This window comes from Cataglyphis hispanica, chromosome 10 (genome assembly GCF_021464435.1).
Source record: "Cataglyphis hispanica isolate Lineage 1 chromosome 10, ULB_Chis1_1.0, whole genome shotgun sequence".
Taxonomy (NCBI): Eukaryota; Metazoa; Arthropoda; class Insecta; order Hymenoptera; family Formicidae; genus Cataglyphis; species Cataglyphis hispanica.
The window spans coordinates 82,412-146,674 of record NC_065963.1 but is presented as its reverse complement, the minus strand read 5'-3'; the positions used below and the strand labels follow the sequence as shown (position 1 = coordinate 146,674).

Genomic DNA, 64,263 nt, shown 5'->3' with positions numbered 1-64,263 from the left:
TAAATAAGTAAAATAAATAAATAAAATAAATAAGTAAAATACAATAAAATAAAATAAATAAGTAAAATAAAATAAAATAAGTAAATAAAACACAATAAAATAAATAAATACAAAAAAATAAATTTAATTAATTGATACAAAAAAATATAAAAATATTTTTTGTTTTTATAATTGTATAATCTATTATTTTTTGCGCTGAAGAGGATCCGAACAAGAGATCGAAACGTACGCCTTTCTACAATTTAAAGTTAGTTATTGAGATAATTATCCTAATTGTCCTAATTATCGTGCTTGGCTTTTATTGCCTTTTCTTATTTTATTTAATACATATAAGAGTTTTATAATTATATTAATATATTAGTCCCTCCAAAGACGCCTCAGAAATTCAAATTTATCATCCACAGAAATGTATTAATTTTTGTTTCAGAAAATACAATTAGAATTGAGCCATCTAGAAAAATTATTTGATTATAATAGTGATGAAATAATATAGAATAAAAATAAAATTCAATATAATATCACGACTTACCAATGAAAGATCTATTAAAATAAAGATTGGAAGCTCAACGGAAAAACACAACCATAACATTACATGATATGCCTTAAACAGTCGCGCAGACGGAGAAAATAAACAAAATATAATAAAAAGAACAACAAGAAAAACACAATCATGATAAGAGAAACAAATTATCATAGCCAGTTAATTTAAAACTTTTTTAACTTTTCAGTAGTAAGAAAATAAGAAAAATTGAATAATCCGATAATTTGATCTGCAAGTTCAAACTAAATTTCTGTTTTTTTACAAGTAACATTTTCAATGTGAATCTTCTATGATAACACGATTTTTATTATATAAAACAATTTCTACATTGTGAGCATTTTATTAAAGGCATTTCCACATTTATTAACAGCAGTCCAAACAAAACTACTATTTTTCGAAATACCCAACTCTGCTTCGAACATAAATCTTTGAATATTTTGAAATATGCATCAACACGTTGAGTAACACGTCTCAAATGCATTCAAGGAAATTTTTTGATGGAATAAGTATCTGAGAACGTCCGATCTGCAAATAATTTGTTTTAAATTTTTCAAAATCTTACAACAAAAACTTATCCCTTTTTTTCTTGATATTGCACTTAAGTGGCAATGAAGAAGAAGCGCAACAATAATATTATTATATAATAATATCATAATCGATTATTAATATAATTTTTTATTTTTGTTTTTAATTTATGCTGGCTGTTAAAATGCGTTTCAACGATAGTTTTAACAAACACTTTTTCTCGTTCTTTCAATTTGTGTTTACTGAAAAGGGTCCAATTGAAGATTGAAACATTTAACATTAAGAATTTCTCGAAATTTATTTATTATTTGTTATTCTAGTCTTAAGAACTTTCGAGATTTAAGTATATACATGTACATACGCAATTTGCATCTTAAGAATTTTTGTATTTATTATATTTTATATTTTTTATATTTTTATTTTATTATTATATTTTATATTTCTATATTTTATAATATTTTATTTATTATATTTTGTATTTTTAATAATTTTTACATTCAGCTATAAATATAAACTGTGTTTATCTAAATTTATATTATTCTATTAATTTATATTCCTTAAAAGCTATAATTATTGAATCTAACTTGTCAATCATATATAATACGTATTAAATATACCTTAAAAGTTATGATTCTTGTTTTTTATTTAAAAATATAAATATTATTAAGTTTTATTTTTATTATCAAGTTAGTTTCTTACATAAAAGAATGGAAGACAAATTTTATTTATTCTATTACATGTAATATAAATATTCTATTTCTATTTTAATTATATTTATTCTACTATTTGCATTTATTGTTGTATTGCATAGAAATATATATATTACATATATTGCAAGCGAATATGAAAATTCGGCGAGTGAACATGCGCGAGCAGCGAGCGTTTTCGTAATCGCTCAGTAAAATTCGTAATTTGTAGCCTGCCGCGACACAGAGCGAAAAGTTACACGTACACGCCATGACGTAGCAGCTACGTCTGTCCTTAGTAAGTCTCGCGGTAAGGGTGCTGGCAGACTCTGGCAGCTCTCATGTATACGTTATGACATAGCGACTGCGTTTGTGTTAGTAAGTCCCGCAATAAATGGTGGGAGCTCACATTTTCCACGATCTGGCAGTTCTAGTCACGGTTTTTCTTCCAGGTCTCTCATGCACTGACGATTGTTCGGCTCGCACTTGGTGCTGATTTGCTTACTTTGTCATTTCTTTAGTTGGACCAATCCCTCCGCTGCCACCAATTTTATTGTATCTCTCCGTGTACAACGGGAATTTGGGGATGATCCAAGAGTTCGATCTGTCTTAGGAGTTGGGACTCCGAGTGTAGAGAAATTCAAGACAGAGATTCCGTGAAAAAAAATGTATTTGAATAGCTTACTCGTTATTACAGATTGGCTGGATAATGCTTTGGTGATGTACAGTTTCGGCGCTTTGCGGAAGCTCACACTCACTTTGTGTATATGCGTCACTACTTAGATTCGGATTACGACCCCGAGATACTCGGTGCTTCTGTGGCGCGGATTCAATAAATAACTAGACTTCATAACGTTTGATAAAGTTTAATGTTAGAACGATGCGTACAATAAGATGGTCAGTAAACGAATGTATAAATGTTATAAAATTTTGTTAATGTTTTTCATGTTGCTTTTCATGTATCAAATTAAATCAATAAATGAGAAGAATGAAATTAGTTGGTAAATGAATAAAATGAAGTTGATAGCATTGAAGTTGTCGTTGTACGCCACACTTCTTTTTTTATGATTCGAAAGTAGATGATTTTTCGGTATAAAATCGCGATGTCTTTGATTAATTGATTAATTAATTTTGCAACGGAATGCATGTCTTGCATTTAATCGCGATTTTGAGAGCGCGCACAATCAGCTTATGAAATGCTGACTTTGCGCTGTACTCTTTTGACTTTTTTAAGTCGTTATTATGTGGAATTCCGGGTTACGACAAGACAGAATCGGAAGAAAGATCAAGAGAGCGAGAGAGAGAGGACAGAGGAGGAGAGGAGGAAAGATGAGAGAGGCAAGAGGCAGGATGGACAGATAGAGCGGAAGATCGCAGATGGAGATCGAGTGTGTGAGATGGTTTAGAGATAGCTAGAGATTAAGTAAGATAAATTAGAATTAAGTTAGTTGTAAGCTAGTGTTAAGATAGTTGTAAGTATTGTATGTAGAGATCGTAACCCAAGGGATTCAATAAATTTATATATCTATCTATATCTATCTATCTATTAATCTTTATAAAAAACAGTTATAATAAAAAGTAGTGAGATCTCTCTAAAAAAATCTTATAAAGGTAAAAAAAATACGCTAAAAATACATTTAAAAAATCCTAACTAGTACTCAAAAAATTATAAAACTTTTAATTTTTTCTCTAAAAAATAATTTTAAAAAAATTTTTGTTTAGAAAATAATTTCCACTTAAAAGATAAAAATCAAAACTAAATATGAAATCAATAATTAACTAGCCAAGTACATAGAAACTAGTTTAATAGAAAGTTTAGTTTGTAGAGAGTTAATAATTTGAAATATATGTCATAAAATCAATCTTGCAATTATGGAAATATTATAGATTCTCTAAAGAAATATTAAAATACATTTTATTTCTATCAAGAAATTACATTACTATATTCTCCCTTCCTCAAATAAATATTTTATATTATAATATATTAAATAACACTATTATATTGATTCGGATTTTATTACAAATAAGTAAATCATAAAAAAACTATTTAATCCTTAGTGTAATAAAGTTGATCACATTAAATGCTAATTTCAAATTTAAAAGTGCCCTTTGCGATACTGATCGATTTATTGTAAAATTAATCATAAGCTTTACCAGATAAGCCCGAAATGAAAAGTATGATTAAAGTGACATACAAATACTTGGCGTGCCCAGGTCGCATTATACATCATATTGGGAGCGTCTACGTTAATATTTACTACATTATAATTAACCACGTTGAGATTGACCACGTTGCGATTGATCACGTTGATGTTGACCATGTTGATATACGGTTCCAATTGACCACGATCCCATTTGACTTTGTTAATATTTATCATAGTCTTTTAATGCAAAGTAAGATTCTACATGGGTTTAAAACTTTCGCAAAGCAAAGTTCAAGGTAAACCTATGTGTCTAATTTTAATGATAATGAAACTTCCCTGCGGAGGTGGAATACATTGCCTCCATTCACACACTTTTTATTGCAAAGTAAGATTCCACATGGGTTTAAAATTTTCCATGTGAAGTGTGAATTTACAATTTTCCGCGCAAAGTGTGGTTCAACCCATGTTAATCGCAATGAAGTGAATATCAACGCGGTCAATATCAACGTGATCAATATCAACGTGATCAATTGACATCGTAGTCAATATCAACATAGTCAACCTCAATGTGGTCAATCAGCGCCGTGGTCAAGATCAACGTGATCAATCTTAACGTAGTCAATATCAATGTTATCAATTTTAACGTGATCAATCTCAACCGTGGTCAATCAGGACAATAGTCAATCGGAATTGTGGTCAATATCAACGTGGTCAATCGGAACTGTAGTCAATATTAACGTGGTGGTCAAACGGGTGTCACTCGTCATATTAATATATTGATAATGAATCAATATAATAACGCACATTATATTGATATAATATATTGATAATAATAATCTTGCAAATTCTTATTTCACATCGGGCACGCCAAGTATTTGTATGTCGCTTTAATTTTCCTTTTAATTTCGGGTTTATCTAAATAAAGCTTATAATTTATTTCACAATAAGTCAATCAGTTTGGCAAAGGACACTTTTAAATTTGACATTAGTAATCAATGTGATTAACGTTATTACACTAAGGATTAAATAGTTTTTTATGATTTACGTATTTGTAAAAAAATTCACAATATAATAGTGCTACTTAATATATTATACAATATTTATTTGAGGGAGGGAGAATATAATAATGTAATTTCTTGATAGAAATAAAATGTATTTTAATATTTCTTCAGAGAATCTATAATATTTCCATAATTGCAAGATTGATTTTATGATAAATATTTCAAATTATAACTCTTTACAAACTAAATTTTCTACTGAACTAGTTTCTATGTACTTGGCTAGTTAATTATTGATTTCATATTTAATTTTTTAATTTTTATTTTAATGTTTTAATTTTTATTTTTTAAGTGGAAATTTTTTCTAAGAAAAAATTTTTAAAAATTATTAAAAAAATTAAGTTTTGTAATTTTTTGCGTAATAGTTAGAATTTTTTTTATGTACTAGGCGTATTTTTTTTACCCTTATAACATTTTTTTAGAGAGATCTCTCTGCTTTTTTTATAAAGATTAATATTTTTTCTGCAAAAAACTGTTTTTTATAAAAATTTATATTTTTTCTACAAAATTTAAAAATTATTTTTTAGGGATAAATATTAAAATTTTTGTTAGTAATTTTTTACATACATGTTAGGATTTGTTTAATATATTTTTTTTACTTTTGTAAGATTTTTTAAATTAGTATAATAATATATTAATTAACCACACGAAATTAATATCTGCTTCTAAATAGCATTTAGATAAATAGCATTCGCTTATGAATCGTTAATTATTAATTGTAAAGATTAAATTGTAGACATCTTTTAAGAACTTTTGCTATCGCGTTTAATAAGCCTGTCCCACACACGTCGCGAATATTTGCGAAGGAAGGCATTCGCGAGTAGTGTTGGACTGGGCACTCAAATTATTTCGTTACTCATTCTCGTGTTCGCTCTTTTTCAGCTGGTTGTTAGCAAACTGTCGCGCATCAAAGAAATTTGTATATGTAGTATGTATACGAGTAACGGAGTACGAGTAGTCTAAGAGATCTACATTCGGCATTGGCCAAAATCGCGTATAATCGCACTCGTGAATGTTCTTAATGTGTGTGGGATATAAGATGTGAGGGTATAGGGTACATACTATACATACGGAACTTTTGTCTACTCGCTCTCATTGTATGAATGATAAAAAAGTGAGACGGTCCATATACAAAACAATAGCGCTATATAAACAACAGCCACATACGACTTTGTTTATATATTTGACGGAATGTCAATGTAGCGTAATGGGATATACATGTACATATCCTCTCTCTCTCTCTCTCTCTCTCTCTCTCTCTCTCTCTCTCTCTCTCTCTCTCTCTCTCTCTACCCCTCTCTCTCTCTCTCTCTCTCTCCCCCCCTCTCTCTCTCTCTCTCTCTCTCTCTCTCTCTCTCTCTCTCTCTCTCTACCCTCTGTCTCTCTCTACCCTCTGTCTCTCTCTCTCTACCCTCTCTCTCTCTACCCTCTGTCTCTCTCTCTCTACCCTCTTTCTCTCTCTCTCACCCTCTCTCTCTCTCTCTCTACCCTCTCTCTCTCTCTCTCGCTCTCTTTCTCTCTCTCTTCTCATTTATTATAAATTATAAAAAGTATACATATAAGAATCATATATATGCACACACATACACATTGTCTTTCAAGGCGAAGCACATCAAACTAATAATCGTACGTGAGCGATGCAAACGCGTCTTGAGGGACAAAATCGCTTTGCATGTGTGCGTGTGAGCGTACGTGAGATCTAAAACTGATGTAAAAACTCACTGATGAAAAATCTCACAATTCTCATACAATCATCATTTCTCGAGATTGATTGTACCAATCTTATTCAAACTGGTGGCAATCGAAAGCTTGCATTCACATTATATAATAAAAGTGCTGTTAGATTTTTGATTAATGGCTTTATTTCTTAAATATTTTAATCAAAAGTTTACAAATCCTAAAATTCCGGATAAGTTACTTGGTAGCGCCACTGTCCCTGTACATAGGCAAACTGTTTCACAAGCTAGAAAGTATTTTTCTTATGTACTTGACGTCGCGATGCTACCGCGTAATAACGCTTAATAAAAGAGTTATTGAGTGAAATCTGGCCAATCGGCGCTGATATTTAGCCGGACGTATGTCAGTGAGCTGCGCGCCTAGTAGTGTGCAAAAGCACTTCGTCGCTACGGCCGTGCACTATTACCAGGCGCGCAACTCAAAGACGTACGCTCGGCTAAAGATCGGGATGATCTTTAACGGGGCGCCAGATTTTACTCAATAATAATTTCTTTCTGAAGCGTTATAGAGGAAAATAGTACAGGATTTTTCGACTTAGTTTGATCCAATCTTTCACACTTCGGGTGTGTCAAAAGTTTCGGGACACCCTGTATATATTATATATATATATATATATATATATATATATATATATATATACATATTTAATATATTATTATTTCTTCTAATGTTTTTTGTAAGGACATTCTTGTATGGACATTTTCTAGAAAACAATTCTAGAAATCGGTTATAAAACATTTCAAATTTTTGAAACGTTTCTAAAACAAATATACGCTACATAGGTTGTCACAAACACATTTATTATATGATTCAACAAACAGCATAAACATTCATGTAATGTTGAAACGTGTTAAAAAAAAATACGGAAAGAAAATAGGAATCTCGATGGAGACTCGCTTTTCATAAAAAGAGTTATTGAGAGATGAAAAATAACAGCAAAGCAAGAATGGAAGGGGACGACAAATCGAGCACAATCTTCACGGTCGCGACGTTCGGACTCGCCGGTCCGATGCCAGAGCGAGGCGCTATTATAATTTCGTGTCTGGTTTGATCACCATCGTCGAAAGTCGAAGTGAGTTTGTTATCAGCTGAACATTAAAACAATATATCAAACTATTTGCAAAAAATACGCAAAAAATCTCATTTAGTATCCTCGCACAGTTTTTTGTGGTTTTTTTTTTTTACATCCGGCGACGGGGCATATATATCGCACTCAGTAAAATATATTACCACTCTTATTATTCCAGTTCCGTTTGTTTTCGTCAAAATCATGAAATGGTATGTATAAAATTCATTTTTTAATTAACATAACCGAATGTGTGCTGCGATTTCTTATTTTTATGTAAAATTTTATATATTATCTTTTATGTTTAAGTTATTTTTGCTATTTAATTTTGTGTAAATTGTGTATATTATAATATTGTGTAATTGTATATTAAATTTTATATATATTTTGTATATATGTACAACATTTTTTTATATATAAATGTTAATTTACGAAAGATATCGTGTATTATCATAATTGTTTGAAGAAGAATGTGAGTTATACAATGTATATATCTTCTGAAATATATATTTTAAGCAGATAAATCATAAGCTTTTGCCAGAACATTAAAATAAATCGTTTTTAAATATTTCTTGAAATTGGATGTAGAATATTTAGATTTACATTTTTCAAATAAAGAAAATAAATTGTATATTTCTTACAAGCTTATCAAATTAAAGAAAAAATTTAATAAAAATTTGTTTTGAAACAAAATTGTATGTGTGTGCGCGCGCGCGCGCGCGTGTGTGTGTGTGTGTGTGAATTGCTATTCCTAAAGATCAGAAGTAGCTTATTATAACTTTCCTTTCTACTTAGTTGTCTTTTGTAGATAAAATCTAAATATAGCTAAAAAATCGTCTTTTGTATTCACATGTTTTATTAAATTTATAATTTTCTATTGGCAACATTTTTTTTTTACTCTCTTATAATCTTCAATCATAGAATTATCTGTTTACAAAATAAAATGTTTTAACGAAAGCGTTATTGATATATAAAACAACATAAATAATTAAGAAATTTCTAACTCTTAATACGTGCTATATATAATGATATAATTACAACTATCTATTTTAGTGTCGAGGTCTCTATCTATAGTACAATTTGTATCTCATCTCTAAGACTATATATTCTATTATTAAAAACACTTCAAATATGCATGTATGTAATTATATATTGCAAATCAAGCATGATGTACTTCTTAAATATATATATATAATATATATATATATATATATATATATATATATATATATATATATATATATACACAGGGTGTCTGATAATAATCGTCCCATTCATAATGTGCAAGTGAAGTGGATTAAACCAAGCAGGAAAGTCCTTTATCATTTTTTTGTGACGCTTAATAAAAGAATTATTATTGAGTAAAGTTTGATCAAACATCGCTGATCTTTAGCCGGGCGCAGATCGGTGAGCCGCGCTGTGACAATTGAACGCTCATGCACACCACCAAGCGCGCAGCTCACCAATGTGCGTCTGGCTAAAGATCAGCGATGATTGATCAGATTTTACTCAATAATAATTCTTTTATTAAGCTTTTATTATACAAAAAAATGGTAAAGGATTTTCCTGCTTGGTTTAATCAAGTCTACACATTACAGGTAGGGCAATTATTATCAGACACCCTGTATATATATATATATATATATATATATATATATATATATATATACAGGGTGTCTGATAATAAGTACTATTGTATATTACTACACGTGCTCACATTTATGCGCGCATAGAGAAGAGAGAAAGAAATTGAAGAAAAGAATATAATGAGAATATATAATATTCAATTATTATCAGACAACCTGAGTATATAAATATATATATACATATATATATATATATATATATATATATATATATATATTAGTATTAAATTTATTATATATTCTCATTATATACTTTTTACCTCAATCTCTTTCTCTCTTTCTCTATGTGTGCATAAATGTGAGCACGTGTAATAATATACAATAGTACTTATAAAATATTACACACACATACACACATACACACAATTGCAAAAAGATATATATATATATATATTTTTTTCATGTAATTCAAGTGGTTAGACAATAACAACATCTATATTTATTACTTGCTTATTTAGATTTAGCAATTCTTAAGATATTCTATATGTTCCATATACGGAAATATTCGCAACATTGGATTGTTAATTCGAATGGAATAAGAATATAAAAATATAAGAAAAATGGAAAAAAGATGGAAAAGATGGTTCTCTGGCGCAGAGAAAGATACTATTCGGTGTATTATATACTGAGTGGGGTCGTTTAAAAATAGACGTTTAAACTTAAATTATGCCCTCTAGCAAAGGGAGTTGCGAGCGAGCGGTCAAAATTCTATAAGCGCTTTACCTCATCGGTATAATCAAAAGGATATCGAACGAAAATCAAAAGTATCGAATTGCATTTTCTTCTTTTGTCAAAATGTATGTAGCAGATAATAAACAATCGAATCTTTAACTAGAAATGATTATATGTATTATTCTGTAGACATGTAAGTGAAATATATTATATGTATATTTTTATGTTTTAGCTTATCTTATTGCACAATAATTCCTTTACTCTCTAAGAGTAACAAAATAGAAAAGCATATACTGTGTTCAGTACGATTGATTCATTTTTACTTACAAATGAATAAGCGACCAGCAAAAAATATTTAATTCATATATAATAAAATATATTTATACATTGTATATATTTATATATATATACAATTATATACAAAATATATTCATATACATTTTCTTTCTCTTATATAATCTCTGTCCGCATATACAGGAAAAAATAAGAATAATTGAAAAACAGACAATCAGAAGAAAAATTTTTGTATCGTTTATTTTTAGAAAAGTCTTTGAAGAAGTGAGAAAAATTGCTCATACATAATCATATATATAAGTTTATATATATATATATATATATATATATTATTTTTTCTAATTATTTTTCAATTATTCTTTTTATTTTTTATACAGATTATATAATTATATACATTTATATTTATATGAACATGATTATACATGAATTTTTTTTCCAAACGCTTCTAACGATAAGTTTTTTTACGATGCGTATAATGATCGCGATTATGATTAATACTGTACTAGCAAACAACTAATCCAACTAAAAGATTAATAATTCATTGGAAATATATTATAAACCTATGGAATATTATAATCACCGCACCCATGACTTGTACGAGATTGTGGGCGGGGAATATGAACGTAAAAAAATCTCTCACGAGAATCACTCTTTTCCACGAACCATGAAAGGCGATGTCGTTTTAAGTGTATTTACCTACCATGCGGAACTTTGACGCATGTACACCTGCTCACGCGCGCGTGATACGATAAAGAAGCGTAAAAAAGATCTATATAGAAAATAATAACCAATAATAAACGCGAAGGAGGACGGACGACACGTTGACGCGAAAGACGAGGGGGAGATCTACCTATCTGGGCGAAAAAGGAAAGACAGATACAGTGACACGAGAGAAATGTCATCGATCGTCGCGAACTGCGCGCCTTCTACCGTCGATTTCAGGCATTAGGTCTCATGTGCGGTGTAAAATCGAAAAATATGGCCGTCCCACTGGCATTTGACGAGAACTTTTACGGCGGCCGTGAATACTCGGCCCTAGCCGTGACGAGCGAGTGATTCAGCTGCAAAACAAGCTTCGAGATCTTCCGTCAAACAAACGGAAGGACGAAGAACGGAAGAAGGAAGGATGACGGTAACAGGATTGTGAAGGGAATTGTGCGCGAGAACAGTCCTGGCGAAAGTACATCGATGTAACATAAGCAGTATCTCTAGCAGACGACATTGTTAGTAAAAAAAAATTAAACTATTATATTTGATCAGTCGAAAAAAGAGAGAGAGAGAGAGAGAGAGAAAAGTGGATATACACGCGACGCGGATAAAATGCGCATTATTGCAATAAACATGTCACTGCAGTGCGGAAATTAATTTTGTAATAAAGAGGGGCAGTTTTTTTACATCATACAATTTGACATCGATCATCGTGAATTGCCGATCGAGAACAAAAATGCGAAAGAGAAAAATCGACAGTCCATTTATGCGTACGCGGAGACATACAATTAATTGTCGTGATGTTAATCATCGTTAATCGCCGGCGAATCGCTTGATCGACGATTGAAGAGAAAGCAATCGAGTGAGAGATCGAAAGATCGCTAGATATGGAAGTTCGCTTTGGGAATTGAACAATAAGGGATCAGCACCTCTTGCTCGCACGCAATCATGGCTGCCTAGTACAGGGCGCGTATTGACGAATTTTATACGAAATGTTGCTAGAAAATTAAAAAAATTATCGTTCGAGATGTTTTTTGACAGCTCGCGGAATTGCCGGAAGCGTAGACATTGCGCAGATCCAACTTCATTCGATGATTACGCATCCTATACAGGGTGTTAAAAAAAAAGTTTACATATTTTGAGAGCAGGTAGTATTGATCAAAATAAGAGAAAAAAGTCTAATTAATATGGGTCCTACAATTAATATTTTCGAAGATGCAGGCTTTTTATTTGAGCAATGTTCTTTTTTTATTGGTTGGATCATTTATACTGCAGTAAATACTAGTAATATTGGGTTTGTAGATATTAGTATAAGGTTTATGTGTTTAAAGGAATGCGTGATTCTTTGAGACACAAGACTGAAAAATGCATGAATGGGTATCACATAGAGCACTTCCTATAATACTGATTGCAAAACTAGTAAGTAGTCTTTTGTTTACTGCATTGCAGAGATGATACAACTAATAAGAAAAAGTCAAAGAGCTTAAATAGAAAGATAGCTTGTATTTTCGAAGAAATTAATTATAGGACTCATGTTAATTAGACTTTTTTATATTTCGTTCAATATTACCTGCTCTCAAAATATCCCCTTAAATAAACCCTTTATTTTTAACACCTTGTATGTATATACATATATTTATAATGTGTTATTTTTGCATTTTCTAGGTCTACAAATTATTTAGAGGATTTAGTGTTGAGGAATGTAGGCGACGAAAGCACGGATCAAAATAATAATATAACTATGACGAGCGAGGATTTGTTACAGCCTGGCCATGTGGTCAAAGAACGTTGGAAAGTTGTGAGTTTACTTTCATTTTTCATAAAGACTCTTTAATCTTAATATCGTATTTTTTCATCTTTGACAAGATAAGTCGACAATATTTCATTTGAAAGACTAAATATTTTATAATAGATAAATATCTAAAGAAATTCTTTTTATGTCAATATATACATAATTTTGTTGCATTTAGTAGAAATGCAAGCAAGCAAGATATATTGATAAACATATGTGTCTTAAACATAGGTGAGAAAAATAGGTGGTGGTGGATTTGGCGAAATTTACGAAGGTCTTGATTTAATGACAAAGGAACAAGTAGCTCTTAAAGTTGAATCTGCGCGGCAGCCTAAACAAGTATTAAAGATGGAAGTAGCTGTACTCAAGAAATTACAGGGTCAGCATGAAATTATTTTTGATTAATTTAGATTGTTATGCAAAATTAAAATAAATATTTATTCTATTTTCTAAATTATTGCCTGAAACTATTCCAGGTAAAGACCATGTGTGTCGTTTTATTGGCTGTGGACGTAATGATCGATTTAATTATGTTGTGATGCAATTACAAGGAAAGAATTTAGCAGAGTTGCGCAGGGCACAACCAAGAGGTGCTTTTTCGCTATCTACTACATTACGTCTTGGTCTTCAAATTTTAAAAGCTATAGAAAGCATTCATCAAGTGGGATTTCTGCATAGAGACATTAAACCTGTAGGTGTTTATATATACATACATGAAGATATATAATGTTGTTTTAATTGGTGTATTTAAACAGCGAAAAAATTATTGATTTTGTTCACTTCATAATCTTGTAAAAGGATAAAATGTGTATTATGCAAACATTACATCACAAGATTTATGTATTGTATTAAATGGCATGTATCTTCTGTGAGTTACATACCGAATGTTTATAATTTATTTGTGATACATATTTTTTAATGTAATGGTTATTATAATTCGAAAAAAAAAAAAAAAAATAGTGATACTTTGTTTACAGTCAAATTTTTCAATCGGCCGTCATCCTTATAACTCCAGGCTGGTATATATGCTAGATTTTGGTTTAGCTCGACAATTTACAACTGGCACAGGAGAGGTGCGTCCACCTCGTGCTGCTGCAGGGTTTAGAGGAACCGTCCGATATGCGTCAGTCAATGCGCATAAAAATAAAGAGATGGGTCGACATGATGATCTATGGTCATTATTTTATATGCTAGTCGAATTTGTTAATGGACAATTGCCATGGCGAAAAATAAAAGATAAAGAGCAAGTAAGTCCAAGAAATTTCTACATAATTACCAGACACATTAACAGTTTTGTACATAATTGGAAGTATCAATAAAGTGTAACATTTTTTTCTCTATAGGTGGGTCTCATGAAAGAAAAGTATGATCATCGATTGCTTCTAAAACATCTTCCATCGGATTTACGAGTTTTTTTAGAGCATATCCAGGTATATATGATTGATAAATATTTCATGTATACACACACACATACACGCACGCACGTATGTACACACACACGCACACATACACAGATACACAATGTTACTTTAGAATTAACTTTTTTTTTTTTTCACTTTTTGTTGAAAATCTTTATGATTTTTATATCACAAGTTTTATTTTTGTAATAATAAAATATTTATAAACTTTTACATAGAATTTGGAGTATGCAGATAAACCAGACTATGGTATGTTAGCTGGTCTGTTTGAACGATGTATGAAACGTAGAGGTGTAAAGCCAAATGATCCTTATGATTGGGAAAGGCCATTAATAGCTAATGAAGGTTTATCAACTACTAGATCATTACCTACAGTAACTGTACCACCTGCACTTACTACTGCTACTACTATCAATCAGCCTCCAATTACAAATGTGGACACAAATAATCAAGAGAACGTGGAGCCAGATAACAGGAAGGAGTTGGATGTAAAAAATATAAGAATCTTATATATTGTTAAGCCTATATTAGATTGATGCAAAAAGTTTGTCGTATTTCTTCAAATAGAAAGAAGTTTTCCTATTTGAAGGAATGAGATAGTATTGTGTATCGATATGAAACATTTTATATTTATGTCATTTAGATTTGTGTTATTTTTTATTTATGTGAGTTATTAATTTTATAAAATCTTTTACCATTTTTTAAAGTGAAAATGACAGAATCATTATTGGAGAAAAATAATGAAGAAACCATCATTATTGAAAGATACTATTTAAAATTGTAATTAAACTGATTGAGAAATAACTTTATTTGTTAAACAGAAAAGGAATGGCCTGTCTGTATGATAATGTTCGGCCACATACAATGATCATCCATAAACTATAAAAACTTTAATTTCATATATTGTGTTCATTTATCAAATCTTTCATCCATTATTTAATATTTGTTTAAAAATTTCGACAGTTAAACATTCGAATTTTTGAAGAACAAAAAATTCATAAATCCGCGTTATTGAAACCACTGACAAGGAATTTGTAAATTCTAAATATACAAGAATTTGTCAAAGTTGATAAAGAAAAACTTGTCTAGATAAAATTTAGATAAAAGAAGTATATTTAAATCAATACAGACTATTTTGATTAATAAAAATTAGTTGTAGAACTATAATATTATCTTTTTTATAAAAAATGTGATAAATACAAATCTTGCATCAACCTAATATATTTTAACCCAATACATTTCAAATTTTGTTATAGTTATATACATATACATAATATATATAATAGTTATATATATATATATATATATATATATATATATATATATATATATAATGGAACAGTTATTATATATATAATATTTTTAAAGATTTTTTTAAATTTTAATCTCAATTTTATATATATATATATATATATATATATATATATATATATATATATACAAGGTGTCCCATTTTAAAAAACGACCTCGATAATTTTTCAACGTTTCATTTTCAGCAAGAATATTTCAGACAAAAATTGTATGGTTTCGAAGAAGACATAAGATAATGTCATTAATTTGACCTTGAATAGTTGCTTAAAAGTCACGTGAAAGTCATCTTCAATTTTTTAAATGAAACCGCCTACTTTTCATTACATATTCTTGTAGCTTATCTCGAGAGCTTTCCAAAACACTATGATAAAGTATTTTTTTTTTTTTAAGTACTTTCCGAATTGTAAGACTTCAAAGTTGCAATATTTTTACATAAAATACAAAATATCTTTTATGTTGTCATGTTACGGAGTCAAGTTGACCCTTAGAGATCATTCCAAGGTCAAATCAACTTTTTACTTACATGTCTGTAGTTATGCATGTTTCAAAAAATTTGGATCATCCTACTTTTAGCGCTATTCAGGAACAACGACTTGGGTAGTAGAATTCTGTTCTCTTTGGGGCATGATTAACGTGAGTCCCCTTGTCTCTCACGAATCAGAAACATTCTTACTACAAATGCTCAAAAACGTTTCCATTTTTTTGACTCCACGTCGTTGTTCCTGGATAGCGCTAAAAGTAGGATGATCCAAATTTTTTAAAACATGCTTAACTACAGACATATGAGTGAAAAATTGATTTGAACTTGGAATGATCTCTAAGGGTCAACTTGACTCCATAACATGATAATATACAAGATATTCTGTATTTTATGTAAAAATATTGCAACTTTGAAGTTTTATAAATTATCGGAAAGTACTTAAAAAAAAAAAAACATTTTATCATAGATTTTGGAAAGCTCTCAAAATGGGCTACAAAAATATGCAATAAAAAATATAGTATTCCATTTAAAAAATTAAATGTGACCTTCATGTGACCTTCAAATAACTTTTCAAGGTCAAACCAATGGTATTTTATGTCCCTCTCAAAACCATACAACTTTTGTCGAAAACATTTTTGCTGAAAATGCTTCGTTGAAGAATTATCGAGGTTTTTTAAAATGGGATACCCTGTATATATCAGGGTTGGGAACGTTAATCTATAAAAGTAACGCGTTATTGTTACCGTTATTTTTTGTAAAAAGTAACTCGTTACCGTTATTCGTTACTGATTTTAAAAAGTAACGCGTTATCGTTACCGTTACAGTTAAAAAAGTAACGATTCGTTATTTTCTATGGTCACAATTAGGACAGAAAAATATATCTCTCTTTGTCGATCCTCCTTGCGTCCGCCATGGCTTCTCCAATAGTATAAGCTCTATGCTTTCAGCGCTTTTATATTGAAATAATTTTATTCAATCAAGAATAATGTGCGTGATCAGCGCGCAATTTATTGAATAAATATAAGATAATAAAACACCAAAAAGTAACGACTAATTCGTTACCGTTACTGTAAAACTTGTAACAACGTTACCGTTACCGTTACAGACAAAAAAAAGTAACGATCGTTACTGAAAAAAAGTAACTGTAACGGTAACGACGTTACAAGTACGCGTTACTTGCCATCCCTGATATATATATATATATATATATATATATATATATATATATATATATATAGAGAGAGAGAGAGAGAGAGAGAGAGAGAGAGAGTATAACTGAACAAACATACATGGAGCACACTATCAGATACAGGGTAAACCAAATCGAAAAGTCCTGAACCATTTTTTGATCTAAGCTGTTTTTTCATTATTATATTTTTGATGTTAAAGTTAGCTAATCAGCGCCTATTTATACAGCAGAAAGTCGTCTCGCTACTCAGATCTCGTACTTTTCGTGTTTTCTGCTGTAAACAGACGCTGATTAGCTAACTTTAACATTCAAAATTAGTTAACTTTAATATTACGTAACAATGAAAAGAAAGCTTAGATAAAAAAATAGTTCAGGACTTTTCTATTTGGATTGCTATCTTATATCTGATGATGTGTTCCATGTATGTTTTATGTCAGTTATGTTTTACATCCTGTATATTTAGAATTGTGTATTAATATGTCAATATATAATATAGTTGATTTATCATAATATTATTGATTTATTATAACACACATTTGTATATAATAGGCACAATTGGATTATGAAAGTATATACAGAAGAAATAGGCAACGTGGAATAGAAGGTTCTCCAGTGCCATTTGCAGCAGCTATCAGCAATCATGGTAGGGATAAAAATTGCAATGCCACGATACCCACGACCGATAATACGCATCAACAAGTCGCACAGCAGACTATACCATCTCTACCAACCCAAGGTTTATATATAATTTATTTATATTGCGATATCTCTATCTTCTATCACATAGTAATTATCACTCATTGCTCGCTTATCAGGATCGCCCAAAAAACGACGCGCCGTGTCGATGGCAGTAGAATCTCAAATTCCCGCGTCACTAGAAAAGCAGGTAGATAATGAAGGAGACGCATTGATGGCTTCCGCACGTTCCGCATCTGATGTTCCTCGACTTAAAACTATGATGAATGCAACAGCACCGCTTAGGAAATCGGCGAGTGGTGCTACATTGCCTGCCACACTTGCACGTTTGCGTATTGCCACTCCTGAAGGAACATCCGGCGAATTACCGAGTCCTCGCATACAAACGGAAGTCGATGCTTCCTATTGCTCTTATGATGTAACTAATACTAAATATGTTGGAAATCAGAGTCCGGTAAATATATACTGTAATCCAATATAATAGATTCGTGCGTTGCGCTACAGCTGACATTTTTCCAAACGATTGTGTATATATATATATATATATATATATATATATATATATATATATATACTTGAACATTTTTAGGTAACCGAACAAAGAGAACCTCTCAGAAGAGAACCCAGAAGGAGAGCAGAGAACCGACAAGTAAGAGCCGGACGTTCGGCGGCACGAGATTGCTCTATTACACAATTTGCACAAATAGACGACGACAATGTATCCGCTCTACAGCAAGTGACCAAAGGCGGTGGAGGATTGACTCTGGCTTCGCAATGGAAATCACAATTTGACGATTCTGAAGAGACTGATAACGAATGGAAGGGGGAAAATTTACAAAGCCCTGAACACAAAGGGACAAACGCTCCGTCCATACCGCCGCAGGTAAAAAAATTATTATTTACTTTGATAGAAAGATTAATAAATGCAAGCGTAATAAATGTTCTATGAAAATGCTGGAACTTGTGAAGTTTCAACGAGTCTATAAATAATTTAACATGCAGTCCACAGATATCGTCGAAAGCGTACAATTGGATACAAAACCTGTCGCGGCTCAATCAAATACCTCGAACGTATATCAACAAACTTTGATTCCCACAGCATTATCCAAAATAAGCGAAGATTCTCCGAAACCAGCGATGCCGCACAGATGTTTAAACATTGCGGGTATTGAAAAATATCCAGAACTTCAAGGTGCACTTCCGCGAGCTTGGAGCGTTCCAGCTTTAGCGCCGCATGTTCGGGCTTATCTCAAAGCTCCATTGGTTCGTATCACACATACGCACACACATTCTATATATGATATATCACTATGTGTGTGACAACTTTTACATAAATATATCTTAATTTCATTGTGCTAATAGGTTCAACAAGCAGCATTTGACGATTTACTATATGAAGTTGATGTTATGAGGAATATTGCCACTCGATATGACGAACCGAAACAGACTGCACCAGTCAGAAGAACTAGTCTGCCAGCAGTAGCTTTCTCTTTTTCTGACACAATGTTCAACGTTCACAAAGGGGAAGAAGAGGAAGAAGCAGTAGCAGGAAGATTGGAAATCAGAGTGGTGGGTGCAACTGGTGGTGCTACAATTGTACAAACCAGTGCTGACAGGGAACCATTACAAAGTGTGTACATATAACCAATCGTATTTTCTCACAAATTTTTTATTTCTATTTATCGATTAGTGAATCACCATGTTATCAATGTCACTTTGCACTTATAGATATGCTTTACCTGAATTTGTAGAGAAATTAGCGAATGGCATGGCAGGTAGTCCGGCTAGTCCTAATCCGGGACCGGAAGAACCATCGATATATTATGACGCTACCGAGAATCGACCAACTGCAAACGTCAGTTTGCAAAAAGAATCGATTAGCGTCACTACTGCCTCGACCACTGTGCAAAATGCAGTGCCGTTTCGTGATAATAAGGACAATAAAGAGAAGGAAACATCTAATAGGACGTATGTCGCTCACAGTAAAATACCAATTCCCGTTAAGAGTCCAAGATGTTCATTATCTGAATCAACACCCGAAATTAATGCTCCGAATATCAAGATGGGAACTAGCAGTGACATAGAAAAACTACCGATGCCTATAACCGCAACTAAGGAAAAAGAAAATAGTTAGTAAAATTATTATGACATAACAGTTTTGTTATATTAGAAATTCTTATATGATATGTCGATACGATATTTATAGCTGTATTTATGATTGTCTATAATATGATATAGATTGTGATAAAAATTGATATATACATCGTTTTTAAAAGTCATTTTTTAAAAGTAAGCAATGTTTTATTGGATACTCGTTGAAAAAAGCGATAGTTCAAATGCTTTAATTTATTATTATGTATGAATTTTTTGTTTCCAAAAATTTTAAAGATTATTTTTATTTACATGATTATATCATTGTTATCTTTAAAAGAAAGATTTTGTGAAATATTAATACGTATATATCTTCACAGAGAGCTTGTTATGCCCTAAGACAAGATTTTATCTAGACACAATAATAATAGTAGAAAATGATTTTTCAAACTCACTTTCTGCAATGTTTCCAAAAATGTTTGTTTTATATTACATGGATTTCCAAATTTTTTTATTACATTCTCTGTCGAAAGAGAAACATAACTGTATAACAAAATAATATGTAACAATGCTATGCACAAATATTATATAACAATAAAACATACGAATTTTCAATATCCCAAAAAAAAGATTCAAGGATTTATCTATAATTTAAAGGATTCATATATAATATAGAATATTTTTGAATAAAATGAAATCATAGTTTATCAAAAATTTATAATTTATATTTAAAGAAAATGAGACACTATCCTTATATATGTAAAATATATTAAGTATATATAGTTTCTCGTGCGCCATTCTAATGCTTGCAAATTTTAGCTGTCAGAGATGAACTATTGACAGCATATATGGAAGCACTAGCATATTTCCTTCGCATGTTATCTTATTACTAGACCAATCATATCATCTTTAACTTCAGCAAGCTCTGCCGAAGATGAAAATTTAACCGGATGCACGCCTGCTCTGCGCCGCCGAAGACAGAATGAAAAGTATGTGACAGACGCTAGTCAGCTGAATCTGCAATTCCAAAGACCACAACGTAGAACTAGACCACAATCTGAGATATTGCCAAGACTTTCTCCCAGAGGAGTACCCTCGCATCTTCTACGGGAACCAGATAAAAAATCCGAGGAAAGCAGCGAAAGTGATTCTAATAGTAGCGGACCGCCAAAATCCGCTCAACCACCACCACCGCCTACATCATTGCCACCTCATATAGCAGAAAATAATGCTAGGTATGATTGTTACAAATATCTCTCTGATTTTTTATACTCTATATATAAGGTCTATTCCCTGGGAATATATGGAAAACTGGGATTTTGAGTAATTTCTTTTTTCCTTTTGTATTTGGAAAAATCAGGAAATTCTCATGGAATTTTATTGGGACTCAGGAAAGTTATTTTTTTTCTTTTTTTTAAATTCTCTCTTTGATAATTTTGTTCTTAAATATAAGCAGTCGGTAATTCACCAATAAAACCAAGTTGTGAATTGTGTTTAAAATTATAAATATATATCTATCTCTGTTTATACATTTTCAATCTCTTAACAAAATATTGAATACATGCTTTATTGTAATTTCCAAAAATAAAAAAATGAAAATGTTCTGTAAATGAAAAATGTCTGTCTTACGAAAGTTATTCAATTTTTTTCAGTACATTTGCAAATATTTGAAACGTAAGTGGCTCTGCGTCTTTCTTTCGTATGAGAGAAAAGCATTATAAAACGGATACAACAAAAAAAAACTTATTTTAGAAAGTTGCATTAAAAAATCTTTAAAATATTCTTTTTATCTAGAATTTTAACTAAGAATACCTGAAAAATCAGAGAATTTTCAGGAATTTTTTTTTGCAAGATTTGAATAGACCTGATAGTCAAAGTTTGACTATTAGACTGATATGATTATTTCATATATTTGTGTGTTTCAAACACTAAATTCTACATCACTTTCTAAAAACGAAATGTAATTTTGTATGAATTAATGTAAAGATATATACGTAATCTTCTTTTTTTATTTATAAAATATAAATTTTCTATAATTATAGATGCCGCCGTTATTGGCCCATACCAGATCCAGCAATTGCTAGCAGAGAATCGTGAGATTTGGTATTCAAAATGACAAATAGTCTCAGTTTGTGTTAGGATTGAGAAGATTTTACTGCTCAACCAACTAAGAATGTGATATCACTTGAGGCAATGAAAATACGCAATTTTTCTCCGATTAATACGTCAATAGGTACATAAAAATTTTTGTGAAAATTCATATCTGCAGAGATAAAAAACATTAGCTATTCATTTAGCATGTGAAAATGTAGTTGTCTGTGAATGCAGATTAATTAATAATGCTGCTTTAATTAACTACTGAAATTCTTGAGCAGATTTTTCAAATATAAGGAAATCTTTCTAGATAAATAATCGATTTTGGAACACGTGCTCAATAAGTTTCAGTAAATTGAATAAAAGTATATGTGAAATTGCTTACAATGTACAAACAGTACAACAATCTAGTGATTTAAATAGTCACTTTTTAAGGACTATACTTTTTCTTTACTTATACACTTGCTGCAGTTTATGTTACAGTACCAACATATCCATCCAGTATCTTTAGATTTACATATATGATATTATGTATTTTCCGTTTGTATGTATGCATGCGTGCATGCATATGTATGTTTGTGTGTAAATGGTGTGTTTGTGTGTAAATGGATTTTGCATAATTTTGTTCATGCTTATTGTACATATATATTACCAAATCGATGCTTTTAGCTGAATTTTTTTTGCACAGAAATATGTCGAATGCACTTATATCTATATAACTTTTATCTATATTAAAATTTTCTAGACAAGTTTTATAAGATTTATAATTTTATTTTAGTGTGTGTGTGTGTGTGTGTGTGTGTGTGTGTGTGTGTGTGTGTGCGCGCGCGTGCGTGCGTGCGTGCGTGCGTGCGTGCGTGCGTGCGCGCGCGCGTGTGCGTGATGCGTGGGTGGGTGGGTGGGTGCGTGCGTGCGGTTGTGTATGTGTGTGTGCGCGCGCGCGCGCGCGTTTGTGTATGTATGTATATATGCATGTGAGAGAGAGAGAGATAATCACAAAAAAATAGCATAACATTTTTGTGTTATGATACAGTTATTATGATAACTACATTATACATTAAAATGTATTTGTTAATAATACGAATAATTTATCTCAAAAAAGAATGAATGATAAACAATAATTTCACTAAAATTTTACACAACACACACACACATACACACACAAGTGATTCATAAATATGCTTTAAATTACTAGTAATTTAGAATTGCTATTTTGCAATGAGCAAAAATCACATGAATATGTCACGTTTTAAAGGTAATATAAAGAAGTGTATGAGTATATATAAGAATATGAATAATAGATATTATTTAGTGTTGCAGAAAAAAAAGAGGAGTTTAATGTGTGAAGAAGACACAATTCTAGCATAATTATCAAATTTGGGCCAGATATATTAATTCCCTTAATAATCCATTATTAAGGTCAACAAAATGAAATTTTCGCATATATATATACAGGATCTTTCATTAAGATTTTTTAAGGTTTCTTGGTAACTTAAATAAAGCTTTTCTTCTTAATATCAAGAAAAATCATTTATTAAAACTTTTCAATTTTTGCATTATATATTTCTATTATTCAGTCTTAAATCAAAATTTAGTATTTAAAATTAAATATAGACTATAGGTTTGTTATCCATTTGACCTCTTTTGGAATTTAATTTGTTAAAAATTCTGTTCTTTTTCAATTGTTTATAACTTGAAAATAACTTGAACATTATTGGCCACTCGATATTTCCAAAAAAAAAAATCGACTCGAAATTAGTTAAAAAATCTTTCATGAAAGAACTTCCACTTCTGGAATATCCTGTATAAATACATATATGTATATATGTGCGCATTATGCGCATTTCGTCCGTGCATCTATATGTATGTATACATATACATGTATACATATACATATATATGTATACATATACATGCTCTCTGCTTTGTTCTATTGTATTTCATTTATAGATTTTAGGCACTGCATTTTTCTTTTCCTTTCACGAAAATTTTACAACGGTCTTTATTCTAGTCTTTATTCTACTATAAATAATTAGAAAATCACAGAATTTTTTCGCAATCTTATCTTAAAAGTATAAACATACAATAATGCTATTTATTATTTAAGTAATTATTATCTCAATACAATTTTAATTTAAAGATTTAAAATATTCAAAATTATATAAATTGCACATACATATTTATGTACAAAATTATATATATATATATATATATATATATATATATATATATATATAAAATCTTGCATATGTGTTTATATATGTAATATAATAATAATCCTGAGTATTTTTAATGTTTAAATTAAAACTGTATTGAGCGATTACATTTATTTGAATATCAAAGAGCTTTTTTATATATTTATATTCTTAAAGAAAACATTACAAAAAAAATATATTTATTATTAATTTATAAATTAATTTTATATAATTAATTAAAGTTGTCTACAGAATTATATTAATTATACATCGTTGAAAATGTTATTTTAAAAAGAAACTTGTTAGCGTTACCATTACTTAAAAAACGAACTGTTATGATATCGTTACTTTTAATGCAATTACGAGACTATATAATATATATACATATATAAAATTTACATTTGTTAAATAACATTTTGTTTATGTTAATATAACAACAAACTAATATAATTTTGATATAAAAATGCTAACGATACAAAGTATATAATAATTCTGATATACTAATTTTGAATAATAATTTATCTTTATTTGAAAAAATTTATTTCAGAAACATAATAAAAAAATCTTTTCTTAAGACCTCCACAAAATATGTAAAAAAGGATATTTTTTGTTTTTTTTTCTGCTGATATATTCATCAATATAACTAAAATCTGCTTTTTTGCATTTTTAACTTTATGCACATTCAAAATCCTGATGTGATACGCTAATTTGTGAGTCAAATTTGTTTTTAATTTATTTTAAAATTTGTTTCAAAAATTGTTTTAATTTTTAACACATACAAAAATGGATAAAAATTATATGATCTGGTTTAAAATAAAATTCGTTAAATTTTATTGAGATTGTCTATTAATTTTTAATAAAATTTAATGTTTTTGTTGAAATACATAGCCGCATAAATTTGAAAAATAATAAAAATAAATTCTTGCATGCATTACTCTCGTTGCCGAAAAATATAATAAAGTCCCTTTTTATGTTATAGACAAAATTTGTATGCCGTTATTATTACAGTTATCGAAAAAAAGTAATTGTAATGGTATTACAAAAGTAATGTCTTATTTCCAACCCTGTAATTATACACATACACGCGAACATACACCTCTTTTGTAGTAGGTAGATCAAGTGAAACCGAGAAGAAAAGTCCTTTACCATTTTTTTCTATAATCCTTAATAAAGGAATTATTATTGAATAAAGTCTGGCCAATCAGTGCCGACTTTTAACCGGACGCACGTCAATGAGCCACCTGGTTAGTGGTGCGCCACCGTAATAGCTGAACGCTCTCGCGCACTACCAGACGCGTGGCTCATCGACGTGCGCTTGGCTAAAGATCGGCGAAAATTGACCAAACTTTATACTCAGTAATAACTCTTTTATTAAGCGTTATAGAAATAAATAGTAAAGGATTTTTCTTCTCGGTTTCACTTGCTCTACCTGCACACGAGAGATAATACATTATTATGGGACACCCTGTATATCCGTGCATGTGTGCGTGTGTTGTGTATAATTAATATAATAATCTTAATACTAAATATTAATAATCTTTAAATTAAAATTATACTGGGTTATTACATTTATATATATACAACGAATTATTCGAGTAAAAATCTGGAATATTCAATATTCTTGAAGCAAATTCGCAAAAAAATCTTTGATTTTTTAATTATTTAGCTTGAAAATGAAAACATTTGATGATTTTCATTTTTAAGTAATTAAGTAATCATTTTTAAATAATTAAGTAAAACTTTTATGAAGGCAAATGTATTCTCTAAAAAACTTGTCAAAAATCTATAGATGAAAAGAAATGCAGAGAAAATTTGGAAAATATATTGCACATATAAGCATATATACGTATAGGTAAAAATTGAAAGGATATGTGTGCGTGTTAAAAACATTTTAAATAGGAACTTTCAAATAATGTTTGTGTCGAACATACCAAGTTCCTTTAGCAGCATATAATATAATACATGTGTGTGCATGCATATGTATATTCATACATGCGCTAGCACATATACATACACACATATATATATATGCATATCATATACATATATATATATATATATATATATATATATATATATATATATATATATGTCTCTATTAATCTGGGATACTCTGTATATATAGATACATATATATATGTATGTACAACATACACACGCACACACACATATATATATGTATGTATGTATGTATGTATGTATGTATGTATATGCATGTATATGTTTGTACATACATAATATGTATCTATATATACAGAGTATCCCAGATTAATAGAGACAAAAGTCCTGTGCAGATAGAGCGCATCAAACTGAGTCGAAAAGTCTATTATCATTTTTTTGTACAACGCTTAATAAGAGAATTATTATTGAGTAAAGTCTAGTCAATCATCGCTGATCCTTAGCCAGACGCACGTCGATGAACTGCGCGCCTGGTAGTGTGCGTAAGCACTCAGCTGTTACAGCACGGCATTTACTCAATAATAATTCTTTTATTAAGCGTTGTACAAAAAAGTGATAAAGGGCCTTTCGACAGTTTGGTCCGCTCTATTTGCACATGAGTTTTGTCCCCATTAATCTGGGACACTCCGTTTATGTAGGCATGTACGTACGTATGTATGCTGCTGTATATATGTGTGTATGTATGTACGTAGTATGTGTGTATGTATGTATGTGTGTGTATGTACGTATGTGTGTACGTATGTGTGTGTGTATGTATGTATATATGTACGTATGTGTGTCTGTATGTTGTGTGTATGTATGTACGTATGTGTGTCTGTATGTATGTGTGTATGTATGTACGTACGTCTGTGTATATATATATATATATATATATATATATATATATATATATATGTATGTATGTATGTATGTATGTTTGTTGTGTGTGTGTATGTGCGTGTGTGTGTATGTATGTGTGCATATTTATATTTATATTACATATATAATATGTGTATATGAAGGCATACATTTCAAGATGGTACAGAATACCACACTAATGTAATATAAAGCAAAAAATAATTGGTCAAACAAGACATAATCGTGGCAAACATTTAAACATTTTTCTTATGCATATAATATATAACAAGAGATCGATCTAAGCTTTGCGAGTTTTCTTATATAAATGAATTTTGAGTGAAGTCTAGTGATGCATAAAGCTAGTCAAAGTAGAATAATCTATGATGCGCTATTGTTAAATTCAATTTTAAATTATATATATATATATATATATATATATATATATATATATATATACGTACATACATACATATATACACATATATGTATATATAATATTATGTTCTTGTCATATACATTACTTTGTATAAAATAGAAAGATTATGTGCAATGATTAATATAAGATTAAATATATAAAATATAGCCCAGTGTTGGCAAAAAGAAATGGACATGTAGTATAATTTCCTATAAAAAAATATAATGTCGATTATTTTCTTAGTGAATATGACGAAAAAGCAGGTAATAATTTTCCTTGAAATTTTTGTCGAGGAAAAATTGAATCCAGGGTTCACAAAAAATAACTATGCGACCATTTTTATCACCAATACTGTGACCATCCTAAATAATAATTAATAAATTTTTCATCGTTTTGCTCGGAGGAACATAACGCGCAACAGAAGAGATTGTATTAATAGGATCTTTATCATCGATTTTATTACCGCTTATTAATCATACAGCAATATCTTCGTGTAAATGTATACGAAGTGCGGATACACGATGTAGATTGAATATAGATAAAAGGATCAAAATGAATTTTACGATATTATTAATGATAGTATTATTGTATACAAAGTCAAATATATATAAAAAAGTGTATCTTATTCATGCAAATATAACATAGTCCTATGATTGTAAGATATTATTCAATATGCATGTATAATTGAATTCAATGTTTTTGCTTTTTTTTCAAAAGATAGAAGAGGAAGCACATATAGTATCGTCTTTTCAAATTTATGTAAATAAGTAACATGTATGCATATACCTATATGTAGAGATAGTTTATGATAAATGCATATATACATATATGCATATAGATGCGTATATACTGTATTTTATTTGGGTATTCATATATAAATATACAATAATTAAACACGCGCAGAAAATTACGATAAATGTTTAACAAATTTGAAAGATTTTAACTCATTCAAGTCTATGACTTTACTACAAAAATTCTGAATGAAAGTTTCTTATTTCAACTTACATACAATTTAATTTAAAGTAAAATATACTTTAACATATAAAAGTTAGATTTTTAAAATATTTAACTAAAAGATAAATATGACAGTAATTGCTTTCTTTTTGTACAATAACAAATGAACAAATTCTACATCCACATTAATAAAAATTGGACTTTAATGGGTTAATTCTGTGAAGCTGACATAATAACATAATCGGTATAAAGATAGATTATAGTATACAGGATACTGGAAAGTATTTGAAGGACACATATATATGCTTTAAAACCATCTTTTAGTAAAAGTTATACGAGTTAACTTGTCGCAATTGATAGTTCATTTTTTAATATTAAATATTGTGATTAAGCATTATAATTTCAAAATTTTGCTGAGAAGTAAAGTCTACTTGAAATTAACTTAATTAAATCTACATTGTTCACCTATATTATGTTTTCTTAAGTATATGTATAATAAAAATTTATAATAAAAGTTTATATTCTTCCGTTTATTTTTAATTTAAAAATATTAATTCATTTTCTTGGAGCTATTTTTAGTTTTAAAAACATTGATATTAAATTAAGAAAAAATTTATCTTTTTTTCAAATATTTCCTGCTCGATGTTCTATGTATATGAAAGAAAAAATGATAATGTGGCAGTATTCTTAATCGAGAATTTGATAAACAAAATTATTTTAAAATTTCATAAAAAATATTCTATTATATTTTCACATTTATTTATTTATTTTTCCAACATTTCCCTCCCCTCCTCTTTTCTTTACCTCTTATACATACTCTTTCTCTCTATACAACATTTTGTATAAAATTATTTATTTTCTTCCAATGTATATTCTACTATGATACTTGATCTTCGAATTTTGACTATAAATGTCATTGTATGTATATGAACATATTTTTTGTCTCTGGTGGAAAAGTATAACTCCATCCATAACTTTGAATCATAACATACGCATTATGAAATAGAAGACACGATATCATTTCTATCTTTACAATGTACACGTATCCGCAAGTCGTTAATAATGATACCTTGAGGAGAGATTTTTTTCTGTCATATATATATATATATATATATATATATATATATATATATATATATATATATATATATACACAAGGTGTCCCAGAGCACCTGTGACAACGCTCGTGAGCGGATAGAGCACAGTGAACTGAAAAGAAAGTCTACCATTTTTTGATCTGACAATTTCTTTTCGTTGCTATACGATGTTAAAGTTAGCTAACCAGCGTCTGTCTACAATGGAAAACAAAGGAGGGACATCCGGGGTTAGTGTAAAGAGACGGCTTTCTGCTGTATAGATGGGAGCTGATTAGCTAACTTTAACATCGTATAACAACGAAAAAAAAGCTCAGATCAAAAAATGATAAAGGACTATATATATATATACACACACACACACACTTTTATATATATATATATATATATATATACATATAAAAAATTCTTATACATGTAACGGAACTTTTATAGTAAATTTAATATATATTATTATTATTATTGTGACTACTTTATTAAGAGTGAGTCACATGTGTAGCTAATAAATATAACAAAAGTTGGCTGTAACGAACATCGCTAGAAAATGAAATATTGTATCACCATATAAACGAAATTCAATATAGCTGAAGCTTCAGCGTAATTTGGATTTAAAACTTGTCCCTTCTGTGTATGTAGTTTACTTTTTTCCTGTTTTTAAAAAATGCATATTTTGAATTAAATCATACATTATAATATTACACTAACAATATATCAAAATGATTCAACATGTATAATATACAAAATAGCTCTTCTCAATGACATAATTTTATAAACAAAAAATGAATTCAACCTATGATATTTATTTGAAAATAATGACTTGTATTGTTTTAAGTAATTTGAAGCAGACTTAAGCCGCATAGAAAATTGCATTACAAAAAACTTAAGTGTATTTTATGTGCATGTAAGGGCTACTACACAAGCTTTTCCGTAGCACATTATGTTACGTTAAGTACTGAAGTAAACTTAGATTCGTACGTAATCTTAAACTTCAGTCAACGCACAAAGAAAATCGTACATAGCAAAAGCATCACTACGTTATGTTTTTCTTTATGCGTTAACTGAAATTTAAGATTACGTACGATCAGTACTTAACGTAACGTAACGTGTTACAGAAAAGCTTGTGCGGTAGCTCTAATACTTAATACATAGAGATAGAGGGAAAAGGAAAAGAAACCAATTACTTAGAATAAATAATGAAAAATATGCAAAAATTTGTTTCTTTTGGTATCTCAGCAAAATAAATAAAATTTATTTACTCTAATAAAATCAACTCTCATAAACGATCTTACAGCAGAGCTGTATCTTAGAGCTATTTACAATGTTTTCTAATCTATCTTTCGAGTTGCTTTACGTTTTTGTTTTTTTTTTAATTTTTTTAAATAATATTAAATCACTTATTTAGTATCCTCTATATAGGTTTAGTTCTTATGAACAGGATGTCTATTCAAATCTTATAAAAAAATTCTGTGATCTTCCAGGTATTTTTAAAATTCCAGATAAAGAGAATATTATAAAGATTTTTTTAGTGCAACTTTCTCAAAATAAAGTCTTTTATTGCATGCATTTTCTAACGTTTTTCATAGATAAGAAAAACACAGAATCTCTTAAATTTCAAGTGCAAGATTTGTGTAAACGTACTGAAAAAAAAAAACCATTTTTTATTTGCATGATTTTAATTTTTTTATAACTAAAAATTATAATAAAGAAATACTATTTTGTTAAGATAGAATATATAAACAAAAGTAGATATATATTTACAATATATTTTAAACACATAATTCACTTGGCTTGCCGACTGTTTGCAATGAGCAAAATTTTCAGAGAATTTTTTTTTTTTTTTTATTTTTGAGTCCCAATAAAATTCCATGAAAATTCCCTAATTATTCCAAGTACAAAAGAAATTCCTAAAAATTCCAAGTTTTTCATGTTTTTTTAGGAAATACAGCTGAATCTGCTGAAATATTTGACGAATATTTTTATTCTAAAATCTGCTGCACCCATAATTTTACATAAGTTATGTATGAGAATAGTATGGACTAGGATTATCTTTCTCAAAGTGGAAAGGAATCAAAATAATGTTTGCAATACATTGTTTTTATTTGTTATTAAAGTTTTTCGAGGTGTAATTAGAGTTTTATAATAATCAATAGTGATATCTTTGCGCATTTCATATAATAGCTACTATTTTTCTAATTTATACATAAAGTGCTTGGTATCTTTTTGAGAGTACAAGAAATCAGAGTACCGACATCTAGACTATAATATCACAATAATTAACTGCAATTATGTTAATGTTATTTCAGCTTTACAATAGCAGCAATCATAGAAAATACAGAGATACTAATTAGTTTTAACTGTTATTAAGTATTGGAATATATTTTTGGACTTACCTATGAACGAAAATATAAAAAATTGTTCCTTATTACTAATGTGCTCGTGGGAAGTGAGTGCCTTATGGTATAAATCACACGAGCATATTCTTGGCATACAAGCACAATTTTTTTTTTTTTTTAATTTTACCATGGTATTTGCACCATCCAACTTAGATCAGCTAAAGCTCAAGTAGTTTTCTACAATAATGACACAGTTTCGAACAAAGTTTGGCCAATACGCTCATTTTACAATTGATCCCAATACTATTATCAGTATCAAAGATTCGTCGCGATACTAACAAATAGGATATTTTCAAAGAGTATTAGCGAATACCACTTTTCGAATGTGCTATGAGCCACTGTAACGTAATATCAATATTGTCTTTTTCTTTACACGAAATACTATAGCAACAAATCTCGCGATCTTGAATCGCAGATAGATTCCTAAAACATATGTATCATCATATATATATACACACACACACATACACACACACACACACACACACACACACACACACACACACATATATGTATTCATACATGCTCGCAGAATATTAATATGCAACTCACATTCTTTCTATGAGTCCATTCTCATCCAATGCATGAGGTAGATCCCTTTTATTGCCCAAAACCAATACTGGTATTCCAGACAATTGTGGTTTATCCAATAAATTGTGCAATTCATTACGACTTGCCTCGATTTTTTCTGAATCAGCTGCATCCACCATATAAACTATGGCATTTACTCCTCTGCAATATCTTTCCCACATAGATCTAAACCTTGGTTGACCACCAATGTCCCATACTTTTATAGTGACATTGCCTTTGGTTATTTTACGCATATTAAAGCCTACAGTCGGTATCATATCTTCGCTAAATTGCCCCGACTAGATACACAAAAAAGAAAAATTGTTTTGATTTGTTATTCAACTTTGAGAGAACAATAATATATATAATTATTAGAAATTCCAATATATAACATAATAATTAAAATAATTTTTAATTTTTCGCATATTAATGTTATATTATTAAGTAATGTTATATTACTAAGTATATTCAAATTTTGCAAATTAATTTTTTAATTTATAGGTTTACAAGAAAAATTAATTGTATGCAATATAAAATAACAAACCGACTTGAATCAAAATTGTTTACATATTGATATTATTGCAGAAAAAAATATAACGATGAAAAGATAACAGAAAAAAAGAAAAAAGAACAAGAAGAAAAAATTAAAAATAAGCAGCAACAATTTAATAATTATTACAGTCGATCATAATTTCGAATGTAGCATTAAATCGAAGCATAATTTTGAATGTACTATTAAATTTGACATTAAGGGCGTATGCAAAGATGATTTACATTAGCAGCATGGAGTTATTTCGAAGGGATTATTGAATATAACCCTCAATATATAAGAGATATAAGAGACATTGATTTCTCAAATTGTTTTCTTGATTTTTCACTCGTTTCGTTTTAATATCAATTGCAAATAGCATTCTAATACCTGACATCTGCGAAAATGACTTCGTGCGAGATAAATAGAACAAATCCATGACTCACATACCGCTATGACATTCACGAAGGTAGTTTTTCCACTGTATTGTAGACCGACAAGAGTGAGTTCCATCTCTTCCTTCCAGAAGAGAGACTTGAACCAATCCAAGATTCGATTAATAAGGGCCAACATGTTGAATTCCGTGCGATCAAATCCAACTCCAGTTGGAAGAGGTTAAAATGGACCCTCCTTCAAAATACCAACCGTTCGGAGTTTTTGACGTACAGATCTCACTATATCCGTTGTCTCTGTCAGGCTACGTCTGATGTTAGCCACCGACGACTCCGAACTCCGACGAGATACTCTATAGTCTCTATACTCTACTATAAAAAGTTATGCACTAGCGTCCTCTCAGTAATATTGCAGTCAGAATAAGAAACAATAACTGAAATAAATATGTGATATGAAAGAAGACCGGAAATAAGTTAGCGCTGGAAGTTCATATTTTTTAATAATTAATAGTTCAAACAATTGCTCCCTAATTGCTCCATCAGAATCCACAATTGCTCCCATTTTTAAATTAATATTTTTTTAAATATTTACAAAAAACGTAAAATAAATTATTTTTACTCAAAAATATATTTTTAATAGTTTTTTGCAACTATATCTAGCATAAAACGATTGCTCCATATTGCTCCATCATTATTTTTATGATTTATTGCATTTTTTATCAAAAATTAACAAATTAATCATTTCTCAAGCGACGCCGCCGCCATCTATCGGCTGTCTATCTCAACTACAGGCTCAAAGCCAACGGCGAAAATATTCAAACATCTCAAAAAGTTTAATCAACATTTCTTATTAATTTTTTGATAGATTAAAATTAATTATAAACTAACAAACAAAAATAAATGCACTACAATCATCTACAAATGAAATACAATTGATTTCACACATAATTATTTTAAAAAAGTGTTAGTCGTCAGCTAACAACATACGAATTGTTAATTTTTGATAAAAAATGCAATAAATCATAAAAATAATAATGGATCAATATGAAGCAATTAAGGAGCAATCATTTTATGCTGGATAAAATTGTAAAAAGCTATATTGAAAATATGTTTTTGAGTAAAAATGATTAAAATATTATAAAGAATTAATTATACAAGTGGAGTGATTTTGAATTTTATAATAGAACAAGAAAGAAGCAATTATTCTACCAAAAAATCAATAAGAAATGTTGATTAAACTTTTTGAGATGTTTGAATATTCTCGCCGTTGGCTTCTGAGCCTGTAATTAAGATAGACAGCCGATAAGTGGCGGCGGCGTCGCTTGAGAAATGATTAATTTGTTAATTTTTGATAAAAAATGCAATAAATCATAAAAATAATGATGGAGCAATATGGAGCAATCGTTTTATGCTAGATATAGTTGCAAAAAACTATTAAAAATATATTTTTGAGTAAAAATAATTTATTTTACGTTTTTTGTAAATATTAAAAAAAATATTAATTTTAAAATAGGAGCAATTGTGAATTCTGACGGAGCAATTAGGGAGCAATTGTTTGAACTATTAATTATTAAAAAATATGAACTTCCAGCGCTAACTTTCCGCTAACTTTGCGCTTATTTCCAGTGGTGCCGCTGGTCTTATTGGATTTAGTGTGACTGGAAAAAAAATTTGCTGAGCGGTATTTTAGTCCATCCAGTTATTGTTTTATTATCAAAAATGTATAAATTTTTTATGTAATTGCTTCAAGAACACTAAAATAAATATTTTATTGTAAAATTAATGTTTTATTATTGACAACGCAGAGAGTTATTTATCTACAATAGCGCGTGGCAAACTTTTTTCGAATAATATACTAAATTCTATAAGACCATGAGTTTTTAATGTAATCTTGTAAGTATTTTTAATAATAAAGTAATAACTGGCTGAATTAAAATAACCATATGAATTAAATAATACATGTAATTATTTTCGATGCAATCAAATAACTGATAAACATTCTCCAATTACCTCTGGACCCACCAGGCACACTTGATGGTCTTTTATTTAAATTTATCGTATGCAATTGAAAGATATGATTATTTTTAAAATTTGTTATATTTGCAGAATAAAGTTTATACAAAAATGACAACCAAATAATTTTTATGTAATTTCTCTATTCCGTTGATATGATACACAAAATATATCAATAGTCACAAAGCAATAAATCATCAAGTCTAATAAGCACTTGCGTGTCTTACATATTTTGTATTTGTTCATTCTGTTATCTATTATTCGACTATTTTATTATTGATCATCATACATACATCATATATGTTCAAATTATAATTAAAGTTATACAATGAAATATTCAATTGCAATGTATAATTTTAATTATAATTTGAACATATATATTCACATATGTATATACGCAAGTATAAAATTTGCGAAAAGTGAGTGCTTATTAGCCTTATTGCGTTACTGCTTTCTCTCACAAAAGGCCAAAAAGCATTTTCAGCCCATATCTCAGTTATAAAGAGATACGCCAGAGAAACAAGGATAGCATGCTATTGTCGCTGCTTGTCTGATATTGGCCTAGTTTACACTGATATATTTTAATACGTACTAAATACTATACTGACCAATCGTAATTATTTTATTCTTTAGAGGAAGGTCAGTGTAATACTTAATACTATAATTGGTCAGTGTAATACTTAATACTATAATTGGTCAGTGTAATACTTAACGTATTAAAGTTTATCGCTGTAAACTAGGCCATTATCTCATCTCAACTCCCAACAATCGCATCCGTGTGTTTAACATGCGGTGCTTGTGCCTTCATGAACGCTACACACATACGCGATGAAAGAAAGACGAAGATGGCGCAATTATCTCTTTTTGTCTAGCGATCAATGTACTACCACTATTGATAATATCGAAAAGTAGCACAGACATAAACTAAAATTGAAAAGTGAACGTAGCACGGAAATGAACCATTCAGCTGTTTTATCCTGCCTGAAAATGAATGTGGCCATGTAGTTCTATGGCCGTAAAAGCGTAGAGGCGCTGCTGTATGGGACCGAGAACTATCGTACGAAAAACGCCGGGATGACTGCTCTCAGGCTTCTCTCTGGTAAAGGTGTCTTCACGCTGAAGCGGGGAGCACACACTTTTGCATAAGCGCATAACCATAAACATAAAGAAATTGATTGGTCCACAAATGTATGCATAAGAAAATGAACCAATCAATTTCCTTATGTTTATTGTTATGTGCTTATGCAAAAGTATGTGCTCCCCGCTTAACGCTCGACGCTCATTTTTAGCGTCAAATAGGTCACGTCATTAAAATTGATGCTATATTGTGAAAAACGCATGAAACAAGTTTAGCATCGAATTTATAGCGTCAATATTGGTCAACAATACAGCTTGACGCTAAAATTGAAAAAATCCAACTTCTTTTTTCTTGACACTAGCGTCGAGTCGAAGTCACGTGACTACATGCATCGCTGAAATGAGCATCTCATGAATTCGCATCTTAAGGATCAGTTGGAGTGACGATTCGTATGATGTTAACCGACGACTAACTTTTTTTAAATAATTCTGTATGAAATCGATTGTATTTTGTTTGTAAATGAATGTAGTGCATTTATTTTTGTTTGTTAGTTAATAATTAATTTTTAATTATTTAATTGTTGAAAGCCGACATGTACTGTAAAATTACAAAAATAAATGTGAAATTGATTGTATTTTGTTTGTAGATGATTAGCGTTAGTGCATTTATTTTTGTTTGTTAGTTTATAATTAATTTTTAATTATTTAATTATTTAAAGTTTGAAATATATCAAAGTACATGCATGGACAGGAAGAACGCGCGCGCGCGCGCACACACACACGGGGGAGAAGTACAAGGAAGGGCTTTGGCCCCCCCTCCCGCCCCCATCCCGCCAATAGGCAGGGTGGACCTTGCTTTACAATGTAGTATGTATTTTGTAAGTTGTTATAACTTAGTAATAATTTATGTAATGTATGCCAAAATGTAATAATAACTATAATAATATATTATATATAATAACTATATAATATTATATATAAAACTATATTACATAATAGATAATATATCTCATACAAAAAGGCTGAAAAAATATTTAACGCATAGCAAGAAGCGAAAATAGAGAAGCAAGCTGCATCGCGCGCGGTCTTCGTTGCCGGCTCGATAAGAAGGAGAGAAACAGAAAATGGTATATCTATCCTCTTCTACTGTCCGAAGTCAGCCGAAGTACCGAGCTCACACATACACGATTTGCGCTTGTGTGCGCTATCCCTTTCACTATTGTGGCGGTTGCATGTGCTAGCATGGGCATTCTGGCTCATCACTGCATATTGCCTCTACATAAATATTTTTCAATGCGAAATGAGTTTCCACATGGGTTTACAATTTTTCACGCAAAGCGAGGTTCAAGACAATCTTATGTCTTATTTTAATGGTAGTGGAGCCCCCCCTCCATAGGAGAGGAGCGGAACGTACTGTCTCCGCATATACTTTTCAATGCAAAATTCCACATGAATTTACAACTTTGTTCAATTGTGCGGTGTCCAATCGAGCAGTGTCTAATAAAACGTGTTCAATAATGCGTGTCCAATTGGGCGGTGTCCTAATGGAGGTCACCCGGCTGGGTCCGCTTTTGTAAAATTTTACCATTTATACTATAAACTTTATTTTTCTTTAAATAAAATTGAATTTATTAATAAAAGTTTAAAAAATTAAATAATAAATTCAATGAATTGGAAAATTTTAATTTTTTTTTAAATTAAATTTTTTAAAAAAAGCAATTCTAGTATTAAATTATCTTCTAGTATTTTTTAAATTTATCAATTAAATTTTTAATAAATTTATACTAATCCTAATATAATATATAATATAAAAGCTAATATACCTAACATATGTATAATATAATATAAGTATCCTAATATATTTATAATATAAAAATATTTAATACTTTAATGCATTTCTAAGATGTTTTATAAATTGTAACAGTATAGGTGGATCATTTAAGATAGAGTCGAATTCGCCAACATTCTCCATATATTGAGGATTGTTATGCTATAATTTCAACTTCCATTGTGATTCCATTGTTAATGTGAATACAAAGATCTTCTAGAATTGGCAGTTCTTTTGATACTGTGCTTTTGATAAGATATGATTTCCTATAAAGAGTGGTATTTCCTATAAAAGTGGTATTAAATTATTAAATAATATTTTATAATGTTTAAATCGTAAATTAACATTATAATATTGATAATATCATAAGATTGAAACTTATTCTTTCCAAATGTTCCCACTGTACATTTTCTAAGAAGTATGCGAGGCTTTGGAGTTCATTGTTTGAAGTTTGAAAAATGTACATTTCAAATCTATTCTTCTGTAGCTATCTGTTAGACGCACATTCGTATTCCATAAAACCAGTCAATTTAAATAATTTATATTTTGACCTGCAAATATTACAATATTTTGTAAAAACAATTAAATTTAATGTGATATAAGATTGTACAATAAACTATATATATTTACCCAACAAACTTTTACGTCTTGCCAGATGTAGACCAATCACAGTATGGAATTAGCATCTTATTAAGACATTCCTACTAAGATCATCTTGAAATAGGGACGGACTATGAACACTGACCATAAATTTTATGTATGTAATATGGCGATTTTACATATATTCTTTAGCTTTTGACATTTTGTCTTTATTTCTTTTTGATTTTCCAGATGCTGTATTTATTTTCTCTCTTCCTATATTGTTATTTTTTTTTGCAATCGCATATATCTTAACTCTTAATATGAAATCTAACATTTTGATCCTATATTGATAACATTCATTGATCTGATTAAATTAATCATCATCAGCATGTTGGACGTGTTTTACACAAATCTCGAAGAGTTTTTTCTTCACATCTTTTAAATGCCAAAACTTCTTGTAATATGAGTTGATTGATTCAAGTTGAAGAAAGATACTATTTAAAAATGAATCCGTTGACCTTGATAACCATTCTATTTCAGGTTCATCTTCGGCTTGGTGTTTATATTCATGTAACTGAATATAGATTTTATTTTTTTTTTATCTTTCCATCGGTTTCAAATTTTTTCACGGCAACTGTCGCATTTGAAGTCTCATAACCATGGCAAGCAATATATCCTGCGAAATATGCAATTGCATTCTTGCAATTTCTTTCATATGATTCTGTTAAATTTAAATTATCTTTGTCGGTATTAATTATTTTTAAATTGTCATCGAAATAATTCTGTTCTAAATATTGAGTAATTTTTTCAAAAGCTCGCTGTCACAATGAGATTTTCAGAATCCTCCATTTCAGTTGAAAAAATAAACTCTTCTTGTAATGAAACATTGTTAGTTTCCATTTCACTATGAACTAGCGATGTATCATCCATTAATGAAGACGTTTTGACAAGTTACATTTCCCCTTTGACTTCCATAAATATATCCACTTGATAAAATGTGGCGCAACATTAGCTGTACTATTCTGGCAGTTGGATTAGAGTTGAATCCTCCGCGTCCTCTAATTTTTCCGAATGTATGTTCTACAGAATCCTGATTACAAAGTACAAGGCAAGCTTGAAATATGGATAGTCTTGTTTAATGGAACGATTACGTTGATAAAATGCACAGTTATAATCATTCCATCAAAGCACGGAGGTCTCGATATTTTGTTGGGAGTACTCAAGAAGTACAAAGTACTCCAGTTCGAACACCATTCAATAAAAGATATTAATACTTCTTCAGCCATTGAATTAATATCTGATGGACTCTTTTCTCCTTTCTCCTTATTTAAATGGTACATATTCATAACATCTATTACTTTATTCATTTTGCAAACAAATTCTGCAGATGCTTTCCATGAAAAACTTTTCAATACATCACTTTGGCCTGCTGTTGATATTGTTGCAACAAATCTTGTACTTAACATTTGAAATGCTTTTTTAACATTCATGACTTCAAAATTGTTTGGGTAAAAGTACGCGGACGTGACACAATAAATTCGAAGTATTCAACTTCTTATCAAATTGTCATGTTGCAAATAGGTCATGAAAAGACATAATGATTTCGCCATTTACATAAATATATTTGTGCGGTCTTAACTGGCTAATCAACCGCTTAATAAAATGTGGCCAATCAAAAGAAATAAGTTTCATTGTTTAATGAAACTTTACGGTTTTTGTGGAGAAATTTTCCAATTACTAAGAGCCAATTTCATCACTCGAAGGTGAAGTTTACCGAACTTTTCGGTTAAGTTAACCGATGGTTAAAATCAACAGGGTGGCAATTAAAATGATAAGAATGCTTGGTTAGGTTTTCCTTCACCTCTATTTTCTGTTGCTACCCTGCTGACTTTAACCGTCGGTTAACTTAACCGAAGGTGGTGAAATTGGCCCTAAAAGCTTTTCTATTTGCTCCACCTTGGTCGCATGTAATTAATTGTATATTTGCCCCTACATTTTTTAATTTTTCTAAACATATTTTGATGAGTTGAGTAAGCTCTTTATGTGTTGAATTTCTTCCGGTCAATAAGTATGCTACTATTTGCCACCAAGGATTTTCCGCATTAATGCTATCAAGGCAAAATAATAAAATTTGTTCCTATAGTTCATTGCGTCATTCTAGAGGTCCGAGATCTATTAAACCTTCAATGATGTCATATTTTCGACTGTATTCTTTAAATTTTTTTATTAACATCTCATCAAATTTTAAACAACAAACTTTCTGAGAAGGTGGTAGTTTGGACAAATTTTCTTTAATTTTATGAAATATTTCCTAGCAAAAACCTGGTCGTATTTCTGTTTCAGATATTCAATTTCTGACAGGAGTTTCTGATGGAAGATTTAATCCAGTTTTTCTCAGCCGTGAATAGTGTACTTGCGGAATAGTAAAACTTTTGTTTTGTTAAATCTTTTTCTTCTTTTGAATATTCTTTAGTCGCCTTATATAGTTGGTTTTATCATAGTTCTCGAAACTGGTTTTAGATTTTTTTTCCATTTAAAAATTGTTTACATTATGTTTACAAATGTTCTTCTTTTTTCGAGCTTCTTTCGAATATTGCGATGTTTCATTTTTTTTTTGTTTCCAGCAACATTTTAGCATTATTAAATAAATATTACATATATAATTTTAATTTTTATTTTTTTATTATTTAAAAAAAAATTTGTCGACGAAAAGTGTCACATCAATGTCGACGAATTTCCTTAAAATATATAATAAAATGAAATAAAATGTTAAATATTAAATATAATTAATAAAACTCGCGTAATATTTATTTATTAATACTAAAATGATGCTGGAAACAAAAAAAAAGATAAAAAATAAAAGAAAAAAATCGTCACACAACGAGATTCGATCCTGCGATTTTGCGCTTAAAAGATAAGAGCTCTACCATGGCAGAGCCATGTGTTTACTTCAATAATCACTCATCGCAACGTCTTAAGATTCACTAGAAAAACTTTAGCATTTTTTTTCGACGAATGCTTGAGAAATGTGCGCTCTCGCTTTAACATGAGCGGTTATTTATCGAGAACTATACATAAAAAAATTGCCGTTCGAATCGGTGAGGAGCTCATCGAATACATAGTGTTGTCATTTTTATTTATTAAAAAAAATAAAAATTTTGGACATTGGAAAAAATGCTTTTAGATATTTAAAAAATAATTTTTTATATTTAAAAAATTTGTTTCATATTTTAAACTCCCATGATTTTTTTAAATAAAAATGTTTCATTTTTTTTAAAATAAATTTTTAATAGTTGTTCTCAGTATTCCAAACATAGTGGTTGACACAATATCAGTTTGACATTTCGATTTTTCTCTTTCTACTTTTTAATTATAACTTTCACTTGATAAGGACCAAACCATATGGTCGAAACGTCGTGATATAATAATCAAACAATAAATTGCCAGTTTGGTCGTATAAACACTTGTTTACAAATTTTTAATATTTAATAATTTAATACATATGATATTTTATCACACATGCACGTGCGTGTATGTGTGTATGTGATAAAATCTAATACATATTAAATTATTAAGTATTAAAAATATATTTTTTAAATATACAATTTTTTTTATTAAAAAGAATATAAATTTCAAATGTGATTTAAATATTTTTAAATATTTTGCATTATTTATTAATTATTTCATTATATAACCAGATACTAGAAGTTGAGCGGAGAGTCGCTGTCGCACAATCGCGTTGGGGAAAATTTTACTTGTAGTTTATATATATGCGGCTCGCACTTATATACAATTTTTCCTTGTCCTGCGCTCACCGTTACTATACAATTAAAGTCCAGCTTTTACTGCTACATAAAAAATTTTATTTCAAAATTGTACTTTAAAAAATTTTTATTTTATTTTATTTAAAAAATTACTAAAAATTTTTAAAACAGTCGTCTTTTCACGACATTTAGCTTTTGTTACCATCAAATATTTTATATATTTTTAAGAATTTTGTATTTTTTTTTATTGTATATTTATTTAATATTGTATTTTTATTATACCGCAGTTTTTTATCCAAATATCAAATCTTTCATCAATCTTCCATAGAAAACGAAATAATTTACAGTTCTCTGACTTAACATTATTACAGTTTTTGTATGCACATCTGTCAAATATCGAAATGTTCTTTACATTATCGTTTTCCATTTTGATGCTCCACGAAAAGCACTTGCAACAATAAAAAACATTTTATTGTTAACAAACCAACAACCGCAAACGAAAAACGCCGATAAAGCGCGCTATCTCCGCAATTTTCCGCAAATCTCGTGATTTTATAGAAACTACAATTTCGTTAAAACAGTAGTAGTTTCTTAAAATCACTGCGCACACACACACACACACACACACACGCACACGACACGCACACGCATACGCACACGCACACGCACACGCACACGCACACTATTCACAACAATATCTTTCAATAACTGTAATAAAAAATCGTAAGATATCGAAAAGAAAGCTCAGATTGAGCAAGAAAGCTCAATAGAATGTGTTCTGTGAGATACCGCCGAAGTGGTCACTCGAGAACGCTAAAGGTTGTGATCTCGCCGTGACAAGTAAAAACAATTGCATATCTATTTCATTGCGTTCATCTTTTTAATTCTTCCGATGTTTGGCTCTTTAAATTTAAAAAATCCTATTTTTTAAAAGGTTCTGTTTTAAAGATTCTTTCAAACAAAGTTTGAAAACATAAGTTATTTAATTTTTATAACTTTGTAATCATTGATAATTTCATGAATTTTCTGTTTGAAAATTATTAATTTTCTATTGCCGATTTGTTTATTTTTTCGCTTATTTGCTCACAGAAATTATTCTATTGCACTTTTGCTTGCGGTTTTCAGTATAGGATTTTTTATCGTATTTTTAAAATATATTTTTTATTTACTAAAAAAATATTATTGTAAATTTTTTAACTTGTGCAGTGATCCAAATAATGGTCAATTTCTATGAAAATGTAGATTTTTTGAACAAATCATGAGGTTCATGGAAATTTACGGAAATGACGTTCTTTCTCGGCATTTTCGTCCGCGGCAGGCAGTTTGCTTTCGATTGTTGCTAGTGTTTTTCTTTAATAAAAATAAATAACAATAATGTAAAAAACATTACATTATTTGACAAATATGCATATAGAAACTGTAATAATGTCAAATCAGAAAACTAAATTGTTTTTCACATAGAAGACTGGTAAAATATATGACATTTGAGAAACTTCGATAAATAAAAATACAAAATTCTTGAAAATGTCAAAACTATTTTATAAATAAATAAGTTGAATTTTGTGAAAAATAAAGAAATGGTTAAGTTTTAAAAATCTTAAATAATTTTTTTATTGAAATTTAATTAAAAATTTTTAAAGTATACCGTGTTAAGTAATAAAATAAAAAATATGTAATGTGTAAAATTTAAAAAGATTTATTTCACATAAAATTCATAATTTTTTTTATGTTTAAAAATGTAATTTTAATATTTAATATTTAATGATTTAATATATGTAACATTTTATATCTTTCTCACAAACGCATGAGCGGATGTATGTATGCGTATTTGTGTGATAAAATCTCATATGAAATCTCGTATGAAATTATTTAAAATTATTTATATATTAAAAATATGTTTTTAATATTTATATTAAAAACATATTTTAATATATAAACAATTTTATACATATGAGATTTTATCACACAAATATACAAAAATGTTTTTAGACGTATATAAATACGTTATACAAATAATTATTTTTTATATTTAAAAAATTTATTTTACATTTAAAATGTTTTTTTTTATAAAAAGACATGTTTTATATGTTTAAAAAATAAATTTTTTAAATATAAAAAATAATTATTTGTATAACGCATTTATATACACCTAAAAACATTTTTTAAATGTTAAAATTTACGTCTTTTTTCAATAAAAAGCGATTTAACTCATTACTTAATTATTTTTAAAAACGTGTTCCAAACTTTTTCTGAAACATTTTCATAAGTATTTGTTTACTCTTTGGAAAGCATGTCGTTTTTTTCGATAGAGTGTAAATTAATATATAAACAAATAATAAAAATTTATTTTAATAAGTAGTTTCCGGCATTATTTCAAAAGACAGGATTTTGTGCAGGCCATATTTAAAAAAAAGAAGATTTACAAAGTTACATATTAGAAGAAACTCTCATGTCAATACATCCTAAAAGATACTAGAATTTCTTATCTTGTCGAAGATAATGTCAAAAATATTGCAAAAAAAAATTAATAAAAAAATTGTGCAGATAATGTTAAATCACTCAGATGATTCAAAATTACACTCCAATGAAAGTCGAAGTTCATGTATCGATTTTCAAGTATAGACATTGCAGAGGCTACTAAGAACAATAAATAAAAAAGTATAAAATTTATAGTCAAAAACCACTATAATTGTGATTTTACACAACTTTTTTATTATACAGGGTGTCCGATAATTCGCGAACTTTCTTTTAAGGGAAGGTAGAGGGTGTTATTCTGAATAGAAAAGTCCTGTACCATTTTGTGATTTTCTCAATATTTAAGAAAATATTAATTTTAAAAGATCAGCCAACGAAGTGCCGCGAAAAGCTCGTGGCGCGAAAATGCCTCCCACTGTCAATTGATACTCGGTCCGCGGCGAAGCAATGGGAGGGGCAGTTTGCGAGCATGCTTCGCTATGGCAACTGAAAAAAATACACACATAATGAAAAGATCACATACATAAAACAGAGCGCGCGTTATGTGTATATTTCTTTTCGTGGCACTTCGTTGGCTGATCTTTTAAAATTATTATTTTCTTAAATATTGAGAAAATCACAAAATGGTACAGGACTTTTCTATTCAGAATAACACCCTCTACCTTCCCTTAAAGGGTAATCCGCGAATTATCGGACACCCTGTATATACATATATATATACATATACAGGGTGTCCTAAACCACCCATACACCCCTTTTCTTTCAAAAACTAAGCACTTTAAAGAAAAACGTTTTGAACAAAAATTGTATGGTTTTGAAGGGAAACATAAGATGGTGTCATTGGTTTGACCTTTGATGACATCATTAAGGTCAAGTCAAGGACACCTTTAATTTTTTAAATGGAATTCCCTATTTTTTATTGTATATTCTTATAGCTTATGTCAAAAGCTTTTCAAAACACTATAATAAAGTATTTTTTCATTAAAAATTTTTTGAGTTATTAGGTATCCTAAACTGACATATTTTAGTATAAAATATAAAATATCTCGAATTTGTTTAGTGTTTGATAATTGTATCGTAATACGTTTATGTACAGAATAATAAGATGAATCAAAGTGTAAGAAAAAGTGTAAAGAAAAAATAAATAATTGTTAAAAAAATATATTGCAAATATATTTTTTAATTGCATACTTTTTTTTAAAAAACAATTATTTTCTGTACATCATTTGATTCATCTTATTATTCTATATATATATATTGGGACGTGACGTTTTGAGACGTCCGTCACAAGGGCCGAATGGCCTGATCGCGGGCGGTTTCTCGAGGCCCTTCCGAATTAGGGAGAGACCCGATCGCCAGATCAGCGGATCTGATTTTCTTAGTTTCGTTCTGCGATCATGTAAACTCGTTAATAAGCGAGTTAGTTTTCGACAACAGGGAAGACGACGGAATTCCATCCGGTGGAGTCGAAGAAAGCGAAAAGCAGCCAAGAGCGATCATACGAGCTGAGAGGAAAGTGGGGATCGCCAGGTTGTATTTGCTTTATTGTATAATCAAAAATTTACAGCAAAGAAACGCCTTTGCAGTCGGCTTTAATATTTGTTTTCGGCAGGACAGAAGGAGTGAAAGATCGGAAGAATCCGACGGAAAGGGATAACCACTTCACCCGCACGAAGCGAGGGAGTTTCAACAATGGGGCGAAAAGGGGACTCAATCCCGGGAGCTATTTTAAAAAATAGAAGCTAGAGTCACCCGGATGCTGCCGAGGAGACCGCACCTTTCTCGAAGAATAATTTTGGATTATGGGGCGAAATTATCACCCGTACGGCAACTCAAGATCACAAGAACCGCGAGGTCCAAAAGACAGCTCTGTGGAACGCGAAAGCGTCATAGGTGGCCTATTTGCGATTTATTGCGCCGGCGTGTCTCCTGCAGGATGATCGCTCGGCATTGTTCGGCATGATATCGGTGAGGACGCAGGCCTCAAAAGGACGAGCTCCCGAAATCGAGACTTTGCGAAGAATGAAAGGATCCGACCGGTGGAACGAGCGTCGTCGAACCGTAAGTTGTCGTAAATTATAGGTAATTAATTCGATTGAGTGGCGCCTAGAATAGTTGTCGTGCCACGTGTTTTAAAATAATTCTTAGTGGAATTTGATGATATTTCCGATTCTTTGTCTTACGTGATAAACAGTTGTCAACCGTTAAGAGAGATGTGTTATTAAAGTCGAGCCGTCGTTATTTGTTTCCTCCCTCGGATGACCGCTGTGCGGTCCGCCCTGATTCAATGAGTCCGGCATGCGCAGAGCGCGACTTAGAAAGTGCGCGCTTTGACACTGGTGCGCTGGATTTGAAATTATAACCAAAATTTATAGCGATTGAATTTGTCTTTTAAATCTTCGAGATTCGTTCTTGAACATATACAGAGTGTCCTAAAAATTTTGACACACCCTAAGTGTGAAGGTAGATTGGGCCAAACTGAGTCGAAAAGTCCTATACCATTTTGCAAAATTTTGCAATAGATTTATTTATACCATTTCGCAATAGATTTTGCGTTATTAATTAAAATATGTGAGCTAATAAGCGCGTTGGAAAGCGATAGGCCGGTATTGGCAGGCATGTACGACGGATTGTGTACGTCTTTTAGTAACAAAAGCATCATCTAAGCGAAAAATAGAGTCACGCTGTCACTTCTTGCTTACATGATATCTTCGTTGCTAAAATCGTACATGCCTGCCGATACGTGCCATTATAGGACTTTTCGACTCAGTTTGGCCTAATCTACCTTCGGTTCACACTTCGGGTGTGTCAAAATTTTTAGGACACCCTGTATAAAGTCTAAATGTTATCACAAATACCACATGGCGCAGTTGGAAGAGTGCAATTAAAGCGGGGAGCACACACTTTTGCACAAGCGCATAACCATAAACATAAAGAAATTGATTGGTCCACAAATATATGCATAAGGAAATGAACTAATCAATTTCCTTATGCTTATGGTTATGCGCTTATGCAAAAGTGTGTGTTCCCCGCTTAAGGCTCCTGAGACATAGCGGCGGCCATGTTGAATGATGACGTCAGAAGCGAGAAATGACACGTTGAGAATTGTTGCGTGCCATTTCTAAATAAAAGCATATTTTAACAAAATAAGACTACACATCGTTTTAGTACACTTGTGAAATTGTCCGAAAACTAAGCTTTTCTTTTGACAGTGAATAAATAACCGTAAAATGAGTGTCAAATTAAGCCTATAGTCATACGGGAAAACATGTAGTTTGACAACTGTCCAAAGAAGTAAAAAATGTTCCTTCTACATAATACTTTCCTCGCTAAGCTTAGTTTTCGGACAATTTTATAGGTTTCATAAATACGTTATACATTATAGCACTAGCATAGAGCGAATAATTATAAAATGACACGCAAGAATAATTTAAACTGTCAAAATGCCATTTTTTACGTCTCATAATTCATCGATTTGCTACGTGAGGCGCTGCATAAGAACTGTCTGACATGTGGGTAACTTGTCAGTAACATGTAACATCACAATACTTATTACACAACGTAGTTACGTCATCGCATATATGTGTAGTGTTACGTCTCAGCGACGCTCTTTTTCTCTCTATACCTCAGTTAGTGAGAAAAAGATTGCTCTTGTTACGTCACAGCGACGCTCTTCTCTCTCTATACCTCAGTTAGTGAGAAAAAGATTGCTCTCTACTTTTATAGGGCAACCTGCTTTCACCGGCTATATCCCAGGGACGCCGAGAGCTAGGACTAATCTAGTGGATCTAGGGGAATGATGTAGCGCGGAACTATTTGGTTACTAGGAAGTTTCACTAGGTATTTTAGGGATATGGACGCAACTAGGTATATGTAATTCGAAGGTAATGTAATCAAGTTTAAAGAATAGAATTTTAATATTATAATAAAAGAAATATATCGATTATGTGTCTAAATATCTAATATATTCATCTATGTTCAAATAATTTTCAGTTAATTGATATTTTAATTGGGAGCTTAGATCACGAGAAGGAATTGTTAAATTATGTTGATAACTTTCCTTAACATGTATTATATTTTGATATAATTGGTTTAGTAATATAAACTCTGGAGTATACGTAAATAGGCTAGTAGGGTCACTTATTAGATAGAAACCGTTATTAGTTAAGTTGATTTTATTATGAAGTTTTATTCGTGAATGTTTTTGAATGTCTCCATGAAATCTATGAGAGGATTTCAGGCGATTTATAACGGTTAGAGAGAAAAAAATTCTTTTACAAGATATTATACAAAGTTTTGATTTATTAGTAAAATGTTTAAACTGAGATAGATTAGAAATGCATTTGACGCGTTTCTTTATGCCGGATCTAAGGTTCCGTTTTTTACGGCAAGCCCGCTTGTATTGCGGGTTCACCATATGCAAGGGGCTTATTACTTAAGATATATATTAATTAGAACTGTTTCAGTACAAGAGTTATAGAATTAAGATTCGGAAAGGAATATTATAATAGAAATTAAGAGTAATTAATAAATTGTGGACACTAAATAATAGAGAGTTAGTTAGATCGAATTAATTTATTATGAGAATTGTCTAAGGAATAAGGTCTTTTATTTAATATCAATACTTGATTATATTATGACTCTAAATTTCTGATAGAAAGAGAAGGTTTAGAAAAGAGGTCGAATGTCGCCAGGGGCACCATAAGTGCTCTGCAACGAGGTTTAAGGATTATATTCAGAATTTAGGAAGAAAGGAGGGAGTCGCCAGGGGCACCATAAGCGCTTGGCAACGAGGTCAAAATTTAGGAAAAAGGGAGGGAGTCGCCAGGGGCACCATAAGCGCTCGGCAACGATGGATTTTCGGGAAAAAGACCAAAATGTTACAAGGTTAAGTCAGGTTTAAATGACAACAGTAGTGTATATTTTGCATGGAATTTATAAATCCTGCTTAGTATTGATATTATGGGTGTGTTTTAAATAATAGTAGGATAATAGATTAAAGTTGACTGACTGGAAACTGTCAGCCACATGCTAATGCTTGACAGGGGATTTCTTATTATTTAGAGGATGAAAAGGTAATTAAATGATATTAGGGGTTGTCAGTCAATTCAAATAAAGTTTCTAATATTTATGGAAAGATGGGGATTTATAGTAATTACTATAATTGTAAGTACTTACCGTGATGTGGCAGGAAAATCCTTTCTTCTGTTCAAGTTCTGGTCGTACTTTGTTAGGCCCTTCTCTCGTCCTTTAAGATCTCGGTCGAGGATGAAGTAGGCCGGATAAAAGTACACAGATGTATGCACAAAGTTTTTTATTATTTTCTTAGTTTTACACAACTTAATCGACAGTAATAATAATTAATATATTAATCGAAATGGTATGGTGAATAGTACGCGAACAATGAACGAGTAATACGGAGCGAATACTTGTACGAAATAGTAAGGAATTAGTAATGAATAATGTTAGCTAAGAATGATTCAAATGCTTGAAGATCTCTTAATTGACAGACCAAACTGAATTGAATGCAAGAGTGAATGATCTGAATGGTAGACTTCTTAATTGAATGCCCGAACTGACTGCCAAACTGAATGCCGAACTGAATGCCGAACTGAATGCCCCGAAGGTTCGAAATCGCCGGCTTATATACTGTCGAAACAAAGGGTCTTCGGGCCGTGTGCTGATCACGCGTTGCGCTCTGGAAGGTTCTTAGAATGATTCAGTGGAGGACTTCTGAGAAGAAAGATTTTTAACAACAATTCTTCTGAGAATTGTTGATCGATATGTTTATCTAACTATTAAGTTTCGGCGCTCGTGGTCATAGCCGTCGCGAGTCCGTTCGACTTATCGCTCGCAATATCAGGTTTCACTGATATGAGGCCTCTTATGCGCATTCTCTTCTTAAGCTTAATTAATATTTTATAATATATAATCCTTAATAATATGGTTAATATTTATGCTTATTAATTTATGGAATCATTTGTTCTATTTATTTCAATTCTGATAATAAGTTGGCAATTTATATAAAGTTATAACATTCTATAGTTTAAAAAATAGATCTTTTAGATAACTTATATGTATTATTTGTAATGTATATAATTTATGATTCCATAGAATATAAGCCTCTTAAATTTATATTTATGGTTGCTTGATCGATACTACAATAAAGCATATTAATTTTATTAAAATCATTTCTTTATGGAAGCATTCGCTCATTATATAATAATCTGTTTTAATTAATATGATTTTAATTATTTATAAAGTATAATTGTATTGGATATAGTATTGAAAGTTTTATATGTGATGTTTTGGATAAAATAATTATAAATATTCAACAAATCATAGTCAACAAATTATTATTATATACGTTTTATGATTCCATAAAGTACAGCGCATTTACTCCTCAATTTAAGAATGAATAATTATTAAATATTCATTTGTCTATATAATTAAATATTAAAATGTTAAAAGTTAGATATTAGTATCGATATTATCGAGTATGAAACTCGCTCGCAAGTTCGTTCTTAAAGTAATCAGCAGGTTAGTTCTAGAAAGTCACTACTGTACAGCTAGATAGTTCTAAATAATGCTTTCTGATTCTTCGATCTAAGGAATTCTCAATTCCTTGCGCCATCGATTATTATTATTAAAAGGATTAAAATATATTCGGTTTTTAGGCTAAATAACCATATAGAACTAGAATGATAAGTGATTAATAAAATTAGTTAACAATTAAAATAAAAGCAAATGGATTACATAATTATTCCATAGGTATTTTGCAGGGATAAAGCGGTACTTAATTACTAGCTAATATATAGTTTTTAAAATTGGTAGCACGTTACACACGCAGTTATTGTCCGTTGTCCCCTAATTCGATCACGTGACCACGCTTGGCCAATAAGAAGCCGACGTCACTGTGACATCATGACGTTCGCGCGAGAGCGTTAGCAACGGCATGAACAGCTAGCGCAAGATGACGCCGGAGTAAAGAGTATAGCGGGGGGCACACACTTTTGCATAAGCGCATAACTATAAGCATAAAGCGGGGAGCACACACTTTTGCATAAGCGCATAACCATAAACATAAAGAAATTGATTGGTTCATTTCCTTATGCATATATTTGTGGACCAATCAAGCGAAGAGTACATACTTTTGCATAAGCGCATAACCATAAACATAAAGAAATTGATTGGTTCACAAATGTATGCATAAGAAAATGAACCAATCAATTTCCTTATACTTATGGTTATGCGCTTATGGAAAAGTGTGTGTTCCCCGCTTCAATTTCTTTATGTTTATGGTTATGCGCTTATACAAAAGTGTGTGCTCCCCGCTTTAACCTAGAGTCCTGTAACAGAGTCTGCCCACATAATAGCAACTTTTGATTGGTCCGCCATTTTTTGGCAACTCTCGCTGATATTTGAATAGAAATGGCAATAAAGTAAATTGTCATAATTAAAATTAAAAATATACATAGTAAAAACAATATATACATAAGAATTTCTATTGTACAGGAAACGTGTGAAGAGACAGTTTGAGTAAGAAAATAAAAGGAAATAAAAGAAATAAAGAACAAAAATATTATAATAGTAATTTATTGTATTAAAATATTTATATTTAAAAACATTGTATAATATATAATAAACTATGTAATAATAGAAATATAGAACATGTAATGATAAACAAAACATTTTTTAAAATTTAATAAATTATTGAAAAAACAAGATAAAGGCACATTAAGAAAAAATGTTATGTATAGCCATAGATTTGCCATCATATCTACATTTACTAAGCATGGTATTTTTCTTTTCATAAATGTGTAAACCCAAAACAATAAATCTGATAATTTTGGAATATAATTTTAAATGTGATCAGCAGGAACATCGTTAAATTTAGATATGAGAAATGATTTAAAATTTATATTACCTATATCTAAAAAATATTTAGAATAATGTTGAAATTATTGCAAAAAGGTGTAGCACATCCACCCATTTTGCAGAATTATTTTTCAAATATACTTCTGATCACAATTCAGCACTTTCCATACGTATCCATATGTAGTAACAGCAACACTGTCATACGCATGAGTTCGTTTAGAGTAAGATGGCGTATATTTCTATCTCTCTCGCAGAATTTTGCCAAAACTGCCGTATTGGCCAGTTATACTCTGTTACAGGGACTCTAATGTAACCTTACAGTTTGGCCGTTCCTGACATGGCATTCGTTCCGAATGCTGTTGTTAACAAAATGTGGAAAACAAAAAATAATATATATGTAATTTACGTAATAAACTCCAAGCTAAATAAAGAACAAAAATTATCAATGAAAGCCATACAAAATAACAATGGAAAACGCTCACAAAATTTCTTGGTTGGCGATCGACTAAAATAATGACTATAACATATAATATAAACTTATAAGATACATATAAAGAAAAAAACTTAGCCTATAATAACAGAAATGCGCAACTTATATACGAGTATCACAGGTGAACAGTACAATATTAAGAAGCATCATCAACCGGCTTAACCCACGGTTTCATTCGATCCGGAGATAAAATCGAGTTATATGGTTTCTGTGTTAAACTGAAACCTGGAATGCTTTGTATTACATAACGATTTTTATTGAGCGTCTAGTAACTACCTTTATGGTATGGTATGGACCTTTGTACTTTGGCTTGAGTTTACCATCTTCCCCTGATTTAAGGGTTAAGTCTCTTATCAAAACGAAATCACCGGGCTTATACACAGTTGGTTTCTTATGCTTTTTATCATAATACATTTTATTGTACTCCTTGATTCTATTCGAAGATTCAACAGTTAATTCTCTAGCTATGTCTCTATCTTTAACAACACCAAGATCAACTTTTGCGATAGCATTAAGAAAACGCACTAACTCCTAACAAAATTCGGATGGTTACGCATTTCTACCCCGAACAACAATTTAGAGGGAGTAGCTCCTACTGACGAGTGATGCGTGTTATTTATAACTTATTGCACAGTATCTACATGGGAGTTCCAAGTTAAATCGTCTTCTATTATTTTCATGAAGGAAGATTTCAAAAATCTATTTACCCTTTCCACCAATCCATTTGCCCACGGTGCTGCTACAGCAACTTGGTGCAAAATATTATAATGTTTCAAGAAATTTGCAAATTCTTGAGAAGTGAACGCTGTTCCTCTATCTGACACTAAAATTAAAAGATTTCCGAAATTCTGAAATAAATATGTCAGATTCTTTATCACTTCATGCGTACCAGTAGATTTAATTGAAAATAACCAAGTGTATCGGGAAAAAGCGTCGATTATTAGCATAATATGTTTAAAAACCATCTCGACTTTCTTTAATAGGATCAAAATGATCGGTATGAAAAATTTGAAAGGGTTGAGAAGGAGAATCAGTTATTTGTAGTTCACCCTTCCTAACATTTACCGATGGGTTAGCGAGTAGGCAAATTAAACAATTATTTAAATAATCTTGAATTTTCTTTCTAAGCGAAGGAAACCAATAATTGGCGCTGATTCCCTTAATGGTTTTTTCGAGACCACAGTGAACCATATTGTCGTGGTAATAACAAATGATATTATTTATCATTGTGTCTGGAATAACGAAATGAGATTTATCAATGCCCTTCCTAAAGACGAGACCATCCAAGAGCTTATACTTATCATTTTCTTTTGATTGTAATTCTTCTGACAAGATTTTAAGTTTAGGGTCTTGAAGCTGTCTGAATTGCAGTTCTTTTTCTAAAGGCATCGATTCAATAAGTGCATCGACATGCATCATGCGACGTCCAATTCGATGTAGAATTCTAAATCTATAATTTTGTAGTTTAAGTATCCACCTGGCGATACGAGGATTAATATTAACTTTATTAATTGCGAAAACTAACGCGTGACAATCTGTGACTATTATAAAATCCACACCGTACAAATACACGTGAAATCTTTCAACTGCTTTGACAATAAGTTCTTTTTTAAGAGTATTAAAAGCTTATCACACTCTTCGGTGAATTTAAATTTCATAGATTTTCGCAACAAAAGATTGAGAGGTTTAGTTATTACTGCTTAATTCTTAATAAACTTTCTAAAATAATTTGTAAGACCTAAGAATCTCTGAAGCTCAATAACCTTTGTAGGTTTAGGGAATTTTGCTATGGCATCCGTATGCCTATGACTAAGAGTGATTCTGGAAGAGGAAACTATGTAACCGAGATATTCGATGGTCGTCTTTAAGAATTGACATTTCCCATACTTTAATTCAAATTTATATTGCTTCAATAATACAAGTACTTGTCTCAAGGATTCCAAGTTATCTTGAATAGACGATGACGGTATAAAGATGTCATCCATATAAAGTATAACCTTTTCGCTTCTAATTAATGATTTTTAAATCATAACCAACCGTTTTTGAAACTCTGCAGGCGCTTCGGAAAATCCGAATGGCAATCGTAAATATTCGAACTGCCCATCTGGCGTTGCAAACGAAAAATATTTAGTATAGTCTGGGTGTATTTTAATATGATGGAAGCCATCCTTGAGATCAAGCAAAGTAAATACTGACTTATCGCTCAATCGAGCTAAGCAGTCTTCAATTAAAGGAAACGGATACTTTTGTTTGATCGTTCTATCGTTAAACGGTCGCAAATCTACGCATAATCTAATGGAACCGTTTTTCTTTTTCACAGGAACAACTCGCGCGGTACGGAGAAAATACGGAGAATTGCTTTTTTTATTATTCTGGATAACAGGTCATCGGTTATTTCTCTTATCTTTATTCTCTCGTTATATGCAAAACGTCTGGGAGAAAAAGCAAAAATTGTTTCATTTTTCAAATTGACTTTAACATAATAATTATCATTGATTACTGGAATATTCGAATTTTCCACCTTTTTAATAACAGAAACTAACTAACGTTCATCATTGTATCAAAATCAGTGTTGAGATTTTTTAATAAATTATCTACTTTGTTGTCAGGCATATCAACAATATCCGCGGCAGTTATTTTTGAAAATAAGTATGCTCTTGTGCTTAAATCTTTTTTGGAGGGATTAATAATAATTAAAATCTTATTATCAGAGAGAAAATCTCGACAGAGGATTAATTGAGACTTAATTGAATTACTTTTCATAACAAAAAGATTAACATTTGTTACTAAATCCGGAAATAAATCTAATTCAATGGATGTTGCTACTGAGCCAGCTATATTGATAGGAATATCGTTTAAAGCATTGTAAGACAAATTAGTATCTTTTACTAAAACCGTTGAATCAAAAAAGCTGGGAAAGATTTTACTAGAGATAAAAGATACCGGACTTCCTGTATCCAATAAAGCGAGTATACTACAATGTTATTAATTCTAGTAACTAAAAGAATCATATCGTTCGTAACAATTTTGTTATTAACTGGTTTAACATACGCTACTGAAATGTCTACTTTGTCCACAGCTTTTTCCACAACCACAACTAATGGTGTAGAAGATTGACTAGTCTGCGATAATTCAAAAATACGTTTTTTCTTCTTAAGCTTGTAGCACTCCTCTTTGATGTGATTCCTATCACGGTAATAAGTGCAAAAGACATCTTTTTCTTTTTGATGTTTAGCATTTTCCAGCAAAGAATTGTTTTCTTTATATTTTTCCTTTCAGAGAGAACAGGAGATAACCTCTTGGGCGTATTGGTGCCATACGAGGCTGTAATGTGCTGCATTTCTCTTAGAAAGTCATCTAGAGAACATATCCTTAATGTAGTGGCAGTTGCTCTCAGGGCAGCACTAGTAATTCCATTCGTTATGAATTATGTATAGCGTCCTCATCAGATAGTTTCAGAGGTTGCATCAAAGCTATCTTATCCATAGCGTAATCTGTAAAAGATTCTATATAATAAAGCCATTTACGAGCCTCGACTTTTCCTATAACGAGACCAGGAAATATTATTCTTTTGAAATGGCTGATAATTGCTGATCTGAACATTGACCTCGATTCGTTAACTGTTCCAATGATATAGTCAAACCAACGATGAGCTGTCTTGGTTAATCTGGAGATAGCCGCTGCCAACATTATGTCATGTACAGCTATGTAATCTCGCTATGCTCTCCAGCTTTTCTATCCAAAGTTCTACGTTATCCTCTTCTGTTCCACTAAGCAGCGGAATCTGCGAGCTCAAATACTTGGCTGCGTTATATGAAGCTATAGAAAAGCTTTCATGTACCTGCGAGTAATTCGTTGAATAATGAGCCTGTCCATTGGGTGACTCAAGCGAAGAGCTTGAAAAATATCTAATCTGAGCTGATTCAGTATGATGATTATTTCTATCTCGTTTTTGTGTTGCTGTGCAATTAATACTTAATGTTTCTAACATCCGATTGAGCATTTCCTGTTGTTGAAAGAACCTCTCTTGTTGTTCCCTTATTTGCAACTGCATTTGCTGCTGATTTTGCTGTTGTAGTAGCATTTGTTTGGACATCATTTTGCCGAGTTGTGATAACAAGTTCTCTGTAGAATTTTTAAGAGATTCATGGTTAGATGTCTGATTTAATAAAATATCGTTACCCTCGAAGAAAGATTGTGCAGCTGTAGAATTTGGTGAATTGGCTTTTCCCTCAGTCTCTGATGCTTGGGATTCCGTAGTATCTTTGCAGGATATCTTCCTTTCTAATACATCCAGTAGCAAGTCAACACATGTTGTATGCTCAACAGGAGGATCAGTAATGCCAAAACGTGAATGTTCCTTTCGTAGTTTCGCCAGGGTGAATGATTCCAACTGCTTGCGCAAAACCCTCTTGAATGATGTGTATTTAAGTGTCTCTAAATTACACATTGATTGTAGCACGGTGGTGTAGTTACATGCGCAAAACCGAAAGTACGACGCAGTATCTTGCGACGGGGAAAATGTTTTGTATGTATGTATGTATGTATGTATCTTTATTGGCCCCCTCAGGGTTTTAATTTATACATCTACATTAGACATGTCTCTTTCTTCCCCATCCCGGCCTGGCTCGTGGCCTCACAATCTGATTCCCCTCTCCCCTTCTCGCCTCTCGACCTTCTCCCTCCTTTAATCTCTCCCTTCTTTCCCTTCCTCCTTCATTACATAGCCCTCTTCTCCCACCATACTTTTCTCTCCTCAACCCGATTCGATTCTTCCATCGATCGACGCTCGATTATCGCACGATGCTGATGCCGATTTCGATCGGATCTGCGCCGATTTGATCTTGAACGATTGACCTCTGCCTGACGCGAAAGCGCGATCTTGATTTGATCTGCGAAGCGCGATCCTGAAGATCTGATGCCGAACGACGGATGAGTCGACGATGATACGCCGAGATCGCTGATTTCTGAAACCTTTGATCTCGAGTGATGCGCGACGATTTGTTCGATGCTGATCTGCGATGCTGATGCGCGATGCCGCCGCGCCGATCTCGAGCGGATTGCTGAGCCGAGTCGAGCCGGACCTGACGACGCGATTGCGCGGATCGATCGATCGATGATCCGCAAATCGCGCGGACGCCGGAGTCGATCGCCGATTCGCTGATTTCGATCGACGATCTGCCGATCTGGATTCGATGGCTGACGATCTGATCGCTTGATGACGCGTTTGATCGGCTGGATTTTGACGCTGATCTGACGGATGCTGCTGATCCGGATTCGATCTTCTGACGCATGGATCCTGATGACCGATTTCGATTTGATCCTGACGATGGATCTGACGATCGTCGATGATTTCGACGAGATTTTGAAGTGTCGACGGATTTCTCGGATCCTGATTCTGTGATCTCGACCGTTTTCGATGACGACGATTTGCCGACGCAACGACTTTGATCGTTCTTGAGACTTTTATGTCGATCCGATGGATTTGATGATGCGCACTATCGACTCCACCTCATTCTTCTCTCTCCACTTTGTCTTGCCGTTCTTTCTCTCTCTTCACCCTACCCTCTCTCTTACTCAGCTTCTCCGCTATCCTTTAGAAGTCCCCATAGATCGCTCCATGCGGGCGATTTCCCTCGCAATAACGTGCGTCGCATCCTCTCCAATGCTGATCCAGTCAGAGCTGTGGGGTCCTGGAAACAGAGTCGTCTGGAGAAGTGTTCCCGTTAGTGTCGGCGTCATCCCAGTGCGCCGTACATATCGGTGGCCAACGTCTGCCGGGGCAATGTGGCCATCGGGATCCAAGGACACCCTCTTCAAACTAGTTTGCCCTTGTGCGGGTAAAATATTTGGTGGAGCATTTGTCTCAGTGAACTATCTGATGGCAGTGCACTTATCGGCGGACTATGGCACTCAAGGCTGCCCTAAGACCCACGGAGTGATAACATCTCTACGTGACCTCCGGGTGATGTCTTCCGACGGCTGGGAAGATCTTGAGTTGGAGGATTTCCAGCAGGGCACAGAGGGAGCCTGTGGGCCGGCCCCCCGGGCCGGCGATCGGGCGGCTTCGCCGCCACACGACGCCTCCGGCGTAGAGCATGCTACGCCCCTGGCCCCCACGCCATCCCGCGCAGCCGACCGCGCCGCCTGTTCGGATGCCCTCTAACCTAACCCGACCATGCCCACAGGTACGTACCTCCTGCCGCCTTCAATCTCCCCCCCACTTCACTTTCCTCCCTTCTGACACTCCTAGCCTAACTCTATATCACAGCGTTCACTATGCACTATTCTTCCGGTTCCGTAACCATACTCAACTCCCATCGATTCCATGTGCTCGATCCTTGCCACAATCGTACCCCCTGCGATATCCCTCGTATTTCTAGCACAATTGTTCTTCTCTGTCATTACGTCCTGTATTACCTCAATCCTTTTTTCTCTTATTGACTCCTCTCATTTTTCTTAACTCTATTGCCATCTCTCGACCATCATCTCATTCTTATTTGACCCTTCCCAAGTTGTGCTTGTGTTGCTCCAGACGTCTTCTCTCTCGTCAACCTCCCTCCTCTTTCTCTCTCATCAACTCTTTCCATCCTAACCTCCAACTGCCAATATATCTTTCGCTCTTTTCAATTTCTTCATCTCCTGTCCGTCTTACTTCCCTCCATTCTCCTCAGACCTCTGCATTCTGCACTTCCTTCTCCTCTCCTCTAATCCTTTGCCTTCCTCCTTGTACCTGCCCTCCAAGCCTTTTCGTCTCGAGCACCCTTATGATCAACCTCCTCCGCCGCCCCCTCAACCAGACCTTCGGAAAATGTTTTGTATATGACATTGACATCACTGACGGCGTAATAACGCACACGTACAAAGACGACAATGCCTGGATGCTGCGCGGCGGATAAAAATGTGTTTTATTTTTTTCAGTCAAGCACACCACACTTTATGTAGCGCAATGGCATATTAACGCGCACGGATTGAAGCATATACCGCAATGTCTCGCGGCGAAAAAAACTTTTTTTTTCTCTTCTTGAGCACACCACACTTTATGTAGCGCGATGTTAACGCGCACGAACAAAATCGCACCAACCGGGTATGATGCAATACTTCGCGGCCGTTGGGACCAGGTTTTTAAAAAAAAAGAGATTTTGGAAAAGTTCAGGAATATCCCACTTCTGAGGCTGAAAGGCGGTCGTAAGGGTTAGAGCGGATCTATTGTAAAGAAGAAGTTTAGGAGATCTCTTTGTTACGTCGTTTTAACTAAAATGGTTTATTCACTTGTTAATGATACAATCGGACGGAACGCAGATGCCTTTGCTCGACACGCGTAACTGATCTCGCCTCTTTCTGACTATATCCAAGCTAGTGCGTCCTATCGTGCATGATATTTCAACTACAACTATCGCCTTGTACGCAGTTATTGTCCGTTGTTCTCTAACTCGATCACGTGTCCACGCTTGACCAATAAGAAGCTCGACGTCACTGTGACATCATGACGTTCGCGCGGGAGCGTTAACGACGGCGCGAACAGATAGCGCAAGATGATGCCGAAGTAAGGTGTAACCTTACAAATAATTATTTTTTTTATATAATTATATAATAATTATGTTTTAAATAAAAAACGAGAATCATAACTTTTATTATTTATTATTATTATTGACATGTTAGATTCAATAATTCAGCTTTTAAGGAATATACAGGGTGTCTGATTAAGGGAAACAAAACTCGTGTGCAGACAGAGAGGATCAAACCGAATCGAAAAGTCCTTTATCACTTTTTTGTATAACGCTTAATAAAAGAATTATTATTGAGTAAAATCTAGTCAATCATCGCCGATCTTTAGCCGGTCGCATGTCGGTGAGCCACGTGTTCAGCTGAGCGCTCACGCATACTACCAGTACTTTACTCAATAATAATTTTTTTATTAAGCGTTATATAAAAAAATGATAAAGGACTTTTCGACTTGGTTTGGTCCGCTCTATCTGCACACGAGTTTTGTCCCCATTAATCTGAAACACCCTGTATAATTAATAGTACAATAAATTTGAATTAACAAAGTTTATAGCTAAATAAAAAAATTATGTTAAAAAATGATATAAAAAAAAATTAAAGGAGCAAATTGCGGATGTGCATGCATATATTTAAATTATAATACAAATCTCGAAAATTCTTAAGACTAGAATAAAAAGTAATAAAAAAATTTCAAGAAATTCTTAAATTCTAAATATTAAATGCTTCGGTCTGGACTCTCTTCAGTAAGAACAAATTAAAAGAAAGAGAAGAGATTCTTCTTAAGATTATTGTTGAAACGCATTTTAACAGCCAGCGTAAATTAAAAATAAAGATAAAAACTCTTATATATTAACCATCGATTGATGTGATAATATTATATGTTAATATTATTTTTGCACTTCTTCTTCATCATCATGTAAATGTAATAGATAGCTGCTTTTTCGCTCAGGTAGTGATTTTTGTCATCATAAGAGTTAGAAATTTACATGTTACTGTCATAATATGAGCAGTTATTATAATATTAATTCTCAAAGCGTATTTTATAACGCAAATTGAATTTTAATGTCTCAGTGGATATATATTACTTTTCTTTTTTCGTTTTTGCATTTAAAATTATTGAAAATGTTATGTCAGATCAGTGAATTTTTACAAATGATTCATGAATGGAAATCTTTATATGAAGTCGATCTATCTACAAATCGAAATTTTGATTGTTTAAAATTATCCTTCGATAACATATAGATGTAAATCAATTTATATTCTACAGATGGCGAAAAAATTCTTCCAAATTTGCGATCATTTTTAAGAGTTGTAAAATTTTTCAAACGCTGAAACTGAACGTGCATTTTCAATAAATGCGAAAACAAGAAAAAGAAATAATATATGTCCATTGAGATATTAAATTCAATTTATGTTATATATTACGCTTTGGGAGCTAATGATAAATTTTATAATTACTCGCACTGTAGCAATGACATGTGAACTTCTAACTTTCATGACGGTAGAATATAAAAAGTCATTACTTGAGCGAAAAAGCAACTTAACATTGCATTCACACGACGATGAAGAAGAAATGCAATAATAATATTATCACAATAATATATCATATAAAATTATCACAATCGATGATTAATATAGTTTTTTATCTTTATTTTTTATTTACGCTGACATTTAAAATGCGTTTCAACAATAATCTTACCAAGAACCTTTTCTTTTTCTTTTAATTTCTTATTCAAGACATTCCAGACCAAAACATTTAATGTTAAGAATTTCTTGAAATTTGTTTATTTTTTTTATTCTAATCTTAAGAATTTTTGAGCTTTGTATTATAATTTAAATATATGCATGTAAATCCGTAATTCGCTTCTTAAACCTTTTTATATCAATTTTTAATAATTTTTTTATTTAGCCATAAACTGTGTTTGTCTAAATTTATTGTTTTATTAATTTATATATTCGTTAGAAACTGAATAATTATTATTTAACATGTAAGTCATGTACGAGGAGTAAATGAACAAATATACATGGAGCACACCATCAAATGCAAGACAATAATCCAAATCGAAAAGTCCTGAACTATTTTTTAATTTCACAATCAGTTTTCTTTTCGTTGTTATACGATGTTAAAGTTAACTAATCAGCGCCTATATACAGCAGAAAACCGTCTCGATACTTCGACATACTTTCCTTGTTTTCTGCTGTAGAGACTGATTAGTTATTAACTTTAATATCATATCAACAACTAAAAAGAAAACTCAGATCAAAAAATAGTTTAGAACTTTTCGATCTGGATTGTTGTCTTGTATCTGATGTGCTTCATGCATGTTCAATTATATCCTGTATAATGCGTATTAAATATATCTAAATAATAAAAATTATGATCCCCGTTTTTTTTTATTTAAAATTATAATTATCTTTAAATTTTATATTTTTCTTATATTATTATTAATAAGTTATTTCTCTAACATAAAAAATAGAAGATGAGTTTTATTTATTTTGTTATGTATAATATAAATATTTTTATTTGAGTTTGTTTTATTATTTGGATTTATTGCGCAAAAATGCATATATTGCAAGCGAATAGGAAAATTCGACGACCGAACATTTGTGAGTGGCGAGCGTTTTCGTGATCGCTCAGTGTCTATCTCTATTCTCTATCCCCACGCACGAATTTTGACTACACGTACATGCGATGACATAGCGTTATATCTGTGTTAGTAAGTTCCTAACACACTTCACTTATATGATAAGTCGTTGGACAGAGTTCTTATTCCTACCGCAGCATTCTTATTCCTATGTCGCCACCGTTAACTTAAAGTTCGCGGTGACTACTCAGGAGCCTTAACTCAAATAATCTAAAGTAAATATTCTAACATCAAAAATAAATTTGCTGCCACGTGCGAGGGAGAACACAGAAAAAAAAAATGGAATCAATCGAAATCATTTTCAAACCTAAAAGTTTAAGCCTAGAAGGAAATATCAGTGAAAATTGGCGAAGATTCAAACAAGCTTTTGAAATTTTTTTATAAAAGCTTCAGGAAATTCAACTGCAGAAGAAGAAGTGAAAGTAGCGATCTTTCTAAATTTGATTAGAGAAGAAGCAGTCGAGCTCTTCAACATATTTATCCTAACAGAACAATAGAAAAAAGTAAACACAAATGTA

At 31.3% G+C, this 64,263-nt stretch overlaps 2 protein-coding genes across 5 annotated transcripts; one reads left to right on the top strand and one right to left on the bottom strand.

Moving 5' to 3' along the window:
* The first annotated feature begins 7,717 nt into the window (after positions 1–7,717).
* On the top strand, positions 7,718–23,017 carry LOC126852235 (uncharacterized). Of its 3 annotated transcripts, XM_050596815.1 has the most exons (16): positions 7,718–7,763; positions 7,939–7,969; positions 12,743–12,875; positions 13,101–13,248; positions 13,346–13,560; positions 13,847–14,116; positions 14,213–14,299; positions 14,506–14,775; positions 17,818–18,004; positions 18,084–18,418; positions 18,554–18,847; positions 18,967–19,227; positions 19,327–19,594; positions 19,716–20,093; positions 20,975–21,290; positions 22,098–23,017. In XM_050596815.1, exons 2-16 carry the CDS (start codon positions 7,962–7,964, stop codon positions 22,150–22,152), a joined length of 3,225 nt encoding a protein of 1,074 aa, XP_050452772.1. In that variant the 5' UTR covers positions 7,718–7,763; positions 7,939–7,961; the 3' UTR covers positions 22,153–23,017. The 3 variants fall into 3 exon arrangements, with proteins under 3 accessions (XP_050452772.1, XP_050452770.1, XP_050452771.1); XM_050596813.1 differs by lacking the exons at positions 7,718–7,763; positions 7,939–7,969 and adding an exon at positions 11,157–11,592; XM_050596814.1 differs by lacking the exons at positions 7,718–7,763; positions 7,939–7,969 and adding an exon at positions 12,117–12,225.
* Positions 23,018–31,681: 8,664 nt separating this feature from the next.
* On the bottom strand, positions 31,682–33,847 carry LOC126852291 (ADP-ribosylation factor-like protein 8B-A). 2 transcript variants are annotated; one of them, XM_050596953.1, is made up of 3 exons: positions 33,486–33,847; positions 32,549–32,865; positions 31,682–32,419 (listed from the first exon to the last, which is right to left on the bottom strand). In XM_050596953.1, the coding sequence occupies exons 1-3, from the start codon at positions 33,666–33,668 to the stop codon at positions 32,299–32,301; spliced, it is 621 nt and encodes a 206-aa protein (XP_050452910.1). In that variant the 5' UTR covers positions 33,669–33,847; the 3' UTR covers positions 31,682–32,298. The 2 variants fall into 2 exon arrangements, with proteins under 2 accessions (XP_050452910.1, XP_050452911.1); XM_050596954.1 differs by having other exon boundaries at positions 33,546–33,843.
* Positions 33,848–64,263: the final 30,416 nt, after the last annotated feature.

What these genes read in the sequence shown, in the direction of transcription:
- LOC126852235 (XM_050596815.1), top strand. An exon ending in ATGTTGGAAATCAGAGTCCG is followed by an intron (nt 18,419 to 18,553) that starts GTAAATATATAC and finishes GAACATTTTTAG; the next exon opens with GTAACCGAACAAAGAGAACC. An exon ending in TGACAGGGAACCATTACAAA is followed by an intron (nt 19,595 to 19,715) that starts GTGTGTACATAT and finishes CTGAATTTGTAG; the next exon opens with AGAAATTAGCGAATGGCATG.
- LOC126852291 (XM_050596953.1), bottom strand. Translation starts at nt 33,668, where the DNA reads ATGTTGGCCCTTATTAATCGAATCTTGGATTGGTTCAAGTCTCTCTTC. An exon ending in GTCATTTTCGCAGATGTCAG is followed by an intron (nt 32,866 to 33,485) that starts GTATTAGAATGC and finishes TTGTGTATCTAG; the next exon opens with TCGGGGCAATTTAGCGAAGA. An exon ending in AATGGACTCATAGAAAGAAT is followed by an intron (nt 32,420 to 32,548) that starts GTGAGTTGCATA and finishes CATATGTTTTAG; the next exon opens with GAATCTATCTGCGATTCAAG.